The sequence below is a fragment of the Danio aesculapii genome, chromosome 8 (assembly GCF_903798145.1).
Source record: "Danio aesculapii chromosome 8, fDanAes4.1, whole genome shotgun sequence".
Lineage (NCBI taxonomy): Eukaryota > Metazoa > Chordata > Actinopteri > Cypriniformes > Danionidae > Danio > Danio aesculapii.
The window spans coordinates 35428098-35500186 of NC_079442.1; the positions used below are offsets into that span (position 1 = coordinate 35428098).

The 72089-nt window shown below is 34.5% G+C and overlaps 2 protein-coding genes across 2 annotated transcripts in view; one reads left to right on the forward strand and one right to left on the reverse strand.

Moving 5' to 3' along the window:
* Positions 1–26209: 26209 nt before the first annotated feature.
* st6galnac5b (ST6 (alpha-N-acetyl-neuraminyl-2,3-beta-galactosyl-1,3)-N-acetylgalactosaminide alpha-2,6-sialyltransferase 5b) lies at positions 26210–51075 on the forward strand. Its single transcript, XM_056463846.1, has 5 exons — positions 26210–26381; positions 28273–28449; positions 39475–39884; positions 48316–48423; positions 49850–51075. The coding sequence occupies exons 1-5, from the start codon at positions 26367–26369 to the stop codon at positions 50070–50072; spliced, it is 933 nt and encodes a 310-aa protein (XP_056319821.1). The 5' UTR covers positions 26210–26366; the 3' UTR covers positions 50073–51075.
* Positions 51076–63521: 12446 nt separating this feature from the next.
* si:ch211-150o23.3 (uncharacterized) overlaps positions 63522–72089 on the reverse strand; it is a 9582-nt gene continuing 1014 nt past the window's right edge. The window contains exons 3-8 of the mRNA XM_056463848.1: positions 70679–70996; positions 67737–68048; positions 67346–67660; positions 66242–66391; positions 66107–66162; positions 63522–64595 (exon numbers count right to left, since the gene is read on the reverse strand). Coding sequence (XP_056319823.1) covers positions 66125–66162; positions 66242–66391; positions 67346–67660; positions 67737–68048; positions 70679–70996 — 1133 coding nt within the window. The 3' untranslated portion in view covers positions 63522–64595; positions 66107–66124. The remainder of the gene's footprint in view (positions 64596–66106; positions 66163–66241; positions 66392–67345; positions 67661–67736; positions 68049–70678; positions 70997–72089) is intronic.

Here is a 72089-nt window from a genome sequence, read left to right on the forward strand (position 1 = left end):
ACAAATCTCTCATTTAAATTAATATTTTCTATAGGATGCTTTACAATATTATATTTGTGCATATATAATAGATAAGTCAGTACCAAAGCCAAATCTAGCTAATCTAACATAATAACTTACAACAATAGATCAAAAATTAGTAGCCCAAATACTGTATATAAGTAAGAGAAAAATATGAAATAAAAAAATAATAATAAGCAAATAAATAAAAAAAAAATATATATATATATATAAAGAGAGAGAGAGAGAGAGAGAGAGAAACAAAAAACATATACAATTTTGTTGAAATGTAGTTTGTATTTTTTTGCAATATTTTGCGTGAATTTAAATGTATTATCTTTCCATTTCTAAAGATGTTCTGTGACTAAAATATTATTTTAATAAATATATCTGTTTAACAAATCTTTTTTGTATAAAAACAACCAAAACATTAACCATATTAACTGAGAAATGGATAAAAATATTCATTTTCAAAATGGGGTGTACTCAATTATGCTGAGCACTGTATATATTGAAGGCATAGTTAAAGGCTAAATTATTATTTCTTTCATATATTTCTCAAATGCTGTTGAAAGGAGCAAGAAGGTTTTTACGGTATTTCATATAAATGTTTGTTTCTTATGGAGAAAGTCTTATATCATTTAGTTTAACTGGAATGAAAGCAGTTTTACTATGGAAGGTCAATATTATTCTTTTTTTTTTCAATTGCCTACAGAACAAACAACTGTTATCCAATACTAATTAACCAAATAACCTTTAGTTAAGCCTTTAAATTGCACTTTAAGCTGAATATAATATCTTGCAAAATAGTAAATATTATGCACTGTCATCATGACAAAGAATAAATTAATTTGTAATTTGAAATTAGGTATCAAATCTATCATGTTTGAAAATGTATTTTTTTTTAAATGTGTCTACGTTAAACAGCATTTGGGAAATATTACAAAAAGAATTAAAATTTCAATTAGGCGTGTGTGTGTGTGTGTGTGTGTGTGTGTGTGTGTGTGTGTTAGGGCTGGGCGATTAATCGAAAAGTAATCGAAATCAACATTCAGAACTTATAATCGATAAAATATTTTACAGGTCAATTTTTTCAATTACCTACCGTGTGTGGAGTCATGTGACCCCACTTTATTAAGGCTGATTTATACTTCTGCATCGAATGCATGGTTATGGACTGGCGCAGCCTTTGAGCGGTCGCATAACCACACACCTCTACACCAGTGGTGTAGTCCTTGCTATACTCACGTATACTCAGTATGCCTACTTTTTTCCACGAGCTGTTTGGGTATTACGACTTCTGAGGATCATACCCTCGGTATACTCACTTGTTTTGGTGATTACACTTCCCTCATTTATGTGTATTCGTGTCTCCTTTAACGGTATACTAAATGTTTTTTAACTCGCATCTTAATTTGTTGCAGTTGGTGCATTTATGTTTAACTTGTGCCATTCCTCGCCCCCTGACGACCGCAGAAACTGTGAGAACATTTCGTGAGTTTTTCGAAGACCACAACAAATCAGCTGAATGATGTATCATTGAAACATTCAAGTAAAATTATAAAACAACATGGGCATTGCTTTAGCTATATTTCCATTCAGGCGCGATAAAACTTTTGTGATTACCTCATGAACTGTACATTAATAAATGTCAGTCCCCTTTAAATTTGCTATACAACGGCGGCAGAATTCCGCTCCTCCATTTTCAACTTGTTTTTCATTTAGTCAGCAAACCACAGCTGTACAGACTGTGAGCACAAGGTGTGCGATTATCGATAGATTGTTAGAATTACTATTACCTAAGCATAAATCATTGAACTGAGATTAAAATGAATAAATTTGTTTAAATATTTGTCCTTTTCAAATGGATAGTTATTTATATATATGTATATTTGTATATTTCCATTACATCCAAATTATTATTTAAATTAAAACATTTGTTTACAGAAGGTGTGCCTGTGTGTGTTAGTGTGTATAGAGAAAGAAAGAGAGGGCTTCCGGTAAACTGAATGTCATTAGAAAATCGCCAAGTTTAAAGTCTGCTTTCTTTAAAAGTCAGTTATCTTCACTGCCTGACTGATATACGATTTGAAGTGGGTCTCAGAATGTACAAGAAGCACTGTATTTAACTGCATTGTTCCACACCATGTCTTTAAAATCAGAAAATTCATTTTACTCCAGTATTTTCAATTAAGTTTCTGTTTCTGAGTTTCAATTGAGCCTGCTGATACTGACGGCACATGCACCTTCTACACTTGAACAACTAAATAAATACACTGTTAACCGCGATTTAATTCGTCACGGTTTATTAATCGTAAAGGCTTCTCCACAAAACTGCTGCAACTAAACAAAGTTTACATTTCCGAGCTTGTAAACCGAGGCTAATACCCGCACACACAAGATCAACTATGGCTGAGGCTATTAATGAAGGGCGTTCGACATAGCGTAATGAAGGGCGTTCACACATTCCGTAATGAAGGGCGTTCACACATTGCGTAATGATGGGCGTTCACACATTGTGCATTTTGCGCACACAAGTTTGTTATTTCCAATTGAGGCACGCATGTTGGGATTGACGGCGTGCGCAGCTCAACGCACTCATGCTTTCCAGGCACACCTAGTTAAAAGAATGCCACGAGCGCACCGCAAGTCATGTGACAAGGACTGGGCCGATCAGCTTCATACTTGAGTATATTTCTACTCCAAAGAGAAAAAAAAATACAAAATGAAAAATACCAAACAAGTTTGTAATGTAGTTGATCAAAGGTGCCTTTCAGACAGAGTTTCAGCAGCCTTTGTCTACATTTGGTCTTTTTAAACGGGAAATACTTAGCTAATATGTAGCTTAGATTTATTAATTTTCAGTGTAAAATTGTTACTTTTTTAATTGTTTAAATACCAAAAACTTTTTTTCACTTATTTTTTAAGTCCAAAGAGAAATGGACTATTTTTTGTTTTTGATATTATTTGTGTTGTATTAATTGGTTATTGAGCAACAATGAATAACACCTTACAATATAAGGAGTTTTCATGTGTTTGTCTAAGCTTGTAACGTTTTAAAATTAATGAATGCATAATAATCGTGACTAAAACTGTGACTATAATTATTCCTCAGACTATAATCGTACAACCAAACTCTATAATCGTTGAATCCCTGTGCTTAAGTCTATTTAACAGATTATATTTTAATTACATTACAACATCGATGATGTAAAAGGAACCGTATAAAATTGAAAAAAAGTCACACTAGCTGTGCATATACCCTATTAAAGTATCTCTGCAGAATCTCAATTGGGCTGCATTGAATGAGTGATATCTGCCTCGGCAATTTAAATAGACCATTTTTTCACAACAAACAAAAGTCATACATTCTCTTTCTCTGGAAGCTGCATTGAATCTCAGGCCGGAACCATACCAGGAAAGTTGCTTTGTGTTGCAAGTCATTCACACAGGACCAGTGATGCCGTCTATTAGTTGAAGCTATACAACTTCCCAGTGGTTTACAAAGGCACTGGGAAAGAGATGACACCCATTATGAGCCATTGCTCCCTCAGCGTGCCGTCTGAGTAGAATCGGTCATTGTTAATGTCCCAGGCACTCGGTAGAGAGCTCCTTCTGAACTCTACGTGCCACTGAGAGCTGCTTTGTACCAGTGGACATGAAAGAGAGTCCTATGTGTTCAACTCTTAAGAGATAAAGAGAGACTATCTGGTCCCACACCAACGAGCAGACTGTCCTCTCTATTAGCTACATAATTCCAGGCATCTTTAATGTAGTCTCTTGTAACAAGCTTCTGAAGCGGGAATATAATTTGCTTTGGGTCCTTAAGGGAAGATTGTCCTGTTGAGGAACTGTTAATAAGATCCTTCCACATCCAGAGGGAGGCTTTTGAAAATTTACATCCGCATTGAACCGGCAAACTCAGAGCAATTCAGCTTCTCTATACTTCTTGCTGAGAGCTTGAAAGACAAATCTGCTGGCAAAAAAAAAAATCTGCTGGCTATAATTAAGGAACAAATGCTTATAGCAAGAATGTCATAAAAAGTTGGGGAAATGGGGCTAAAATTGCACAGTTAAACAGACTATTTTGGCTGTTGCGATTAAAGTCAAATGTGCGAATGATTGAAATGTGTAAAATTGTGCTGTTACATTGAGATTTTTGCATGTTGCATCAGATTCTGCATTTTCAGGCTGGGCATTATAACCAATTAGGTTTTACCGTTTTGCTTAAGCTTGAATGATCTTGATTGGGATTAGCTGATGACAAAAAGGTTTTAGTGAGTAATATCTGTAGAAACATGAACAGGGCATCCATAGCAATTTCTGAGGTGAAAAAAAACATGTTTCAATGCCAGTTTTGATAAATAAAGAAGCTTATGAACACCAGTTGCTACTGCAAATATATGCAAAATGAAAAGAAAGTGTCCTTACAGAAAGTAGGGCTGCACAAAATTGGAAAAATCTAACTTTGCGATTTTTTTTATTCTGGGGTATACATTGCGGTATGAATACAATATCACTAGAGGAGCTGAATAACCATTTGGAAAGAACTCATAATTTTAGATTGACTGGGATTGACTTATAGGAGTGCATAAAATAAGATAAACAATCTACAAGCGTAGATAAATTCAAAAAAGAAAAAGGTTATTAAACAAACAGCATTTTATAGTTTTTCCAAAGAGTCGAACTATATTCAGATATACAGTAATTGAATAATCAAATGTAAAACAATACCGCATAGTCTTCATTGTATAAACAATTCAATCAGATTAAGCTATTATAGTTTTTCTCAGTCGCTTTGGTACATTTCTCAAATCAGAATTGAAATTTGCAACACAGTAAGTACATTTCTCTACGACATACAAATAACAGAACACCGTGGATGACCTGCAAAAGCCAGTTTCTAGCTCAAAATCCTTAGTTCATCTCTCAAAACTAAATTTGTGTGCCAATGAATGACAAGTGCTGCAGTCATTGTTTACGGATAAGACAGTCAAATTACCTAGTCATGTTGTCAATATAACAGTGTACTCTGTAGTGCTGTTCTAATGTAAGCTAAAGCTATATATATATATATATTTTTTTTTTTTTTTTTTTTTTTTTTTTTTGCTGTTTGTACTGTAATTTGTTGCCAGATCATGGCATTGTGATACAGAGAGGGAAAGTCAGCACTGCATATCACAACTTAAAAACAAAACAAAAGTACAAATGTGAACATAGGACAGTCTCCTTTCAGATACACCTTCATTAGAAAAAGCCAAGATTCACCTGTGAGAAATTTACTAATTCTAGACAGATTTATAACAAAAAGACTAATGGAAATGCATAGAAAAATGCACAATGATAAAATATTATGACAACTTGTTCAGCCATTTTGCATGTAAAGACTTATGCCATGAACAAAGGATTAAATGTTGTGGGGGGTTAGACTATTCAACTGACCAAAATAATCAATTTTTATCAACATAACATAAGCAATTGATAATGTAGGAAACAGAACTGCACATAATCATTTTCATGCACTGAAAAAAATGATTCAAAGATGATTCCTTGGATTTGCTCAATTTTTTTACATTAAACGTAAATACAATTTATTTGGGCTGAATTTAAACAAACAAATTAAGTTGAACATTATTAAATTGAATTTGTTTGTTTAAATTAAACACAAATAAATTGTTTGCAACAGTTTTGCATGCAACACTTTTTTTCAGTGTGGATGTACAAAAGCAACTTGGTTAAAGGAATAGGAAAATGCTTTTCTGATGTGCACAAGTGACAAAATGATGTGAAGATTGAACAGGTAGTTTTGAGAATTTCAATTCTGATTTGAGAAATGTACCAAAGTGACTGAGAACAACTGTAAACTAAAAATGGTACAATTTCCCATTAAAAACCCTCACACAGTCACAGGCCTAAAAAACACTTGCAAAATGATAAATTACAATCCAGACTCAACATTGTGTATACTCGTGATGTGACTATTGCGAATAATCACATTGCAATATCGATGCTGAAACGATATATATTGTGCAGCCCTAACAGAAAGCTAGAATCTGACTACTTTTAAGATTTATTTATGGTCATTTTTTGTCTTTTCTGCAATGTCGTTGCTTTTATTATACTGAAAAAGTGCTGTGCTGAGATTTCAGAAAAAACTCTTGGGTTAAAACAATGCATCCCATTTTGGGGTTTGCATTAAAAAGGATGGTTCACCCAAAAATGAAAATTTCCTCACCATTTACTCACACTAAAGTAAACTTTTTACTTAAGTAAACTTTTCACTAAAACAAATAAACTAACTAACCAACTAACTTAACTTTCAGGAATTTCTTTCTTACAAAAATGCTGGGTTCCAAGCATGCAATTCCTTCACGTTGTTCCAAAACACATTGAGTAGATCAACTTAATCATTTTTACAAATTTATGTGATTTGAACTTAAAGCAATTAAGTTTTCCATCCATTAAAAAAACTTATGATTGTGTTGTCTCAACTCACTTTAAATACGTAGTTTAAACATAGGGGTCTCACGATATCTATTTTTTGTTCGATATATTGCACCTGCAATAAACAATATTATTGTCATTTTATGCCACTCATTAGATAATGCCAGAATGACAATATAACAGCATCATAATGCAAGTACACTCTACCAAAGAACACGTGATTTTTTATTATTAAGAATATTTCACTTAATTACATTCATTTGAACAATTTATTAACTAGGCACTGGAACAGAATGTGAAAATGTATATCCTAAACAAATATATAATAATAAACGTTAACAAAAAAAGTGCAAGGTAAAAAGTAACAGAAGCTACGATATCTGCTACCAGATCTATTTTCAGTTGTCAGACAGCCACATGATGGCTACACACTAAAGTAATTTATAGTAAACACTAGTGTTTTTGTTAACCATACTGATACTGACTCTTCCAATAGGGACAGTGCAAAATCAGCTAAAATGTTGCTAGAATTGGCTTTTATGTATGGGCGATATAAATTGCTTCACCAAAACTGATTGAGGTCATGTCCATGTGCTGTGCGAGAAGTCGATATATTGATTATTGTGACAGGTCTATTTAAACAAGCTGCAAAAGTCTTTTTTCTTAACACAAAACAAGACATTCTAGAATGTTGGAAACCAGCATCCACTGACATCCATACAGCAACAAAAAAATAATACGTTTTCTTCAACATATATTCCTTTGTCAACAGAAGAAACTTTGAACTATTCCTTTAAATGAAAATTACAAAAGTGTAAAGGTAAAAATGTGTTTAAAAATGATTCACTCAGAAATATATAGGCAAAGAAAAATTGTAATATGCAGGCAAAAAAAAAACATTTCTTTTAAAAAACCAGTACTTATTTTCTATATAAAAGAGAGAAGAGTTTTCATTGTTGGGTGAAATATCCCTTTAAGAAAAAAAAAAAAGAGATGAAATTGTTGCAGATAGATCCTAATCCAAGCTATTTATTCTAGAACGTCATGTTCTATCTTTCACTCTCCTTCTCTCCCAAAAATTGTTCTGGATTGCAATTGACAGGCTCAATTATCAGACAGAACAGGGCAGCACAAGCTCAGCCCCCTTTCAAATATACACCCCTGCGCTCTCCGATATTTGAAACCACACAGTTACACATCGAATTAACTACAAGTGCAGATACCTCTATAAATCATCTCAGTACAGTACTTCCACATCCATGACACCCATCCAAGGACAAACAAACCCATAACAAAACCCCTTTGAAATTTAGAAATGAAACAGATGCCAGATTGATGCAGTGACAAAAAATACAGAAGCGACTTCAAAACAACCATATGGTTCTGCATAAAATCACATTTTTAAAACACAAATTTGAGTATCTCTCCGCAGACTATTTCCCATTTCTAGCTGACAAAACATGTGATTGACAGGTGGCTCGTGGGAACTTAACAATACATGAGTCAAAGGGCAAAGAGCTTGACCGTGCCCGAGCAAAACAGAGAAACAGATGCTCTGTGCGCTATTTACGTGACAAAGAAAACTTCGTTCTTTGACACCCCAAAAACATGGGTCTATAGGCTGTAAAAATAGCATTTCAGATGGAGAATACCACATGATAATAATTACAACTCTATTTAGATGGCTGTGGATGCGTTGGTGTACCAGATGCATCCCTTTGGCGCATTATAATTAGACAGATTGTCTCTGAAAAAATATTTAGCGCAGTAGTGTTAAATGGCTAGGGGGGGTCTGCGAGTGCTCTGCTCAAGCTCATGGGGGACTGTGAATGACTGCTTTCCAGAACAATGTGAAAAGTCTCTAAAGACTATGAAGGAATGTTAAGTGAATCTGTTGACTGACTCCAGACTGATTACATACACAGTGTTCTAAAGGTTTAGAATGACACTTTCAAATTTAAGAGTTTTGGTTTAGAGTTAGATTGCTTTAATAGTATATCTTTATAGGTTGTTTTCACATGACGTCATTGATGATGTGCGAAATTCAAATAGAGGGCAGGAACTGATTGTTCTACATAGCAATCGCTATCAGAACATCAAATGTTTCTGTTTATGTTGTTTATAATTGTTTAAATCGGCAAAAATGACAAATGTCGAACAGCTTTTATAGACTTCTAAAGGTTTTTAGTCATAAGGGGGGGGGGGGTTCCAGAAACTGGCAGAAAAACAAAAGGCGGCATGTAATCAGGGTTTATGCAGGTTTCATCAAGTCAAATTTTAGACTTTTAAAGACCATTATGAATGAAATTTTAGACTTGTGTGAAGCTAAACATTTAGGATTTTTTTTAAAGCCCCAGTTGGGGTAATAGAATTTGGTTTTTGCTTGCCACATATTTTAATGTCGATATTTTTTTTTACTGAATACATTTCTGTTATAACACCTTAAGTTTCATGCCTTTGCATAAATATTATGTCCACCCCCCCCCCCCCCCCCCTCACTTCTGTAAATAGGCATATAAAGGCATATATTGACGTTATTGTCATGAGGAATTATGTAATTATTTATATTTTCTTTTCCTGATTAGGGAATTAAATTGAGAGAATTTTCTGTAAAAGTCTAAAACCTGTTGTGATTTTATCTCTTTGCAATAAATAAGTTTTATTCAGATGGATTGTTGATAATTGGTTGTGTTCACCTGACTGGGTAGCTTTAGTTGGACAGAGGAAAATAAAGACCTTTTTAAAATGATTCAAGAGCTACAATACAACACAATATTTTAGTGAATTTAAGACTTTTTAAGGCCTAAAATTGAGTTTTTGAAATTTAAGACTTTTTAAGACCCTGCGGACACCCTGGTAATAAACATAAACACATCCATGTGTACAAACTTTTTTGAACGCAATAATTGTTTGACAGCACTAATAAATATTATATACAGGCCTAGCTATGTGTATAAATATGTTAATGTGTTATATAAAAATCAGATACAAGCACCACCACATGTACAAAATCCAGGAGAATATGAATAATAAGTCTTTACTGGCGTTTCGGCAGTAGTAAACTGATAAACTGTAATAAATACTGTAACGTTAGCATAACCTGTGGTACATTGTGATGGTGTATAATTGTAGTGTAGAAAACTGAGGCCTATTGAATAATATGTTTATTACTACAGTTGTGTTGTACCACAGCAGCAATAATACCACTATGTCAGTTTAATTCAAGTAATTATCTATAGTACGCTTCCAAACACTATAGTATGTACTATAGGTGGAAAACTCTGCCCTCTTTATGATATAAGGGTCATGCCCAAAATATGTGCTTATTTTCTATTTAGATCTCCATTTAAATATGGTATAAATAGCAAAAATATGGACTTTCCTCTATGTCTTCCATTCAGCCTTATACTTCCTGCCGTACATCTGAGTTTCACAATTCACCAGAACCACATGACTGAAAACAGCCTATAGTACCTGCGTGGTGCACAGATCAACTTTGCATTTTAAAAAAACAACACAGTGTTTACAACTACCAAAGTACCAAATTTAGCATTAGTTCAGTCATGTGTTTGTAAAATAGCAGCACTATTTGTGCACAATATCACTGTACGTAACAATATCACACAATAGTAACAGCTTAAGAACACTGGTCGGCAACACTTTCAGAAAAACTTCTCTCTCTCCGCCTGATGAATAACAAAAACACCTAGGGATGTGTTCACATTTGTGAAGCTGACAACATCTCAACTGTAACAAGAAGACATAGGTGTGCTGGCTCATCCAGTCTTTTTTGAGGCATCGTGTCCTGTTAATGTTTGCTTAGATGTCCTTTAGTCCATTTATTGTTCATATTTCAGCCGAATCACACCAGAGTGTGTCCGCAAGCACCTTGAGAACCAACTTCACTACTTGTTTGGTACACATTAAAGTTTGGATAAAAGTCTTTATGAACTGCACTAACAATTGCACAATTGTGTTTAAGTGAGCACACCCTTGCAGCTAATCAGGCTCTATGTTTTATGAATGCATCTAGGAATACAACTTATTTAAGCATATAATATGAAAAGAAAGACTTTTAAAACATTTTTGTAGTTTAAAAATAATTTTAAAGAAGCCAGCTATAGTAAATAGGCTAGCAAACTGTTATACTTAAAGTCTGTTCACATAGGCTGGTTGCTTGGCCATATAGCCTACTATAACAGTACCCTTACTGCATATGAAAGCGTAAAGGATAGTTCACTCAAAGATTTAAAGTGTGTAACTCACCCTTGACTTGTTTCAAAGCAGTTTGAGGTCTCCTATTTGTTCCGTTGAACACAAAAGAAGATATTTTGAAGAATGTTGGAAACCTAAAACCATTTACTTTCATTATAGGAAAACCAAATACTTTAGAAGTCAGTGGTTACAGGTTTTCAACATTCTTCAATTGATCTTTTGTATTGAACGGAGCAAAAAGGAAACTCAAACTGCTTTGAAATATGGGTAACACCATTTTAATTTTGGGTGAACTATATAGATTGAAGTAAAGTTGGTTTTAATATTTGCACATTTATTTATTTTGAGCAGTGACCACTTGAACGTAATACCTATTTTCTTTACTATGCTAGTTTGACTATTCGGTCTGAAATAGCATGCAAGTATGACTTCAAAACAACATTACCACTATTTAATTGATAACAGTGTAAACAGTGTTGTACTTTGATAGTCATTAGCTGCTAATTTGATTTCACTATTTAAAATTTGCAAAGAAAACTTTTATGAAATCATATTATTAAGGAGAAAGTCTGAATGTGATAATATAAAACCAACTTTACCTCAATTTGTTATAGTAGGCTAAGCAACCAGCCTTTGTGGACAGAAAAACTCAAGGAACAACTCTAGTGTTGGTAAATAATGACACAATTTTCATTTTGGGGTGAACTATCTCTTTAACACAGCACAAAGACACAAAACACACTCAGAATTCTGAGGGAAACACCATCTATGTTTCGCATTATATCAGTGTTTGCTTATATTGGACTCTTTTCACTTAACTTCTATGACGTAACAATTAAATCTCTTCCTAATTACGAAATCCCAGAATCCGAATCCGCGCATTGTTGTGTGCACTCCATCCAGTTTTACGCTACAGCACAGAAGTAACTGAACTCGCCTGTATGAAAACACACCAGGGAAGCTACTGTCCTACATAGAGGTCCTTAAAATATAAACTGCACGAGAAAACACTTAGAATAATGAATCGGTTTGACACCACCAGCAGCACCGCTGGGTCAGTTCTCTTTGTCAATGCTGGAATCACTGCAAAAACTTGATCTTCTCGGCTCACGGGCTACTGTTCGCTTACCATAGTATGAAGGAGGAATTGCACTTTTCCTTGCCATTGCACCTCCGGCGAGCGGTCCTCGTGTGTCTTTTGTTTATGTGGTTGCATATGAAGCCGTGGACGTGAATAGCGTATCTCGAGCTCGTCCACATATACAACAGCAATCTGGTTTGCGCAACGCCGCGTCACAGTGTTTACAGCGCCATCATCAGTGGGATACTGCGCACACAAAGGCGGTCTATTCTATGAGTGACGCGTCAGTGGTCCAATCGCTGAATGTTATTGTCTACCAACAGCCAATCCGAAGTCAAGAGGCGGGGCCTGTACTAGAACTGATGGGAAAATGAGAGAAATCTCACAGGCAGGCACAGGAAAAACACTCCAGTGTACACACAAGAATAAAGGAAATCAGCTGAAAACAATGTGCTACTGTTTTGAAACTCTCCATTGCTGTTCGACATAGTCTGTGAGTGTTTATGTACAGTGTGGCTTTTTGACAACAGTTTTCGACGGCATTTCATAAAATAGGCTAAAATAAATATTGTTAATAATTAATTACTATGAAGTTAAATCAGATATTGTTTCTTTTTTTCCACAAAACCAACTAATCATTGGGTGTTCACTGCTGTGAGGAAATTAGTGAAGAAAAAAGTAAACAAAAGGATGCTATTGTTAGCCGACATTCTCCCAGAAACATACATTATCTGTCCCTGAAATAAAAACATAAATACAGTGAATAAATAGTATTTCATCCCATAAATGTAAAAAAATGGACTGATGGTTGATTTCTGTGAGTTGGTCTGTAAAGGAATATGCCATTCCTTTGGTTCTCGGATTTGTTTTCTTTGTAAAAACACTTTACAAATGTACAAACCCTGTCATTGTCCTTGTCCTCAGCCCAATTGAACCTACAGCTTTAATAGTTTAGTTATGCTAGAAACTGTTATTTCGTAAAAAAAACAAAAACAAAAAAACAAAAAGAAACTTAAGTTTAAGTTGTTATCATTCACATCAATTGGTTAAAACATCAAATTATTAATAAATTCTACAAATAAATACTACAAATAGACTATATAATACAAATAAATGTACAATTGTCCCTGTGTTTCTGTAAGCCCTGTAACATTTGCATTAAATTTAACATAAAATGATCGGAAGTGACATTATTTGATGGAGAAGAAGCTGACAGTAATCAAGGTTGCTTCTGTCATTGAATTGTATGGTTTTATGCTTGCTATTGTATGATTTGTTTGAGGATGACAAGTTTAAGTCAGGCCCTGTCACGTTTTTTGTTAGTGAAAATGTACGTTTTTGGTAGAATGTCCCATTAAAGTCTTTATTGAACTTTCTACTGATACAAAAATAACAATTTCACTGTATGGAATCATTATAGTATCCTACTTTTTAAAAATGTTTTGCTTGCATTGGGCACTAAACAATAAAAGTGCCGTTTTATATTGACTAAATGTATTTAATCCTAACATTAAGCTATAAACAATTGTAAAATATAATGTCGTGCAAAAATGAAAAATAAGTAAATTGATCAACCTCAAGCTGTGGAAATGCTTGTTGTTAAATTACCATAGCTGCCAATTCACCACCTGGTGGCAGTAGTGTGTTGTGATGGATGCCCTCCCAAAAAAGTTAAACACGCACAGTTTGAATCAAGTTTGTAAAATAAGGGAGACGTGCTAAAAAAAATATGTATTGCTGCGGTCCTCAAGATCAAAACTACAGCAAGAAATGTAATTTGTGCAGCATGAAATAAAGTCAGTGAAATGCGTTGTAATATAGACATAACATTGTAATCTATGATGTCATTTTTGGGGGGTGAACTATTGCTTTTGTTGCCCAGTTACCTACAGTACAGATTTTTTTTCTTCTTGCAAATTTGGTATAATTAAAAAATAAACAAGAAAATATATAAATTCTCTAATAACTGATGTATTATGCAATTTCTTATAAAATAAGGGACAGTTGTGACTTCTTGGTTCTAAAAGTCTACAAGACAAAAATATTCACCAATCATGAGTGAGAATTATAACTAATATTGCCTCATTCTCAAAATTGATAGAAATATGTACACTGTAAAACCCCAAAAGTTAAGGAAACTCAAACCATTTGAGGAAACGGATTGCAACAAACCATTTGAGTTTAAAAAAAGAATCCTAATGAGTACTGTGAACTTAATCCATTTGAATAAATGAAGCAATTTAAGCACATAAACCCGACAAATGAAGATAACTCAAACCATTTTAGTTCAAAAACTAATCTCTATGAGTACTGTGAACTTACTCCATTTAAGTTGAAGTAATGAGGTATTTAATTAACTCAATACCTTCAACACTGATTTCAAAACTTTTCAAGTCAGTAAATTTTTCAGTAAATTTTTAGTTAACTACACTCATTTCATTTGAGAAAGTTGACTGTTGGGTTTTACAGTGTAGTCTAAAATGTTTTTAATGTAAAATGTTTGTGTTCCTTTGGTAAATAGATTTATAATAAAGCCCTATTTGTCATTAAGGTCAACGATTGAGAGATTAGGTAAACTAAATTGGCCGTAGTGTGGGAATGGGAGAGTGTATGGGTGTTTTGGCTGGAAGGGCATCTGCTAATAAGCCGAAGGTGAGTGAGCGATTAAACCAAGTCAGTAATTGTTTGTGTTTTTTAGTGATTTTCTTATTTCGGTTGGTCAGATTTATTAAGATGACAAAGGTCTGAAAAGATTTAGAAAAATGATGGCTTTGCATCACTTGGGCAGCCATAATCTGTTGGTTAGAGGGTTGGACTTCTGATTCAAAGGTTGCAAGTTCGAGTCCTGGCACCGGCAGGGATTGTAGGTGTTGGAAGTGACTAACCAGCGCTCTTACCACCCTCAAAACCACAGCTGAGGTGAGTCCCTTAAGCAAAGCACTGAACCCCCAACTTCCCACTGCTCTGGGTGTTTGTTCACACCACTGTTTACTGCTGTGTCTGCATTTGGATGGGTCAAATGCAGAGCACAAATTCTGAGTATGCTTCACCATACTTGACCACATGTCACGTCTTTCCTTCCTTTCCTAAATTGAACAATGTGTTTTGATGTGCTAATGCTGCACAGGACAGAGGCTCACTGGTTATTTCAACAGAAGGAATGAGATATTGGATACATGATGTTCTGTGGGCCCATGTTGTGTAATATTTTTAAACTCGGGACCTTCACTAGAGCAGCAGTCCTCAGGAAGACATGCAGTAGTGGTCTTTTTGTTCAAGGTATATGCATGCACGTTTACAAAAACAAATATGACTTGCCCAGCAAGTGGTATGCTGAAAAATAAATGGACAAAAGATGCTAATTTCACTGCTACTGCAGGCACAGCTTGTTCATAGTAGAGCCAAAACCTAGACAGCGTACAGAATATTCAACTCCTGAGAATAACTGGAGTAACAAAGAAAAACAATGCATGTTTAGTTACTGTGTCAAATAATGCCTGTATCAAAACCTGCATGTCTCTTAAATAGCTAACTTTTAAAAAGGCAAGTATATATATGAAATGGTGTAAACTAGAGAAACATGAATGTTTAAAAAACAGTGAGATGTTGTACATACACATATACAGTTGAAGTCAGAATTATTAACCCCCCTGAATTATTAACCCACCTGTTTATTTGTTTACCCAATTTCTGTTTAACGGAGACTCAACACGTTTCTAAACATAATAGTTTTAATAACTCATTTCTAATAACTGATTTATTTTCTCTTTGCCATGATGACAGTAAATAATATTTGACTAGATATTTTCAAGTCTCTTCCATACAGCTTAAAGTGACATTTAAAGGCTTAACTAGTTTAATTAGGTTAACTAGGCAGGTTAGGGTAATTAGGAAAGTTGTTGTATAATGATGGTTTGTTCTGTGGACTATCGGAAAAAAATATATATAACTTTAAGAAGCTAATAATTTTGACCTTAAAATTGTTTAAAAAAAATTAAAAACTGCTTTTATTCTAGCCAAAATAAAACAAATAAGACTTAACCCAGAAGAAAAAATATTATAGGAAATACTGTGAAATTTCCTTGCTCTGTTAAACATCATTTGGGAAATATTTGAAAAAAAAAAAAAAGTGGGTTTAATAATTCTGATTTCAACTGTACTTGAGTATTTGACAACCAATCAACAATGACAGACTACAGGACTGTGGCTGTATATTATATCTCCTATTTCCTACAAAAATATATGTGAGAAATGTCAGAAGTATGCAATTTTGGACACACCTGTTGTTTATGCCTATAGAAGAATTGAACAGGCATGTACACAAAAGGCACATTTTGGTATTCAAACTGTCCATATTTTCCCCTCAAAGGTACAGAAATATGTACCATTAAAATACAACTATAGATCGTTTAAGTATGTGTGCATATTGGTGTCAATGACGTAGTGGTTAGTGCGTCAACACACGCACTCCAGTGCTCGGCGAGCGGAGTTTAATTCCCGCTTTGAGGTCCTATGCCGATCCTTTCCCTCTCTCTACTCTCCATGCTTTCCTGTCAACAGGATATATGCAGAAGCATGCAAAAGGACTTCTAATTTGTCAGTAACCAATGCTCCAGTGTCAAACGTTTCCAGTGAACTGTATGTACAAAATCAGTACGTTTAAGGTCTGTTTTCTTTAAAAATCAGCGATCTTCACTACCTAAATGATATACGATTTAAAGTGGGTCTCAGAATGCACAAAAAGCACTGCATTAAAATATTAAATTACATTAATACGCGCCATGTTTTTAAAATATTTACATTTATTTTACTTCAGTATTTCCAATGGCATTTCTGCGCTCGCCTGCTGATCCTGACTGGCGTGCACATGTAAACGGCTTTTCATCTTGTTTTACTTGAGCAACTAAATGAATGCTTAAGTCTATTTAACTGATTATATTTTAATTACATTACAACATCCATACTATACAAGGAACTGTATAAAATTGAAAAAGTCACAATAACCATTGACGAAACACTAGCTCTGCATATACCCTATACTCTCTACTGTCCTATCCATTAAAGGTGATCACCCAGAAAAATAAATGTGTAAAAAAATATATGCACTTTTCACAAAGATACCTCCACAGACCCGCAGAGACAGCTCTTGTGCCTGAGAGTGTAATGATTCTTTACAAATGTACTGCACCAGCATTTTTCCTCTAGTAGCTTTCACAGATCTGTAATCGAAGACTGTTGTTGTAACACGGGGAGTGACAGAGACAACTGAGGTTTAGGATCCACGTGCAGGTTTATTCAAAGTCAGGGAGGCAATAGTCAACACAGGTGCAAACAGATGTATAAAGGCAGTCCAGAATCGTGGTCAAAGGTATCAGGCGAGAGGTCAGAAGGCAGGCGGCAGACAAGGAGAAAAGTAAACAAGGCAAGATCAAAACACGGAGAAACTAGACTAGGAGAAACGCGTTGTAATGTCACTTTACAGTTAAACAAGACTCGGCAAAGGCAGGGAGTGTGTGTGTTGTTTAAATAGTGTGTGTAATCAGTCTCCGGCAATCCTCAGCTGGTGCAAGTGTAATCAGTGAAAATGAGGAAGCATGTGTGTTTGTGGAACGGAGTGCATGTATGAAAATGTAGTCCATGAATGGTGGATTTGTAGTCCAAGTGAATGTGTGTGAGATCCAGCGATCTAGGATGTTGTGATCGCTGGTGATCGTGACAGTTGTCTACATGAAACTCTTCACAAATGCAATAGAAAAACCATTCTGTTTTTAAGTATCATTTTCAAGTAAATGTGTATCCTAAATCTTGCTTCCCTCCCATCCCATTTAGAGGCAGCACAATGTCTCAGCAATTTTTACTGAGTGACAACGGATTGACTGTTCCACAGATGCAGATGCATCAATGTGTCATAAAGGATTGTGAGATATAGGACTCAAACTCAAAATGAATAGTAAACTGTGGAAAATGAAGACTATTTTGACGGTGGATGAACCTGCCTCGGGTAACAACAAGCAGAAGAAACACCAAGGAGAAGGCAATGACCAGAAACCAGAGAACTGAAACTGAAGCTCAAGTGTAATGTAATGTAATGTAATGTAATGTAATGTAAAGTGTATTTATATAATGCATTTATCTTGTATGGCCATACACCCAAAGCGCTTAACAATCATGAGGTGTCTCTCACCACCACCAGTGTGCAGCATCCACTTGGATGATGCGACGGCAGCCACAGGACAATGGCGCCAGTGCGCTTACCACACACCAGCTATTGGTAGAGTGGAGAGACAGTGATAGAGCCAATTCGGTGGATGGGGATGATTGGGAGGCCACGATAGGTAAGGGTCGATGCAGGGAATTTGGCATGGACACTGAGGTTACACCCCTACTCTTTATGAGTATTGCCATGGGATTTTTAATGACCACGAAGAGTCAGGACCTCGGTTTAACGTCTCATCTAAAAGACGGTGTCCACTGACAGTATAGTGTCCCCTTCATTTTATTGGGGCATTAGGACTCAGATCCGCAGACCGCAGATTGAGTGCCCGCTTGCTGGTCTCACTAACACCACTTCCAACAGCAACCTCCTTTTCTTAATTCATCTCCCATGCACTTACCTACCAGGTTCAGCCCTGCTTAGCTTCAGTGAGTAACCGGTTGTGGGATGCAGGATGATATGGCTGTGTAGAAAAAAAAGTAAGCCAAAGCAAAAATAAAATTAGAGATTAGAGATGTCACAAATGTAAAGAAAAAATATATACAAGATTGCTTGGGAGGACTAGATTGAAAAATAATGTTGGATTTTTTATTAAACAAAATTAAGGAGGTACAATTTTGACATCAACATTGAATATTTTTGTCATATATGAATAATGGGAAACACTTAACTTGAAGGGGGTGTTACTGTTGTGAAATATTCACTATCTGGCACGTGTCATGAATATGAATGAGATTTTATGCATGCTTATGACAACTGTGATCAGAAAAGGTGATCAGAAAAATATTCATGACAATTATAATGGCCTGATAAGGATAATTTTTCGTTATTGAGTTATGTCATCTTGGTACTGTCATGTTTTTGTGGCAAAGACTAAAAGAAATTCTCATAACAATGTCATCTTTGCATTTTAAATTACGTAACAGAGCTAATGATACTTAATAAATGTCATTTATTTACATGCGCTGTAAAACATTTTTTTGGTTCCACACAATCAATTTGTGTTAGGACAACAGAAAGGAATTCAATTAACTTATTAGTTTTTACTAATTTTAGTGGATTGAACATAAAACAAGAAAGTTGTCCACTTTAAAAAATCTAGAGAATTGTGTGTTGTTTCAGCTCATTTTAAAAAAGTAGTTCGATCAAGCAAACAAGATGCAAAATATATTTTTAAGGGGTCTTATGAACACCAACTTCAAGTAAATTTTTACCAAATGATGTCCTCAATAACTAACAAATGATTATGGGAAGATTTTAGAGCATTAATTGATATTTTATGCATTTTATGTGAATATTGATTTGGTCCTTCTGATTATCAATGTTGAAAACTTTAATACTGCTATTTTGGCCATTATTTTTGGCACTGTTTAATGAATATAAAGAAACACATTTATTTGAAATGGAGATGTTTTGAAAAAAGAAAAAGTGAAATCGTGAGCCACCAAAGACTAAAGTACCACCTGTGGCCAAATTTCCTAATTAGAATGAATCAATTTAATAATGAACCATCTTCACATATCTTTCATCCTGATCAGAGAGCCTGATTGAAATTTAAAGTAATATTCTTTTCTCCCTGAAGCCGAATCGCCTGTCCTACAGTGTGGGGTATTATACAAACTGAAACCAGTCCAGACTTGGCTAAATAACTTTGGATTACCTCATGTGGGATGGTATTCTCTGTGTGATTTTCTTTTTCAGAAATGTCTTTCAATAAGCAATCTTAGGCTTGAGAGACTCTCCTTTCTTCAGGCTCCTGCTGTGACTAGATTAACATTCACCAAGTGTGTGTCCTGCGCTGTATGTGTGATCAACTGCATCTCCTGAGGAGGCAGCTCATCTGTTCAGGGTGCCGCGTAAAAGGCCACACACTTGTTGGGGTTTGGCTGGCTCCATCTGCTTCAGGAGCTTAAAATAGCTTGTGCATGGATATTCATGGAGATATTTCTGAGCTCTTCTGAGTCGAGGCTGCAGGTTCAAATTCATCAAAGGTCATAATTTATATGTTCTGAGTATCTTTTAAAATGTTATGTTTCAAATGACTTGATAGGTGGCACGGTGGCTCAGTGGTTACCACTGTCACCTCTCAGCAAGAAGGTAAGTGGTTTGAGTCCCAGCTGTGTCAGTTGGCATTTCTGTGTGGAGTTTGCATATTGCGGTTTACCCCACAGTCCAAAGACATGTGCTATGGGTGAATTTAATAAACAAAATTGGCCGTAGTGTATGTGTGTGAATCAGTTTGTATGGATGTTTGCCAGTACTGGGTTGCAGCTGGAAGGGCATCTGTTGTGTAAAACATATGCTGGATAAGTTGGTGGTCCATTCCACTGTGGTGACCCCTGGAGAATAAGGGACTAAGCCAAAGGAAAATAAAGGAATGAATAAAGTTGTAATTCTTTTTCAAATATTTTCTAAGTGCTGTTTAATAAAGAGCTTTTTCTTTTGTCTTTTCCATTAAAAACAGCTTTTTTGGCATTTTGGCATGATATAGCATTCAGCTTAAAGTGCAATTTAAAAGCTTAAAAGATTGAAAAGGTTAACTGGGCAAGTTAGGTTAATTAGTCAAGTTATTATTAAAATATATATACAGTTGAAGTCAGAATTATTAGGTTGACTAGGCAGGTTAGAGTAATTAGGCAAGTTATTGTATAATGATGGTTTGTTCTCTAGACTATTGAAAAAAAAAGCTAATAATAAAGGGGCTAATAATTTTGACCTTAAAATGTTTTTTTTAAGAAATTCAAAACTGCTTTTATTCTAGCCGAAATAAAAAATAAGACTTTCTCCAGAAGAAAAAACATTATCAGACATACTGTGAAAATTTCCTTGCTTTGTTTAACATCATTTGCGAAATATAAAAAAAATAATAATAATCAAAGGGGGGCTAATAATTCTGACCTTAGTAATTGTTTTAAAAAAATGTAAAACTGCACTTATTACAGCCAATCAAAAAGAAACAAGACGTTTCCAGAAGAATACTACATTATAAACACTGTTAGACATTTCAAAGAGTTTTTACAGTAGCTTACTGGCAACAATATTTCCAATAAGTTACTGTATTTTTGATTTACAGATTCACATCCAACACACAATGTACTGTGGGTAATCTCAGCGATTAGAGTATGGTCAGTTCTACACTTAATTTTTTTTACCGGAAATAGTAAGCCATCCGGGAACTTTTGCCATACTCTTTTGAACATACTACAATTTGGGACATAGTATGCGAATTGGGTCGCCGCACTACTCTCCATCAGTCCGTTGTTTGCGATAATGTGTACTCTGAAACTGCCTACATCACTCTCATGGTTCCCTTCTAACGTTAAACCAAAACCGGCGGCAACATCGGTTCCTATGTAAATAAATAAAATAAATAGAACATTAGTCAATTAATTAAAAAATGTTAAGTAATGTTAAGCGTAGCAATTTAAATCGCAAAAAAATAATAATAATAATAATAATTATATATATATATATATATATATATATATATATATATATATATATATATATATAAATATAATAGTGTATATAAAAACAGCAGTGTCAATGCAATACATTACTTATATTAACCAACAAAATAGATGTTACAATTCTCAAAAGTCCAAACCACAGAAAATAATATTAGCAACTCTATTCATTACTTCGTTCTATACTCGTCCACAAAACTTTCTGTAAAATGAAACACGACCCCAGCTTACCGTAGTAAAGTTTGTTAAATCCAGCATTTTTGTCAGGCATATTGATAAGGTTGTCCTCTAGAATTGCTCCAGCGTCCTCAGACAAAATTTGGCAAATCCTGTGGTTGAATAGTCAAATCACAGCAAGGTGGCATCGAAGTTGTTATGAAAATACAGTATAATACACGATTTTTTAAAAATACAGTAAATCGCTTTATAAGTTCTTTGACAACACTGAAAATTCCCATAATGCAATGGTAAATCAGTTATTTACTGTAAAAAAATCTGCAGTATTATTCTGGGTGAAAAACAGAAAATAACTGTGCAAACTACAGAAATGTCTAACAGTGTAGGCCATATTGTGATTTTTTTCTTGCTCCATCAGCACTTGGGAAATATTTGAAAAAGTGTTAAAATATAATAGTACATATTTTTAATATAAAAACTTCTGAGAAGCACGCTGCTGCATTTAAAATGCAGTGAGAGGAGAAAGAAATATGGAGAAAAACCCATAAACAGAGATACAGAAGATTCGATTGCTGCTTTTTCAAGGCATGTTATCATGTGAAAATAGATCTGTCGGTCCAATGCAGCGGTCTGTGACCTCATCAACGGGAAAGTCTGTTTAATTCAAATAAGCTTTAATTGTATGCCACACACATCAACAACTATTCCCGCAGTTCAGAATAAATCTCATCCTCAAGGAGTGATTTAATCAAATATACTGATGAGGCAGACAGGAGGGCAAGCAGCATCTAATTCTCATTTGTCTCCAGTGACAACAAACAGCGAATCAATCCCCAGATGCCTTTACCCTTTTCTAATTTTCACCCACGTTCAATGGGGGGAAATGAACAAATTCATCCCGGGCGCTCCACATCATTGGCTCCTTTTGATTAGTTTGTTTTTACAGACAAACAGCCACATACTGTACACTGTAAAATGATTCGAGGTAGAAATAAGCAGTGCTGAATAATAGTCAAAGACTTACTTGAATTTGATTGATTATGCTTTTTTTTAATGACCTCTGTATTTAGAAAACATGAAATCAAATAAACAATACTGTACTGTATAAATATAATAGGGAAAACTGATTATAATGAAATGTTAATTATAAAAAATTATGGCAGATTTTAAACCATGAGAACCTGAATTTTTAAGTAAATGCAAGATGTTTGCTTATTAACTTTATTTATTTTGACTGGTAATAAAAAGTAACGCAAAAGTAACTCAAAAGTAACGTACGCATTACTTACTATAAAAAGTAACAACAAACCGCAACTAGTTACTTTTTGGGGGAGTAAATCAATGCATTACTTTCAAAAGTAACTTTCCCCAACACTGCAAATGAGTATGTACACTGTTAAAAAAATAGCAGTTTTTCATATTTTATTATTCATGTTTTAATTTTTTATTCCTTCCCTATTTAAATTATTGCATTATGGGACATTGATCTTTCTTCCAACAACTTTGATTAACATTTTAATAGTTTAAAGTGATATATTGTCTGGGTTGTGTTGTATATTAAGGTATAAAACCCTTGTAATAATCTGCCAGGTAATAAAATGGTAATAACCTTATAATAATTGTAACAATCTTGTAATATGCTTTCTGTTATTTTTTACAGACTTATTTCTTTATATGTTATTTCTTTATAGCACCGTTTATCCTTCTGTATATGTATTTACAGAATATGTATATCTGTACTGTAAAATATACAGTAATTTTCTCAATGCAACTTTAAAATACAGTAACATACTGCATAATTTTCCTACAGTAAAATACTGTTAAATACTGTGTAATTTACAAAAATTGTTAACAGTGTATAATCACTATTAAAGTAGACTTTGAAATGTTCTGTGACACAAAATTCACACTGATCCAGGTATTAGCTGCCATGTGCACATGGATTTATTTTGTGTTTTTCTACCAAAACCGACGCACACAGCATGTCACCCATAGGTCATAAATCAATATATCTCATTTTCACATAATAAAAGGCCTGCGAGCGCCTCTAAATCTGAAAGGCGAAGGTCTGAGAAAGGCTGTGAGATTTGAAAAATGTATCGGCCAATATATGAAATATGGCGTTGTGTGAAAGAAAAAAGATGTATTTCCATTTCCGCACAGTTCCAGACGAAATTACAGCTTCCAGCAAATCTCTGCTCCCGTGAGAAGCTCTGCCACATTGCATGCCATTTTTAGAAGAGGAGATGGTATCTTTTACATCCCAGTCGAACGCTGGCCTGTACTTTCTAGGCTGAAATCAGTTCTCATAACCAACCTTTAATTCTAAGCCACCTGCATAAAGCACGATATTAATGGTGTCGAGGACCTTAGAGACAGCAAACAATGATCCATTTAGATGTAGTGGAATATCATAGTGACAGTGCATGCGATGGATTAAATATTGAAGGGTATATTCATGCCATTTGCAATTGTAGACTTTAATAAATCATAAGCGTGCTTTAATATGTCAGTCGCAGAAGATTTTGATGGATTATGATCGTTTCTTAAGTGACATCTGACCACAGGCTGAAAGGAATTTGATGTGAGTTTGATAAATGGCAACCCAGAATTTCTCATCAATTAATGCACTGTAATAAATGGCGGAAGCCCGAGTTTAAAAGCACATGCATCAAAAACATAAAACATGCTGGCTTTCTGTCTGCTAGATCCCTCAATACAGATTATGAAAGTGCCTGCCTATGGCATTTGTTAAAATATTCCTATTGATCTTCAAAGGTTTCAGTGTCACTGTTTGAAATGATTATAAAATTCCCTATAAAAAGCATCCAGTGTCCTGTCTAAAGTTTCAAATAATGACAGTATTTTGTTTTCTTTTATTTTGAACAGTCTGATTTATGAGTTATACTAAAAATCCTTTAAGATGTGTCATCCAGAAATCTCAAATGACTTCATATAAAATGTTCAAATATTCTCTGCTGCATATGACCGATCATTAACATGTATCATATATCAAACCGTCTCATTAATAGGACAAAATGGAGAAGCGAGTTACAGTAATATAATAACAGTTTGACAAAATCATACTGCTCTACATATTTTTTTCCTCTAAAATACACCAAAGTCAAGCAAAAATAAGTTTATTATGTTTGTTTTTAAGCCCTCAGTGCAATAACATGAAATGATATGATTTTAAATCCAAAGAGAAATCTTTTTTACATACTGTACCTCTGAAGTACAGTTGACAATGGATCATTTAATTCTTTCATTAATCTTACTAAATCTGATTATAATGTAATAAAATCATTTAATTAAACAGACACAAGTCAATGATTATGCGTATACAGTAGTAAACCCACCGCAAGACATTGATTATATGTTATTATTCAAGACTTTTGCACACTGTAAAGTGAATAAGCAATAAATGTTCATGAGCCATTGACATCACTACATTGAAATAGTAAATAACAAATTGTTGTGTGTAAGTGTGAGTGTGCGCGTACTGTATATCTCATAAGGGTTCAGTCAGTTTAACACTTGTGGGAAATTTCTGGGAAATGTAGATGGCTGCCCCTGTGGGATGCAGGCTTTGTGGACCCAACAACAAACACATCTGACACATTTCTGCAGGGACACCATTGTCTGCCCTGTGCTGGCACTGCTACAAAGAAAAAGAAAAACATCTGAATCATAATAAGCATAGTTGTGAGAATTTCAATGAACTCTTACATCCATTCTACATCCGATTGAAGTTTGCATGAATGGCTAGCTTCAAAATAAACTAAAGATATGTACTTTAGATTATATAAACAAAAATATACATATATTGAATGCCAGGCAAAACAACAACAACAAACAAACACACAAACAACCCTTGCTCTTACTTGAATATCACATTTTTGGGTGATAGAATCCACAATATTGCTCAGAGGCACATACTGCTTTTCAAGATACAATAGTTAAAAGTAAGTAGCCTACTAACATGAAAATATTTTGGTTTAAATCTTTTAAAAACTTGCTATAGAATTTTGAGTCTTGGCATGTTTTCATTTTGAGTCAATCAGTGCTCTGTTAGAAATGTAGACTTGTTCAGAATAAAGGATTTAACATGATAGTTATATCCAAAAATGTAAATTCTGTCAACATTGACTCACCCTTTACTTGCTTCAAATCCTTATTAATTTTCTTTCTTGTTAAACACAAAAGAAGACAGTCTATTGTGTGTTTTTCTTGCTATGGTTTTCTAAATGTTGTCTTTTGTGTTCGACAGAAAAAAAAGAATCTTAAATGTTTAGGACTACTTGAGTTTGAGTAAATAATGAGTGGATTTTCATTTGTGGGTGAACTATTCCTTTAACAGATCATATAATTAGTAAATGTTCAATAGATCATGAGCAATATACATGCCTAAAGTGGGGAATTTTCTAACTTGTTTATTGTAATAGATAATTTAAAATGTTTTGATTACGTTGGAATTATGACAAATATTTTCAAACAATTAGTAAACCGTTTTTGTGGTCTGAAAGGTTGCGACTCGGCGCTCTTTAAGACCACGCGTGCGCAGAGGCTGAGTGTAGGGCATGGACTGTAGGGTAGGGGAGTGTAGAGCTGAGTTCTGTTGAGCCGAGCTCCAGTTCGGTGTGAAGATGACAGAGCGAGCAGAAGAAGAGCTGATGGAGGAAATTCACTGTGCGTTTTATAAAGCTGCTGTCTGTGAGGCTGAACAACTCGACTGGACGAAAAGACCAGAAATAAAACATTTCACAATATGAAGACGCGAACGGTAGGCTACTGCAAACTCTGATATTATGCACTGTATAACTTTAAAGTTACTTGCCCTCACAAACATTTACCGTGGTACGTAACGTTACGCGCCACACCGTCTGCACTTTTACTGTTATTGTTGCTACTGTAAAATGGTAACGTTAATTAGTGATTATACATGGTATCTGCTTTAGGCTTCGCGAATCTTTCTGCCTTACAGTTTACTTACTTTTCTACTGACAGACGTGTCCGTGGCAAACTGTATGAATATTACCCTAATAGCGTTTCTGTACGCGAGATTGTAGAAAAACTATTAACTGCAGATGGCTGTGCCATTAAAATAGCAAATGGAGGAATTTCTGTCTGTCTATTGGCCAGTATTTTATATGTAACTTCATTATAGAATTTGGAATTTGAATAACGGATTTTTAAAGTCTTGAGTAAGGATTAGTCTAATGTACGTTAATTTAAATGTAATGCAATTTTAGTCTTTCCTACAACCAGTTCTGTATTGATAGGTAAATAATAAAATGAAGTATATAATATATTATAATAGCTAAATAAGGTTAAAATAATATAAATTATTTTATGTAAAAAATACATTTAGAAATGGCATGTGAAAGATTATCTATTTGCTTGTGTGCTTTTTAAAATATTAAGTCCATTAAATTTGGTTGTTGTTGTTGTTTTTTATTGTTTATTAATGCATTAGGACACTTTTTAAGTGTGCTTAGTTGTTTTGAGCCCTAAACAAAACCCAACATTAGCTGTCATTAGCTGTCAGTTTAGTTTTAGAAAATAAACATGGTTTACTTTACATGCATAGAATTTGTGATAATATATTTGAAGTATTGCTGTCATATGATTAATCACAATTAATCGCATCCAAAATAAGAGATTGTATTTACATAATGTATGTGTACTCATTGTGTCTAAATATTTTGTGTATATATATATATATATATATATATATATATACACAGTTGATGTCAGTTCGTGTCCCCCTGTTTATTTTTCCCCCAATTTCTGTTTAACGGAGAGATTTTTTCAACACATTTCTAAACATAATAGTTTTAATAACTAATTTCTAATAACTGATTTATTTTATCTTTGTCATGATGACAGTACATAATATTTTACTAGATATTTTTCAAGACACTTCTATACAGCTTAAAGTGACATTTAAAGGCTTAAGGTTAGGTTTACTAGGCAGGTTAGGGTAATTAGGCAAGTCATTGTATAACGATGGTTTGTTCTGTAGACAGTCTAAAAAATATAGTTTAAAGGGGCTAATAACTTTGACCTTAAAATGTTTTTAAAAAAATTAAAAACAGCACTTATTCTTTTTGCTTTTATTCAAAGGGGGTTTAATAATTCTGACTTCAACTGTATATATATATATATATATATATATATATATATATATATATATATATATATATATATATATATATATATATATATATATATATATATATATAAAATCAATCAAAAACCAATGTGTATACAAAATAAATATGCACTGTAGACATTTACTGCATATATTATATAAATACATGCTTTTGTTTGCGATTAATCGCGATTAATCTTTTGACAGCACACAATTGATAGTTCACTCAGAAGTTTTCTCTTGATTTTATTCACCTTTTATTTATTCCATACTAGATTTAATCTGTTTTGTTCTTTTGAAATATAAGTGTGCTTATATGTTCTGAGCCCTAAACAAAACCCAACATTAGCTGTCATTTTTCTTTTCGTTGGTTTGAATTCACAACTTACAGTTAGTCCAAATAGCTGTCTTGGCTTGCAATAGACTAAGAGACTTTATTAATGCTTTATGTACAGACGCATATACTGTCAGCAGATTCATTGTTGAAGGTAATAAATGTTTCTTGTTTCTTTTGTTTCAGCGTCATGGGATCATATTGATTGGTGTTGTGACTGTGCTTACAAGCTTATTGTTTGTGTACAACAGCACTTCTGCAGACACACCAGGGGATCAGCTGCATTCAGATGGACATCAGATAGATGCTTTAAGCCCACAAACATCCAGTTTAGAAGGTTACATCAGCATCATTGATCAAAAGGTAACTCACTCTTATTATGTCTATAAAACGCAATGATTAAAATGATTAAAATGGTGCGTGAAAATGTAGAAGCGTTCCTTTGAAGCTTCTTAAATGCATTAAACGGATAGACATAAACATAATTTAATCACCCACAGTAATACAAGACGTAGGTTTCTTTTTTTTCTTCTTCAGTAGAACATTAAAGAAGATTTTTAGCTGAAACTGTGGTGTTTGATGATTCATAAAATTTTCATAAAGGTTATAATGTTGTGAAAAAAGGTCAGTTTCTTGCACATGCTGATTTTATTGCTTTTTAAGACCTCAGTGTATTGCTAGAAGGAACATTAGTAATTTTGTTTTGCATGTATAATATTTGTGAAACTTCAAAAGTAGTTTAGTTTGTTAGTAGTTGTTGTTGTCGACTTGCATTTTATGAATCACCAGTATCATGGATTCAGCTAAAAACCTCTGTTATCTTCTACCAAAAAAAACGTAATCTATATCTTGGATAGGCCCGAGGGTTAGCAAGTTAACATAAAAGTTTAATTTTCAGGTGAATCTTCCCTTTAATTTTCTGCATATTCCTCTCATTAGTTTTATTTTTCTGTTTGAAAGTTGCATGCTCTGAAAACTACAGAGTCCCCTTTGTCTGTAATTTTCTGTATCCTCAGTCCTTTATGGATAAGAGCTCCAAAATGACTCATCCAGAAATCACAGTAAATGCTGACCTTTAAAATTCACAATCTCATCTCTCGGACCAGACTCTGATCTTCTGCACTTCACCTTTGCACAAAACCCTCATTGTTCCTAGCACTGCATTTGGCTTACTAATATGTACGTCTATTCATTGTGTTTGGGTTTAAGTCACGATATTTAAATGTATTTTTCCTAAGAGCTTAAATATCAGGAGTAACAGTAATGTACTGTTTTTTATTGATTTAAAAATAAATTGCAGCTGCATTAATCCTTAGTCATCAAATAATATCCTTTTAATGGATTATAATATAGGCGCTGGCATTTTACAAAATGCAGTGCACTATAATGCTCAGAGAAGACTTGGCAATTTGTCTTTCTTTCTGTCATCTTTTTTTCAGTGTTCTGTCTCTACATTTTTTTGTGATAAATTGGGCACAGGGCTTTAAAGCGTTTTAAATTTCACCATCCGTGATGCTATAATTCCTTCCTTCACTTCTGATCAGATACGCTGGAAAGCTGCAAGCAGGTGTTGTCAAGGCTTGGCCTCATCTTGAGGCATTGTAATCAGCAGAACTATCAGGGATGTAAATCTGCATCTCACTCACTTTATCCCTCTCTCACTTGTGCTTTTATAACGTGACCAAGGATTTGGTTTAACACTATCCTACTTTGCAGAAACATTGTTTACTTTCTATGCATAGAATTTGTGCAATGAGCACATTTCGTGATAAATGAAATTATGTGTTCATGAGTGTGTATGCATACATGGATAATATATATTAAGTAGTGCTGTCAAATGATTAATGAAAATTAATCACATCCAAAATAAGAGTTTGTATTGTATATATATATATATATATATATATATATATATATATATATATATATATATATATATATATATATATATATATATATATATATATATATATATATAGTTGAAGTCAGAATTATTAGCCCCCCTTGTTTTTTCTTTTTTAAATATTTCCCAAATGATGTTTAACAGAACAAGGAAATTTTCACAGTATTGATAATATTTTTTCTTCTGGAGAAAGTCTTACTTGTTTTATTTAGGCTAGAATAAATGCAGTTTTAAATTTTTTTAAAAACCATTTTAAGGTCAAAATTATTAGCCTCTTTACGCTATATTTATTTTCGATAGTCTACAGAACAAACCATTGTTATACAATAACTTGCCTAATTCCCCTAACCTGCAAAGTTAACCCAATTAGCCTAGTTAAGCTTTTAAATGTCACTTTAAGCTGTATAGAAGTGTCTTGAAAAATATATAGTCAAATATTATTTACTGTCATCATGGCAAAGCTAAAATAAGTCACTTATTAATGAGTTATAACAACTATTATGTTTACAAATGTGTTGAAAAAATCTCTCTGTTAAACAGAAATTAGTGGAAAACATAAACAGGGGGGCTAATAATTCAGGGGGCTAATAAATTTGACTTCAATTGTATATGCAATCCAAAACCAATATGTATACAAAATAAATATACACAGAACACAAATACTGTATATATTATGTGCTATTATTTTCTTATGCGATTAATCACAATTAATCTTGTAACAAGTGACAGTTAACTCAGAACATTCACCCTTCACTTATTCTATACTAGTATTAATCTGTTTTGTTCTTTTAAACACAACAAGAGAAATATTAAACAATGTTGTAAACCTGTAACTATTGACTTTATTTAATGTTTTACTATTTATTTGTTTAGCGATGGAAGTCAGTGGTTACAGGTTTCCAACATTCTCCTTATATATCACCTTTTGGTTTTAAAATGACCAAAAAAAGAAAGCTCAAACTGGTTTGGAACAAGTAAAAGTTGAGTAAATGATCACAGAATATTTAATATTTAGGTGAACTATCCTTTTAAGTCATCATTAAAATGGTATAGTTGACACAAAAATAAAAGCTCTGCATCATTTATTTGCCACCCATGTGGCTTTCTTTCGTATGTGGAAGATAAAAGGGCATTTCTGATGAATGTTGATGCTTCTCTCCTATATACAGTCAAAGTGGGGACCAAGAACTGTCAAAACAAACAGAGAAACACCAAAGAAGCACCATATTCTAGGACGTCTGAATCCATACATTAGCTTTGTGTCAGGACAGAAGTACATTGTGTGTATATTTGATCGACAGCAATGGTCATTCAGTTTCATTGCTTGGAAAAGTGTTTTATATATAAGTAATAAGATAATAATAATACAAAATAATAAAAGGGATGATAATTATATTTAATAATAAATTATTGTACTACTACATACAGTACAAATAATAATAATAATATTATCAATCTTTGAACATTATTTCAACATTTTAAATAAAAAAAATTACCCTAAAAAAGCAACATGAACATTCAGAAATAATACTAAATATAACAGTAGTAATAACAAATATTTTACTTGGCAGTTCACTCCGCTGTGGTGACCTCTGACAAATAAGGGACTAAGCCAACTAAAAAAGAAGGAAGGAAATTAGATTTTACTAGTAATAATAGAAGTTTCTGTCTTTTTGCAGAATTATTTAATTATTTACACTCATGTACTCAAGAAGCAAGGGGTCTAGTACATTTTTTAATTAACCACTTAAAATTGTTATTATTAAATTAATCTTCTGAAGCCACACATAACCTTTGTGTCAGAAATAAAACTACATATTGTACAAAACTACTGTATGACATTCATGCCCAACAGTCACTGTCATTATTCAGAAAAAAGCAGCAATAGAAAGAAAGTCAATTTAATTTTGAAAGACGATTAAATAATGACAGAGCTTCTGGGTGAACCATCCCTTTAATATGATTAAAAATGTTTTTAAAATATAAAGAATCTAAACATAAAGTAAGATAAGTCTGTGGATGAACTTGAAATGTCGTGAGCTGTCATGTAGGCATCTCTATCACATTTTTCACTGCCAGACACGACTCTCAGTCTACCAGTTCTCATTAGTCCAAAGAGCACACTTATCCGAGTTAATAAGAGTGCCAGACCTCAGAGCCAGTTTTTAATAGCAACTCTGTGGAAGTAATTCCAGAAGCAGAAGATTTGCTCACATTAGCGCAAATGAACAGCCATGTGTGGAAGATCACTGAAAGAACATGGCCTACAAGTCTTCATCAAAAACACCCGTGTCTATTTTCTAATGTTTAGTGGAAGGAAATGATTTACAAAATTCATGTCAAGTAGATGGAAAAAAAATATGCAGATGATCTGAGCTAATTTTGTCTGGTATGGTGACTGTGATCCAGCGTTGACCTACTTTTGCTAATAAAAATATTTATAAATGATAAGAAATAATAAGTAAATAAAAACAATAATAATACGTATATAGAAATACCTGTATGCTTTTTTGTTGTTGTTTTTTTTAAATGTTGGTCAGTGTTAAAGATAATGTAGAAAATAATACAAATTAAGGCTGCACAATATTGGAAAAATCTTACATTGCGTTACTTTGTTTTGCTGCGATATGAATATAATTTTTATCAGATGATTTGAACAGCTCTATTTGGAAAGATTTCATTCATTTAGATCAACTGTGCGAAAAGACTAGTGCATCTGCATTTAATAAATTATAAGCATGTAAAAAAGCAGCAAAAATAAAAGTTGCATAAACAGTACTTTATGGTTTTCTGAGGAGTATAACTGTATTCAAATATAGAAATTGAACAATCAGATGTAAATTACATGGTCTTTATTGTATAAAAAATTGATGCAATAATATAAAATAATATCTATATCTTTTAATCTTTGTTAAATAATCTAATCCTGCGATGTGTCTATTGCGGATACACACATCGCGATATCGATGCTTAAACGATATATTGTTCAGCCCTAATACAAATAATTTAAAATGTAAGTAAAATATTGGTGGATGTTGGATGTAAAATTGAGAAATTATGGAAAATATATATTCACTTGTCACGTTCAACTACATTCAACTATTCCTTAAAGGTGCAGTAAGTTTGACACCCACTGTTTGAATTAGGTATTGAACTCCTAGAGCGAAACACATTTTTACTTGTGTCCTTCTCTGAGGTGTCCAGGCAAGCACATGTTGCCAGATTGACGATAGTGTGCCTGACTATTAAGCCTAAAACCTGATTTAAGGCTGATTTGAACCGTTTTCTAACTAAAAGCAATGGCATGCGATAAAAGAAATATTTTCCATACTAAAAGGAGTTTTTGTCCTAACCAACACCTGAAATTTCTATTTTAGAAACGGCTTCTATTCCGCTGAACAACAGAAAACTGACAATGATCACCTCAGGTACATCTCATGTGCTTTATTCAGTGTTAAATGCTAATAATATAAGTTTGAATGGCATTTTATGTGACATTTATTGCCATACTACTGAAAGCAGCAGCAATTAGTTTACCTTAGATCTTGAAACTAAAATAAACTGTTTTAAATTAAACATAGGAACTGTGACTCAGTGTAAACCAACATATCAGTGATTCGGCATGTACATTTAATAATGTTAAAGAGCTTTATGTATTAATTAGATTATAAAGCTTACCATTTCGCTGAAGTGCAGTAAGTGCACTATTCAGTGCTTCTCTGAATGGCTGTATTTAAATTTCTGTCATGTTTCATCTGGTGCAAAAAAACAAATTGCTTATCACTGCATATCTCGTCACATAGTATGTTGTTAGTACTAATGTTACCGTTTGTAATATTTATAATATTTGCTAATTAATAACAACCTCATGTGGAACTTTGAAAATCATTTCGGGGCTGCTACTGTCCACCGGAGGACATTTTCCATCGCGTACACATGCTTTGAGAGCCTTCCTGACTGAATGAATAAAATCCGCAATTTTCCATGAAGGCAACCCGGGGTGCTGAAATATAATTGGCTAAAGTGGCAGTGGGCGGGTTAAAATAACCAAAACAAAGGCAGCCTTTCTGGCATGTAACACACATTTTCAACGCAGAATATCTGACATTAGCATAGTGTTTTAGATAAACAAGAATGTTCACTTAGCATGTTTCTGATATCTGCAAACATATTATAATATTTTTATGCTTTAGAAGAGTCAAAAACTTACATGCAGCACCTTTAATTTACATCTAAATTATTACTTTTATGCATTTATGGTTTTTAATTTACATTAATTAAATTAGTATTCAATTCAATATCAGCCATTGGCAATGCTAGCTAATGAAATAATACAAACATACTGAGTTGTCCTACACTTAATCTATCAATCAGAAACTTTACACAGGCAGTATGTTTATCCAGAATGCATAATGGCCTGAATTTATTTTTTGTGCCCCTCAGAAAGCTTCTCAGACAGAGAGAGGGAGATCGTTATTAGCGTAATTATGATCATCTGTCTCGGTGGAGTGAGCTTAAGAATGAGGATATTAATGAGAGAATAATAAGTGTGGATGGTTATTTACTGGGCCTGATTTGTGTGCTCTCGGCTGGGCTGTGATCTCCATGGAAATGACCCTGTTTATCACAGCAGAAGAAATCGAATGGAGTCTCTATGGCTAAGAGGCAGAGATACCTGCATAGGGACAGGGCTGTCTGAGGCTTTATGGCTTTACAGGTGTTATAAATGAATTATCTTACACAGTGGCAGGTCTGTCAGGACCACCATACTGCCAATGTAATGGCCCCGTATGTGTCTTTGTCTTGAGGTTGTATGTGTAAATTTGTTATTTTAGCTCATCTATGTATATATATGTGCAGATTCATTTTCACTTTAAACTACATAATGCATTCAACATGTTTGTTTTCACATCTCATTTTTTATTAATTATGCATTTATATCTTATTTTATAAATGAGTCATAGCTTGATATTTCTTAATATATCAACTTTTCATGAGTGACACATTTGAAATGTTACAGTGTTACAGTACCATGTTATGTGCTCTTTTTTTAATGTATATCCTATTTTTCCTGTTATTTTCCTCAATACAGAATATTAACGGATCCTTTCAAAGTCCATGCTTGTGGATTTTGCTCTTTAGTTCATTTCACAGTTGGAATTTGAGAGAATACATGTTTTCATTTAATATCTGTTGACATTAGTCCATGATGCCATACATCCTAATGAGAAGTCTAGGCTCTCTGAACAGAAAAACAGACCCACAACCAGATTTTGTAACATGGTTAATTTTCAACATGTTGCCTTATATGCGCCTGACCTCTGGTGTTTATTGCCAAAAATATTTTTTGCAGGGTTTCATGTGCCAATAGAACTATTCAGCAATTTTCTAGCTCTGATTGTTGTAGATTTTTTGGGCTCCATTCTCCTAACAGTGCATTGGGACCAAACACATCGTCATTCACACAACATCTTCCAGGCTGATTCATAAGACTTTCCACTGGCAGAAATTTGTTGCTTAGTTATTGCTCTGATCATGTAAAAAATGGGCAATTTAAGTGTTCTTGTTTTTTTCTTATTGTTTTCTTATTACTTTCTTACCACTTCCCATTTTGTTAAGCACAAAAACCTTTTGCCACAAATTGCAGCTTTTGCTTTGCTTTTGTGAAAAATGCCTGATGCTACATCTGGAATTGTATACTTCCCTACTGTATAGTATGTGAAAAATATTGTGTGAGCTGAGTAGAACAGTATGTCTGAATTCATAGTGTATAAAAGCAGCAAGCGAGAAGTACCTGAATGACCTACTACTTCCAGTGAGATTCTGTAGTGTGCATCCAATGGACGCTATGCTATCCCATGATGCCGTGAATGGGAGTAAAGCAACACCACTGTTGTTGGTAGGTCATGTAATAACGAGAAGAGGCAGATGTAGTACGTCCGAATTCCATTCATACTAGTCACATTCATAGTATATAAAACATTTTTTTTCATAACTGTCGTGAAGTAAATTAAAATTTGATTGTAGTACCTAGGTGAGTAGTATGCAATTTCAGATGCAGCTTGAGTGAGTTTGGTTTGGTGTGGCTACCTACTGTGCTACTGCGTCATCTTGTTATTCATATATAAACATCCAATTTTATATGCAAAATGTATGCCAAATCTTTAAGGGTTAAACCATAAAGACAGTGTTTTACAGTGTTTTTTACTCATACTTACCAAGGCTTCCAACATAAGTGCACATACTGCAAAATAAAGTGCAATTAAAAAATTAAAACATTTTTGAAACCTACAGGTTTATTTGTAAGCAAATGTCTTAAAAACAGCATATTCTGAAAAGTTTTCAAAGGTGAGGAATACATTTTATCTGCATGAAAAAGTCATTTGAATTTCATGCTGGAATGGTTCATCAATATGTGTAACTATACATGTTTATTTATGGCAAAGAAAGTTTGTTGGCACTAATATAACTTTATAGCGTTACAAAAAAGGTTTTGGCTGTCTATCTATCTAGTAGCATTTTGGTGTTGGGGTGAGTTTTGTTTGTGTTGGTTGATTGACATAATTTGCTTCTGTTTCTGTCGTGATTTCTTCATTGATTAGTGTCTGCACCTTTGTTTGAGATTGATTGATTGGTTTGGTCTGTCTATAAAAGCTCTGTGTTTCTTCTGCTTCATTATACATTCTCAGTGTATTGGTATCAGGTTAGTTTGTTGCTTTTAATTTTTGAGATCCTGTGGTCTTCTTACTAAAAACAATAATAATTTTTACAAATCTTTTGCAACTTATATTTGCAAGATCATTTTTCTAATGTACACTGTATTTTTGGTGTTTTTTGTGTCTTTAGCCATACCTAAATACTGATTCCAAAAACACTTGATTTCAGTAAATTAAATTGATGTATGCTGTGAGATTTATGATTTAGTTAATAAATATAGACATTTTATTGGCTGTAGAAAGATTGAGGCATATCTTTCCCCTAAAAGGAGTGTTCAGAAAGCTTTCCCTCGAAGCCTTTCTTGCGGGTATGTTCAGTGCCGTAGAGTGTTGATTATGCTGCAGGGATTCAATAATGGTGACAGTAAAGGTAAAAAGGAGTCTTTGTGTACTGGGCACTTTGATCTGTTTTGCCCTTTCAGTGTGTCTCCATGCATTCATTTCACAGTGATCTCATTCACATGTATCTAAATTATTCACTCCGCATGCATAGGTTTATCCTTTCGTCTTTTGCTTGCATAATTGTAGCCTTTAATATTAATAATTGTAGATTTTAAAAATTATGTAATATTATTAGTACATCTCTTAATTCGCATGTTTTCATTTTCTGGATTAAAATCAATTTGATTTTTGTGAGGGGGGTAGAGTCAAAAATATCTGGGTGGTTTAACTGACCGAAAGAATAAATAGGGCAATTCTTAGAAAAAGATAAAAAATTCTCACCATTTAGATTTTATTTCTTACAATTCAAAGTGTATTTCTCTCAATTCTCAGTCGATATCCCACAATTCTGAGTTTATATTTTGGAATTGTGAGTTCATACAATATCTCGCAATTCTAAGTTTATAGGGGTAACACTTTAGTTTAATTAACAATTCTCACCATGAACTATAGTAGTGGGTTATCATGATTACTTAGGTATATGTGTAAATATAAATATATTTATTGAATTCTTATATTAATTCCTGTGATATTAAGTTATGTGCAAATGTTTGAATTATTATGTACAATACAATTTGTACAGTAATATTTTCTATGCCTTTTGGTGGGGTAACCTGCTGTAGTTTTGTTTACCAAACAGGTGGCTCCAATTGGATTTGAATTGTAAACCTTAAATAAAAGCTTAAAAGATTAATTTGCTGATTTTGTACAAAATTATCATGCTACCACTAGTGAAAGCACCACCAGCATTCAAAAGTGACCAAAACATCAGCCAGAAAGCATAAGAACTGAGAAGTGGTCTGTGTTCCCCACCTGCAGAACCACTCCTTTATTGGGGTGTCTTGCTAATTGCCAATAATTTCCACCTGTTGTCTATTCCATTTGCCTAAAAGCATGTAAAATTGATTGTCAATCAGTGTTGCTTCCTAAGTGGGCAGTTTGATTTCACAGAAGTGTGATTGACTTTGAGTTACATTGTGTTGTTTATATTAAGTTACTGTACAAGTGTTCCTTATATATTTTTGAGCAGTGTATAAAGAACATACTTTTCTAACAGTCATGTAGTAATTTCAAATTTAGTTGTACCTATGAGTAGTATTCAATTTCAGATGCAGCTTGAGTGAGTTTGGCTTGGTCTTACCTCATTTATATTCCCTTGCTATACAGGAGTTCATGGCCACCCAGATGTACTAAAATTGCAAACTATGAGAGGGAATCAACTGTTCTCTACAGTTTTTTTTGTTTTGTTTTTAATATATAAACATCCAAATTTACATGCAAAATGATAAGCACACATACTGAAACATAAAGTGCAACCTGCAAAATTCTACAGATTTTTATTTCATTTTATTTCTTTCAAAATTCTGGGCAGAAATAGCAAAAAAGTCTGCAGATTCTGTCTTTTATTAGGATATTGGCTGTTTATTAGTACTTATAAAGCACATATTCTTCATGATCTCTTATCCCACCCAATACCTACACCCAACTACTACAAGCTCAGGATGCACAGGACATCAACATGACGTCAGATTGACATTGTACTTTAACATTGTGGAGATGTTGCATTTTGTTTATAAATGAAAATTGGATTGACGTCAGAACCAACATCAGGCTGGCGTCAATATCCAATGTCCAACCTATAGTAAAATCAACCAAATTTCAACGTCTAATGATGTTACACCTTGACGTTGTGTGGACATTACCACTCTGACGTCTCTCAGTCTCTCAGGTTGCCATATTTGACAAATAAATGTCGGTATTTGACGTCAATAAGATGTTGGTTTAAGATGTTGGCTTGACATTGGATTCTCACTTTACAACACAACCTAAATTCAACTAAATGTCAACATCATTTGACATTGTTATTGGACGTCAAAATAACGCTGTCCTTAGATGTTGGCCAGACATTGAATTTTGGTCACCTGATGTCACGACCAAAATCTAACCTAATATTAATACATCTTATGATGTTGTGTGCCTGCTGGGAGTATTTAATAACTATTAATAAGTAGCAAATGATGGTCTTATTGAGGCAAACATCATAGTTATGGTTTGTTAATAGTGAAAGTTATATGTTAAATTAAAGTGTGACTACATAGCTTGCCATTCTGTAGTGGCGTTTTTCAAGATGCAATTCTGAGTTTATATCTTGCTATTATGAGTTTGTTGCATACAGTAAGTCAAAAATGTTTAAAGGTAAAATGTAATGATTCTGAGGGTAAAAACTAAATAAAAATCCATGGTTTCTATTTTTTTTTAAAGGTGATTGAACACAAATTCTACTGTGTTCATAAAATTCACTGTTTTTACTATTGTCTCTATCCTCAGCCTCTCAGGACGCACTGCAGAAGTTGTGCCTTGGTGACGAGCTCTGGTCACATGACAGGAAGTGGTCGAGGTGTAGAGATCGATGAAACAGAGTGTGTCATTCGTATGAATGATGCCCCGACGGGAGGATACCAGAAGGATGTGGGCCAGCATACAAATTTCCGTGTGATTGCTCATTCCAGCATGCAACGTGTGCTCCGAAACCGCCACGAGCTACTCAACTCCAGCCAGGACACTTTCTTTATCTTCTGGGGACCCGGAAACTACATGCGGAGAGATGGTAAAGGCCTCGTCTACAACAGCCTGCGTCTGATGAAGCAGATGATGCCCAAACTTCAGGTGTACATCATCTCACGGCTGAAGAAGCTGCAGTTTGATGAACTCTTCAAGAAGGAGACTGGAAAAGATAGGTGAGAATGATCACATTCCTTTATTTTCTTTGTGTTCATTTATTTACCCTTAATTTACTATTTATTTATTATGATGAAGGAGAAGAGCTGGAAGTAGGAGGAGGTTGGGCACCCTGATAGTATCACTGGGGGCCCCAAAAGTGTGTGGACCCTTAGAATTGTCCTAACTTACTCCCCTTTGTGGCACCCCTACTTAAGATTAGAGGTAGTAATACTGAAGTTCTAGAGCATGGGTCTCAAACTGAGTTCCTGGAGGGCCGTAGCTCTGCACAGTTTTGATCTGTGATCAAACACAGCTGCTCCGTTCAAAAGAGTCTCAAACACCTTGATTAGTTGCCTCAGCTGTGCTTGATGAGGGTTGGAGCAAAACTGCACTGTGCAGAGCTGCAGTCCTTCAGAAATTGAGTTTGAGACCCATGTAAGCAGTAATACTCAACCACTTTGATGACAGACTTTGGCTGAGGAATTTTAGAATGACAAAAACACAATTTCACATGTTATCTTATAATGTGTTAAGTCAGCTGGTTTGTCTATTAATACCATCCCATCACACCCATTTTTAATATTACATGATCTGTCACATGACTTTTTTGATGCGGATGCTGGAATTAATTTGATAAATGTATTTCCAACAGAGTTTATGTGCATTTTTTCTTTTAGTTTATCCTACTCATTTGTGCAGGGAAGTGTTTAGTGCGCATATCTAAAACGTGCATAATAATTGGTGGATAGAAACTTTTTTTGTTCCTACCGTGGATGTAAATGTAACATTTTGGTGAACTGCTGTGATTTTTTTATTGTACGATAATGCTGGATGAAGCACAGCTGATATAAAAGCGTTATCAAGGCACAAGTTAGACACCATCAAACAAAATACTTTATTTGTCAAGACTTCATCTGTAAAAAAAATTACATAAACAAATATTAGCTTTACTACAACCCCAAATCAGAAAACGTTAGGACAGTGAGGAAAACCAAAAAAAAGATAATAGGCATTTCTAAATTTACTTTGACTTGTATTTCATTTCAAGTTGGAACCATAAAGCATTTACCATTTTGTAATGTTGCCATTTTTATTCACAACACTTAAAAGACGTTTAGGGACTGAATTGATGAAGTTTCATGTGTAATGTAGTCCCATTTTTCCTGCAAACACGTCTTAATGTGGGCAACAGTACAGGGTCTGCATTGATGCATTTTGCACTTCAAAATGTGCCACACATGCTCTATTGGAGACAGGTCGGGACTGCAGACAGGCCAGTCAAGTACCTGTATCCTCTTTCTCCAAAGTCAGGACTTTGTAATGTATGCAGAGTGTGGTTTTAAATTGTTTTGTTAAAATATGCATTGGTGTCCCAGGAAAAGAATGCAGCATATTGTGCTCCAAAATCTCTATTTACTTTTCAGCATTTATGGGGCCATCACAGAAGTGCCAGTTACCTTTGCCAAGGGTATTTAGACAATCCCATACCATGACAGACACTGGCTTTTGGACTTGTTGCTGGAAACAGTCTAGATAATCCTTTGAATGACAATTCTTGATGCAGTGTCGCCTGAGGGATCGGAGATTACAGTTGTTCAGCTTAGGCCCTTGTCCTTTACGTGCTGAAATTCTTCCAGATTCCTTGAATCTTTTAATTATGTTATGCACTGTTGAAGGTGAAATATCCAAATCTTTTCCTATTGTTTCCTTATGGAATAGACCTTTCTTGGATGCTGCTTTTGTACCATATCATAATTACAATCACCTGTTGACGTCACCTGTTTCAAATCACATCATTATTTAACCAATTTACCTGATAGCCCTAAAGCTGTGGTCACACTGCACTTTTCGCCCCATAGACTTCCAGTCATATGCATGCGAATGTGACAGACCGGAAATGGAAGCTCATGCAACAAATTTGCTGTCGAAATTGAATCATGGAACTGTGTGAGACCAATCGAAGATCAAAACATGACCTGTCTGTACAGAAAATTAAAATATGGACCAGTTGCTTTCTTTTTTAAATGTCTAATCATCTTGTTTAATCCCGACCCTCTTCGCAGCGCCAGACAACAGAATTTTGCATGCTCAAACTTTTTGCAATGTGTTGCAGGTCTGAATGCAATGTGAAACAGGTAAGGATGTATACTTACAAATGAAATAAAGTTGACCAGACAAAACATGAAATTATAAAAGTCAAAGTAAACATCACTACTTTCTTTTTTTATTTGCGTTTTCTATACTGTCCTAACTTTCTGATTTGGGGTTGTATAATGAATGAGTGATATCTTTACATTACTAAATGATTAAATTAATGTGATTATTGCTCTTGATTATGTAAATTACATCACAGCAAAATGCTGAATCATCTATAATGAATGAATGAAACAAATAATTTCATTTGATTATGTCGTTTTATTATGCTGCAAGACACATCATTTATATAATTTAATTTATGACATATTTCTGTATTGTTGTTTGTAAAACTCGATTATAAAATTCAAAATATAATTGACATTCAATAAATGGATGAATGTAATGAATGGCTGAATGAAAAAATACATAATAAATAAATGAATAAAAACATTCTTGAGTATATACAATTTAATAAACGATAATAGTTGATTATTTTATGACATATTTGTAAACTTATTTCTATTTTATTTGTAAAAACAAACAATTAAGAGAAAGCTAAACATTTTATGACATTTGACTTCCATGAATAAATGAATTCTTGATTACAGTATGTACAGTTTGATAAAGGTTGTGTGAATAAATAAGTAATGATATAACATTTCTCCCTAGATTTTGTACATACAATTTTATATGTTAATTTTATATAATACAAATACAATATTATAATGCTGCTTTGACACAATCTACATTTTTGGAGAAACGTTATAGAAATAAAGATTAATTGAATGTGAAATTACAAAAAACTAACAAAAAGAATTGCACTTAAAGGGCACCTATGATGAAAAATCTACTTTTCAAGCTGTTTGGACAGACGTGTGTAGGTATAGTGTATAGACCGTCATATTGGGGTGATATAAACACACCCAGTCCATTTTTTTAAATTTAACAACATAAAAACTGTGGACCAATTGGAGTGGTTTTGTGATCGACCGCAACTTGTAGTAGGAGTGCCCACCGATATTGATTGACAGGCGCACATTACTATATCCTCAGTTTGTTGTTTCACGTCCGCCATTTTCAGCGTGAGTCTAAGCGATGTCACCAAAGAAACACCCTTGCTCTATTTTCAGATGTAAGACTCATTGGACTCAACACAAGAGCCTTCATTGTCTTCCTATGAATGAGCAACAAAGATTTTACGTTTTTCGGCCATTTGCGCTGAACACGCAGTGAATTCAACGTATCGAGATTCGGCCCATTAAAAACAGCTGATCCACCGAGTCTTTCAGCACTCTCTCCGAAAACACTCGATTGATCTTGGCTGGCAGATCAACATTCACCACATGATCACTCTTATCGGTGCCATTGTTTGTAACTTTAGGTGGATTTGCAAACGTGTACTTTTCATTGTGTCTTCCTTAAACTTCAGCCGTTTGCATTTCCCACGGTCACAGAAGCTTCCGGTCATCTTAACTAGGTGCGGCTGGAAAGTGCGAGCGCGTTGCCTTGCGTGCGCGTCCCTCCATTGAAAATAATAAACTTGCCTTAGTTATAGCCTCAGTCAAAGTTAATCCAGTGTGCATGGTTCTTAGTCTCGATGTACAAGCTCAGGACTTTCAACTAGCACACAGTTGGCATAACTTTGTTTAGTTGCTGCAGTTTTGTTCCATGCAGAAACGCGGTGTTGAGAAGCCTTTATGATTAATTAACTGTGATGAATTAAAGCTCGGTTAGTAGTGAAACCGGTTAATCATTGCATCTCAATACGGATGACGCATGCATCGTTACAAAGCGGCTGTAAAACTATACAAAGACACAAATGATTTTGTAAATGCCACTCTGGCACATTAGGAATATTGATTCTTCAACAGTAGTCTCTGCTTGGTCTGTGTCCGAGTCGGGTCGTACATGTACGGCTGAATGCTGGTCCTCTCACTCATGTTAACACATTATAATTAAAAAATCTTAATTGTGTTTTGAACTGAACCTAAACTGGCACACTCGGAAGAGCCATTATATTAATATTAAATCTTAAAAAGGGGTAAACTAGGTGCCCTTTAAAGCTATAGTGTGCAGTTATTTTTTTTATATCTCATTGGTCAGTCAAACTGTTTGTAATGCGCAGTCTTCATGACCACAAATAGTTAACTCAAAAAAGGGATGTGTGGCAAGAGATTCGAAAAGATTACACACATGACCTTTGAAACTTTAAAGAGAGCTGTAAGTGTTCACCACAGAAGCAATGTGGGAGGGTTTGTTAACTAATATGCCGACCACCAGAGCCTGCTGGAGAGTTGGCATCGCTGGCCCACGGGGCACATGCTTGGCATCAGTGCAGATTAAGGGTTAGTACGGGATCAGTGCCAGCTGGAGACAGATGCCAGCTGGGATGCACCCAATCAGACACAAACTGCTCCAGGCAAAATGCTCACATGTTCTTAAATGGATTTTTTTTCTGTCTGTTTGTGCATCTTTTATCTCTTTATTTCACTCTTATCTTAATCCATCCTCTAACTATGAGCCATGTAAGCTGTGCAATCAAATGAAGACATTGTAAACCTGCTAGTGAAAATGTTCCCAAGGAGAAAGCATAAATTATATTTTAGTTATTGTTAAATTACATTACTATCTATCTGTCCGTCTGTCCGTCCGTCCGTCTGTCTATCTGTCAGTCTGTCTGTATATTTATCTGTCTGTATATAAAATGGATCAAAATTGTCATATAGTAAGACAAGAATGGGTATTGCTTAATAGTTTTTAGCCAACTTGAGTACTACAGTATATGCTGAGTACTATATATGCTCCCAGATTTTATTGATTAAATAGATTCAAACTGTATTGCAATTAGAGGTCATTTACCAATTTAGCAGACATTGCAAACAATGTCAAGATCAGATATTTATGGTGTAAATGTGTGTATACAAATGTTTGATAATTGATTAAATTGTTTTGAGTGTGATGGCTTACATGATGAAAAATGATTGAAAAGTTTAGTAGTGTAAATGAGAATTGTCTCATCAGTTTTGATCAACAGGCCATATGCAAAACGTTTTTGTCCAAACTACAGACAAATGAACTTACTGTTTGAACACATGTGCCAAAGCATTTGCAGTTTGCTCAAATCAACAAAAAATTCCACTCTGATGTGAACAAGAAGCTAATTGTTTAGAGATCTGGGCCCGTTTCAGAATGGAGGTTTCAAGAGTTCACACTTAGCTGATGATTGATAATAAAGCTTGTTTGGCGTGCTGTCCCGGGAGAGAGCCCTGAGCTTATAAGATCCTCGAGCCCTGGGCTCCCTCCCGTTGCAGGAGTCCCGTTTGAAAGGAGGGAAAGTAGGGTTGGTTGGGTGTGGGTGTGGGTGTGTGTGTGTGTGTGTGTGTGTGCGTGTGTGTGTGTGTGTGTGTGTGTGTGTGTGTGTGTGTGTGTGGGAAGGAAGGAGGGGTGTTTCTTCAAGACGAAGATATTGAGATGAGAAAAGTCTGGTTATTTATAGTTAAGGATCGTCTGATAGGATAATTGGTCATGAGCTGAAGTTGGAACAGCTGTGAACAATCTTAAGCACGTGATCCTCTCGAAGTGAAAACTCAGAGTATCTTACCATGGTAACTTTGAACCTAACCTGGTCAGGAGCAGGTTTTATTCTCTAAACTCTGAGTTTCTGTCAGTCTCCTCCCCTTTTTTAAAGATGAAGCGGTATTTCTAATCTTAGCCTTATGCTTACATCCACCTATTTTCATGCACATTTGGATATGCGCATAAAAAAACAGTTGATGGAAACGCCAAGATACTCATAGATTTTGAAAATCCCGAACAAATTCCAGTATGTGCATTAAATAAGTCATGTGATTTTGTTATAAGAGATCATATAATGATGAAAGCGTGCGTGAATGGACAAACCAGCTGACTGAATAAAGCATCTGAAATGCTGTTTTGGTCATTTTAAAATACCAAAACCATTTCAGTATTAGTGTTATTATATTATTAATTAATGACCTCCAGAACTGTCAAGAGCGTCTGTGCTCTGCGTTTCATGGCTTCAAACGACACCACGCGGTTATTACATGTCGGCATTTGTCTTCTGAGGTGAAAGTCATTTATTAAATAAAGAAAAGACTCACACAGCTTCTTCTACCGCAGAAAATTCTGTCATTACTGTTGATATTTGATACCTTCTTACTGAAACAGGGCCCTGAACTTATTGTTTTGAAAAATAAAAATTTCATTCGAGAATTGAGCTAAAGCAATTGAGAAAAACTTTAAAATGAAATAACTGAGCATAAACATATGAAAGCTGAGAAAATGCTCTTTTTAGAAGAAAATATCAAAAGAAACTTTTTGCATCTGAACCCTACATTTTACTCCTAATACCATAGGCGGAGCATGTGTAAGGCTAGAGAAGGCTTAGCCTCCCCCTGGCCAGAGACCACGGAGACAGCAGCAAAGAAAATAAATTGAAAACATGTAACGGGTGTAAGGCATAATATGAATGTGATTTAATGTTGATGATAAACACAACACTTTAGCTATTGTAAGTTTGTCAATCAAATTTAGGGTCCCCCTCCACAAAAAATGGAACTGTCCAACCTCGCAAGTTGCACTGATGAGCGCTGTTTATTACTGGAGTTCGCAGCTGCTCTGAAAACCAAACCAAAAGTGCTGGCCAGCAGACTATTCTGATTTGCTGGTCAAGGACATAAGTAATAAAATGACAAATAAGTACTACGAGAAGGGCATAATAATATATTACACTGGTTTAACTTGTTTTCAGCATTTAATGAAATTGATAGTTTAATTTTAACGTAGTCTAGCCTAAAGTGTAGTAATCTTGTTTAGGCAATCGTTTGGCGTTTTACATTTCAAAGGTCAAATATTTATTGCTGAATTACAAGTTTGGTTTTTGATTGGCCTCGTGAAAAAGAGAATGATTTCGTATTCTCAGGACCGGCGCGTCCAGAGGCGACCTAGGCGGGCGGAAGAATAGTGAGGGCTGCGTCCTCTTCAATTTTAATTATTATTATTATTATTATTATTATTGGTAATAGTAATAAAAGCAACAAGGAGTAATCATTTTATTTTAAACTGCATACAGTAAGTAATAAATAAATATTTAATAAATAAGTATTTAACAATTTTTTAATATTTAATAAACGATGAACAGAATAATTTTAATTAGATTTTTAAATAAAAGTAATAATAATAAAAATAAATAAACTGACCCCAAACTTTTGACCGGTAGTGTAGATCAGTGGGTTAGTTTAATAAAATAATTTAATGTGCGTGTTGAATATATTAGACGTTTGTTGATAGGTGGTGCTTTTGTTAAAACCTCTTCTTGGTCGGTCGATTCAAATTCATAGGCAAGGCAAGGCAGGGCAAGGCAAGTTTATTTATATAGCACGTTTCATTCAGTGGTAATTGGCAAAGTGCTTTACATAAACAAGAATAAAAGAAACAAGAACATGAAAATGATTAAAAGAATTAAAAATGATCAAAACAGATAAAAACAGATTAAAATGTGTTAAAACAGGTTATAAAAGCATGAAAAAGAAAAGAAAGACATAATAGTGCGATCTGTCGGACGTAGCACAGTGCTCATTCAGTAAAGACACAGCTAAATAGATAATGATCATTAAGTTTAGTTTTTTCATTCATTTATTCAAACTTTTTAATGCATGCTGTCTCCGTGGAAACATTTTCATCATCAGGATTATATATAGTTAATAGATCATCACAGCTGCATAAGAGCAATTCCAGGGTTATGTATGTGACATTTGCAGTGAAAACTTGAAACATAAATTCACAGAGAAAGTATATGTTAACAGTATATTGAAACATATATTACTTTTATTTTTCCAAAACAACTAACCACAGAGTTATGGGATCAGAAAAAATATCAATCTGTATATGAGTTTTATAGTTTAAATGAGGGAAATAAACATGCGTTATGGATGTGACAAATAAAGCATGTGCGCATACAACATACTTCGAGCAAATTCATGACAAAGAAAAATAAGAGGATAAGAGTTGGCTCTCCAGAACGAAAATTATTTATTTGACATTTTTGCATTTATGAAACTGTGACATCTCTCCATTACGGATGTGACAGATGTGAAATTGGCTCTTGTGTGACTTTGGTAAATCAAACTAAGTTGTTTTTGAGTATTTTTACAGTACTGTAAAATACAAGCCTGCACATACAACTTAGAAAGGGTTTCGCAATTCTGGTGAAAACTTTATTTATTTCATGGCAAGTTTGACATTTGAAAGGAATTGCTCATAAATGCCCTTATTCTCTTCTGTTTTGCTCAGAAAAAGTTCCAATTCATGGCTCAGCACGGGCTGGTTCACCATGGCAATCGCTATGGAGATCTGTGACAGAATCAATGTCTATGGCATGGTTCCTCCAGAGTTCTGCAAGTAAGACTTTCTCTTCTGTCTTCACCACTGCAAAAAAATAGTTTCTCACTGAGAGTTTTGTTTGTTTGTAGTCCAATAAATCTAAACAATTCTAAAATCTAGAAGCAATTTCAAAAAATATTGATTTGTTTCAGAAAAAAATCTGTCAAAAATAACTGAGATTCTCATTAAAGCAAACACAATAATCTGCCTGTGGGTTAAACAAAATAATCTAAAGACAGGTTTGTTTTGCTTATTCTACTGGGAGATTATTATGATTTTATTACATTTTTTGTGAAAATTAGGGCAGCACGATATTGAAAAAATGTAGCATTTCGATATTTTGTTAGTCTGCGACATGTACACTAACCGGCCATTTTATTAGGTACATCTTACTAGAACCGGGTTGGTAGGACCGGCCATTCTCCACTGACCTCTGACATAAACAAGGCATTTGTGCCCACAGAACTGCCGCTCACAGGATATTTTGTCTTTTTCAGACCACTCTCTGTAACCCTAGAGATGGTTGTGCGTGAAAATCCTAGTAGATCAGATTCAGCAGGTTCTGAAATACTCAGACCAGCCCGTCTGGCACCAACAACGACTTTGATGTACGTTCAAAGTCTCTTAAATCACCTTTCTTCCCTATTCTGATGGTCTGTTTGAACTGCAGCAGATTGTCTTGACCGTGTCTAAATGCCTTAATGCATAGAGTTCTGCCATGTGATTGGCTGATTAGAAATTACGAGAAAACGAAAAAACGAGCAGTGGAACAGGTGAGTGTATATTGCAATATGAATACAATTTCCCCAGATGACTTGAATATCTCTTTGGAATGAATTTAGAATTGTTGAGATTGGAATGATTCTGTAGGTGTGTGAATCTGCATAACATTTAATAAACAAATTAAAAGCAGATAAATACAATAAATAACAAGACACAATCGAAATAAACAGAGTTTTACCGTTTTCTGAGTCTAACAGTATTCAGGTACAGCAATTATATAATAAAAATAAAAATAATTCAATAAAATTATTCATTATTAACGTTACTAATGGTACAATTTCTTATGCCTGAATCCTTTTCAAACCCTCATACAGTCACAGGCCTCAAAATCACATGCAAACGATACATTAAAATACAGACTCAACATTGCATTTCCTGCATATGACTATTGCGAATTATCACATTGCGATATCGATGATGAAAGGATATTGTGCAGCCCTAGTGAAATAAGCTTGACTGTTCTTTTTTCTGAAAGCAAGACCATTTTTACTATACATATCTAGAAAATGCTTCATGATTAAATTTCTTTTAAATATTTGGATGAGAAACGAGAAAAGAATGTAAGAAAAGTAATTTTTTCAGAGATATTGCTGTTGGATCATTGTTTTAAGTATTCATTTATTCAATTTCACAATTTCAATCAGTCAAATGTGCTTCCCAGGTCTCCCCACACCAAGCCTTCAGTGCCGTACCACTACTACGAGCCTTCAGGCCCGGATGAATGCACCATGTATGTCACCCATGAGCAAGGCCGGCATGGCAGCCATCATCGCTTCATCACTGAGAAACATGTCTTTGCCAAATGGGCACGCATGTTCAACATACACTTCTATCAGCCTGACTGGAGACCAACCCCTGTCATAAACAACAACACAAACTCCTGAGGTTCAAACTTTGGGGACCGTTTTGTGGGCAAATGGATGTTTTCATTTGTACATTTTAAATCAAACGCAATATTAATGAATGTTTATGATGATGTACTTTCTAGAGACTTGACACAGTAAAAAAAAACATCTTTATACTTTCTGAATATATAAATATTTTAAAAATAACTTTAACGTGACAAGAACATAATATTCCTGATATGTGTTAGTGATTTAATTTTCACAGTGTACCCTGTGATCCACATTCGCTCAGAAAACTGGGTTACTGTATAATTATATCACATTTTCTGTTTCCAGCAATTACTACTTGGGTATCTAGGCCATATTGTTCTCCATGTGTAGTTTCAATTATACATACAGCCTCAATAGTCTTTGCAGCTTGATTAATGTCAAGCACATAATGTTACACATTTCTTCTTTCAGTGGCATCTAAAGAGGAGCATTTGCAAACTTAGCATTTTCCAAAGGACTCTTTTATCAGAAGGCTCATTATATTTGTCTGATTCTGTTTTTGCATGTCAAAAGATGTTAATCTTCTAAATTAAGCTGTACATATAGCTTTATGCTAATATTGTATTGTAGTAAGTAGCTCTGATCTTTCTTCAAAATTAGTTGACGGAACCTACTTAGAAAAGCAGTCTCAATACACGGTTTATGTTTCTGTTTTATGACATATCTCATTTTGCAAAGTTTTGATGCACTGACATGGATTTAGACATAGTTTAGTATTCATTAGATGGTTTCGGGGAAGAATTCGTCAGCAGGTTTTATTTATTTATTTAAACAGTAACAGATGAATTTGCAAGCCTTTTGAACTATTGAATTAAATAACAATTCATAAAAAATATTAGTTTGTGAATCAGTAACAGTCTGCACTGTATGTATTGTACACTATAAAAAAAACCAAACGGTTAATTACAGTTTGACGTCAGATTGACATTGTACCCTAATGTCGACGTTGTATTTTGTATGGAAATAAAATAGGGTTGACATCAGAACCCAACTTCAGGCTGACGTCAGTGTCTAAACTAAAATCAACGAAATATAAACATCTAATGATGATAGAGCTTTATGTTGTGTGGACGTTACTACTGTGATGTCAATTAGACGTTGAATTTTGGTTGCCATACCTGAGATATAAAAGCCAGCATTTGACATCAATATGACATTGGTTTAATGTTGGCTCAACGTTGGTTTTTGGTCACATTCCAACACAACCTAATATCAATGTCATTTAGTGTCATTAATAGACATCAAAATAACGTTGTCCTATGCTGGTTAAACATTAAATTTTGGTCACTTGACGTCACAACCTAAATCGAACCAAATAGTAACAGCTAATAACGCTGTATGCCTGCTGGGTAGTTTTTCACTTATTTATGGTTGTGAATTGCATTATAGGATGTTGATCTCTCCTCTGTCGACTTTAGATGTTGAAAATTCAACTCAACATTTTAACCAAGTATTGACATTTTAGTTTGAAATAATATAATGTATAAGAAATAACATATGTAAAAAAGTCTGGGGGTGGCTCAGTGGTTAGCACTGTCACCTCAAACAAAAAGGTCGCTGGTTCGAGTGCCGGCTAAGCCAGCTGTCATTTCTGTGTGGAGTTTGCATGTTCTCCCCATGTTGGCATGGGTTTCCTCAGGGTGCTCCAGTTTGCCTCACAGTCCAAAGACATGCGCTATTGGTGAATTGGATTAACTAAATTGGTAGTGTATAAGTGTGTGTGAATGAGTGTGTATAGGTGTTTCCTAATAATGGGTTGCAGCTGGAAGGGCATCCGCTGTGTAAAACATATGCTGGAATAGTTGGCGGTTCATTCTGCTGATAAATAATGGACTAAAGTGAAGGAAAAAGAATGAAATAAGTTTGTACTGGCAGTTTATTACAATGTTTTTGTACTTTTGTAACACCAACCCAGACAATATATCACTCTAGCGAATAAAAATGTTAATAAAAGTCACTTTTTTTAACTTTTCAAGGTCAAAAGTTGTTGGAAGAAAGATCAAGGGCCCATAATGCAATTCCTAAGCATAAATAAACTGGGAAAAATAACAACATGAATCACAAAATACGGAAAACTGCTAATTTATCGATAATTTTTTCAGTTTAATACAGCACCACTTCTGAAAAATAGTGCAAGAAACACTGCAATTTCTCATGAAAAATATATTCAGCACATCAATAATAAGCAATCAATAATAACAGCTCTTTTTATATTTTTGACTTGGCTTGAGCACACCACCATTCTTATTTGCTTTGCACGGCCCAGCTCCCCACAACCTCTGCAAAGACTTTTTCTGTATGTCAAACATTTGCTTCTGATGGCCACTCAAGAACATGTAAGCCATCACAATGGGAACAATCATGCGCAGCATACTAGAGGACCGCTCCAAACCAACGATGTGCTCAAAACTGGTCACTTGAGGGGCACATGGGAATGAAGGATTTTGAAGGCTACAACTAATGGACATGTCTTAAATTCTAATGGATTCTTTGGAAAGGCCCGGGAAGATGATTGAGCAGGAGTGGCTTCATTTCTTCGAGGCCCTCATTATATGGGGGTAAACTCTTTGAAGGGATGAGGGATGAGCCCTCCATGATGGAATTCAGGGGAAAATGACAATGATTCCATAGAAAATCCTTTAAAATTACAATTACGCCATATGTAGGCAGACATGGGGATGAAAACTATTGAAAATGGAAAGATAAAATACAAATCCAGTAAGCCAATCAAAATGGAGTAACTCAGTTAATTTAGGCATGTAGGCATGGTCAAGGCAATCTGCTTTAAAGTAACCAAACATCAGAACAAGGGAAGAATGGTGATTTAATCGACTTTGAACATGATTTGGTGGTTGGTACCGGATGGTATCCTGGGCTGGACTTAGTGTTTCAGAAACTGCTGGTTCCACTGGGATTTTCTCACACAACTATTTCTAGGATTTACAGAGAAAAGTTTTACACAGAGAAATACCCACTCAATGAGCAAAAGTGCACTGTGGAAGATTGGAGGGGGAAAAGGTTGTGGGATTTGGATGGTGCCGTCAGAATTTGGTGTAAACAACATGAAAGCATGCATCAGCAGCAGGTATACCGCGGTCTGAAAAAGTCAAGGTTTTAAAACCGTCAATTCCTAAGGTATGCGTACATTTTATTAACGTTTTTTTTTGTTGTTGTTGTGTTTTTTGAGGACAACAGTATCTCCAGCAGAAAACATATCCAAAGATGCCGTTTAAAATTGTAAAATTAAATTGTTTTTAGAAACAAGTGAAGACAGCAGAAGTCAATAATTCATTTAGCCTGACATGTTTACTGCTCCAAAATATTTAAAATGTTTCTCAAAATGAAATATATTGTGTTCAAATGGGGAAATTTTTATGGGGGGGGGGATTTTTTTTTTATCCAGACATAAAAAGAATATATTTTATAGCAGTAATCACAATACCGTGAAACTGTGATATTTTTATCCAAGGTTATCATACCATCAGAATATTATACTGGCCCACATGTCCAAACTATGAGAAGGCAGCCAATGTTAGGCTAGTAGATTTTTTTGCAGGCCCCCTGCTACTATAATACTAACAGAGCATATCTCTGGGAACCGCCAAATTGCATGAGCCCTTAGAATAGTCCTAATTCACCCTGCTATAGCGTTGTCCCTGCTAACAAATTTACAGTCCTTAAATGTGTAACAACATAAACTTAAGAACCTGCACACATGCTGAGCTTGGCTGCAGTGACACATTATATGTAACTAAAGTACTCAGCATATATAAGTACACCCCTCACAAATCTCTCTTTTAAATTCATATTTTTAATAGGAAGCTATATAATATTATATTTTTGCATATACATTAGATTAGTCAGTACTGAAGCCAAATCTGGAGATAATCTAACAAAATGATTTATGTATACAGACCAAAAACTAGTACACCCAAATTTATAAGTTATAGAAAAATATTAAATACAAAATTAAAAAAGAGGAAAAATCAAGAGAAGCAAAAAAAATTTAAAAATGTTGTTACATTTTTTGTAGGATGTCATTTATTTCATTTCTTTGCAATTTTTTGCTTGAATGTAACTGTATTATCTTTCTAAATATGTTTGGTGACTAAAATATTGTTTTAATAAATATATGTTTAATGAATCGTTTTAATGCACCAAAATACACAGCCTATATTCAATAAGAAATGGATAAAATATTAATTTTCAAAAAGGGGTGTACTCAATTATGCTGAGCAATGTACAGTACATTCATACACCATCTTTTCAGTCTGGCACCAACGCTAAAACATTCCCGCATATTAATCCCTGTGGTATTTTTCTGTTCTTCCCACAGCACTAGACCAAATCCTCCAACTCATGACAGCATGACCTTTATCTCGAGAGAAAGAGTCTTTCTTTTTTATATTTAATTTTTTTTCCCATGTGCTCTTCCTTCACTTCCCTTTATAAAAATCTATTTGGATCCTATCGACTTGCTGTCTGCAATAGTGCTCGTGTTACCTTTATATCAAGAGGTTGTGGCCAATGAGGAATGCTAATGGTGTGACATTCTGTGTTCTTGCGCAGGATTATGGGAGCTGCTCTGGTCTGATGGGATATCATGCAACGAGTTTTGCTTGCCCGGCACAACAATGACAGTCCCTCAGGAAGTCCTGGGAAATTGAAGGGCTTTAAAGGACGCGGGAGTCTGTAAATGAGGCTGGCCTTTGATTCAGCTCCTGTAATCAGTCACCTGAGGCAACACTGTGATTACGGGTGACCTTGGATCGGCCTGAATAAAATACATTCATGAGTGACGTTCGGCCAATTTGGATCCTTGTGTCTCTGCCGGACATACAATCGGCCCTGATTGGATTGTGCTTGTGTGGGTTGTGCTAAAGGTTGGTGACTGCTCTACTTATAAATATTACTTTCACACGACCAATGTCTAAAGATGGTCAGAGATATGTGTAAACAAAACATTTCTATTCATTTTTTTTTCATATATTCATTTTCCTTCAGCTTAGTCCCTTTATTAATCAGGGGTCGCCACAACGGAATGAACCGCCAACTTATGGGTTGCCCTTCCGGATGCAACCCAGTACTTCAAAACATCCATACACGCTTATTCACACATACACTATGACCAATTTCCTTCATTCATTTTTCTTTGGCTCAGTCCCTTTATTCATAAGGGGTCGCCACAGCGGAATGAACCGTCAACTTATCCGGCAGTTGTTTTACAAAGCGGATGCCCTTCCAGCTGCAACCCAGTACTGGAAAAACATCCATACACACTCATTCACACGTACACTATGGCCAATATCATTCATTCATTTTTCTTTGGCTTAGTCCCTTTATTCATCAGTGGTCGCCACAGCGGAATGAACCACCAATTTATCCAGCACATGTTTTACACAGCGGATGCCCTTCCAGCTGCAACTCATTACTGATACACACTCATTCACACCTACACTACAGCCAATTTCATTCATTCATTTTTCTTTGGCTAAGTCCCGTTATTCATCAGGGGTCACCAAAGCGGAATGAACCGCCAACTTATCCAGCATATGTTTTACACAGCAGATGCCCTTCCAGCTACAACCCAGTACTGGGAAACATCCATACACACTCATTCACACCTACACTACAGCCAATTTCATTAATTCATTCATTTTCCTTAGGCTTAGTCCCTTATTTATCAGGGGTCGCCACAGCGGAATGAACCACCCACTTATCCAGCATATGTTTTACACTGCAGATGCCCTTCTAGCTGCAACCCAGTACTGGGAAACATCCAAACACTCATTCCGCTTTATTTATACCATACCAGAGAGCTTCTTGCTGTGAGGCAACAGTGCTAACCACTGAGGCACCATGCCGCTCTGAGTTTCTTCCTTCAGTTAAAAACAAAAGAAGATATTTTGAAGAATGTTGGATACTTCTTAACATTGACTTCCATAGTCTTGTTTTTCTTAGTTACTATTGAAGTCAATGGTTACAGGATTTCAGCCTTCTCAAAATTATCTTTTATTCTGTGTTCAATTTTAAAAAGAAACTCACACAGCTTGAAACCACGTGTAAATAATGAGTACATTTTAATTTTAGGTGAACTATCCCTTTAATCTCACTCCCTAAATACAGTGACAGCAGTGAATCTATTCTGAATATGATTGTCAGATTATAGTTGGTTGATGGTCAATTCTGCCATCTAGTGGTACAGTTTCACACTTACACTTGTCTGTTCAGGAGTGCAATAATTCAGTGACATGCTGGTGTATATTTTATACGCCATGTTATTTTAATAAATGTACACGTCACTCATTTATTTTAAGTGTCACATTTTGCTGCAATATCATAATTTTTTATTTTGCACAAATGCTGTGAAACTTTTTTGTTGTTACTTAAAAACAGTTGAATATGAAGAACAATTAATTAATATTTAGAAAAATGTAAATTATTATGTTATTATTTAACAATAGTTATGATGGTAATTCAATATTTATTTATTTATTTAAATATAAAAATTATTTATTATATATATATTATATTTGAAGTTGGAGTGCTGTCTTATTAGAAATGTAATCTGTATAAGGTAATAAAAAGTACATGACTGAATTAAAATTTATTGAATACCATGGATTGTGATTTATTATCATGACTATTTTATTAATTAGAGCACTGGTAATTAATATACAGTGCTCCGCATAATTGAGTATTTTGTATTTTGATGCATTTAAACAAAACAGATTTAATCAACAGATATAGTTATTAAAATAATATTTTAGTCATATTTAGAAATTGAAAGATAATACAATTACATTCAAGAAAAATATTGCAAACAGCTTTTACATAAAGTAATTTACAAAAGAAACTTATTCCAAAATCACACACATCCTTATAGCTTTTTATTTTTAATGTCTTTTAGGGTTTCGATAAAAGGCTTAAGATCAATTTTAAACAAATAAATGGACCATTTTTGTTTGTGTACATAGTACTTCCCATACATAATCATTCAATTAATAAACACATTTTGCTCCAAAGTTTTATTATTATTATTATTATTATTATTATTATTATTATTATTATTGTTGTTGTTGTTGTTGTTGTTGTTGTTGTTGTTGTATGTCAAAAAATATCTTTACATGAAAACTTAATATATAATTTTGTAAGTTTAGCATAACATATTTAACATCAAACCAAAACATTTAGGTATATGTTCACTCAGAAAACAGGTGTTTCATTGATTCCTCCTCTAGTTCACAAAGAGTGCACGCAGATTCCATGTCTTTTAACAACTTGTTTCACTGAATAAATTACAGTCTATTATCACAGAACAGTACAAGATCCGTGACGTCACGCATATGGTTACTTTGCGGAAGTGCGTCACACTGTTTACAAATCTAACGGATACTGTGGTTGAAAGTCCGTAACAGCGTTGCTACAAAATATATCAGAGCGTGACTATTTCTAGCCACAATATCTGTTTTATCAGCATAACTATATGTCAGCACTTTTTCTAAGCGATCACAGCGAACAAGGTTAGTATATACTTTTCATTACCGCACAGAAATAAAGTCAGGAGTCAAACCAATGCTCAATAAGACATTCAGTGCAAAAGTAAATCGTCAACAGACAAGTCCACGATTTCGTCATATGCTTTAAAAATAACATTGAGCTATTTCCTTTGAAATAATAAGGTAAGCTACTTTGTTAACAGCGAGTTTCTAAACAAATGCAAACAATCACAACCCTGAGGTAAGTTATTTATGGTGCAACACTAACAAATGCAGGGCGACATTATTTCAAATACTGTGTGTGGATATTAAATATATGATTGTGAGTGAATACAACTAACATCTCAATTGCTTTTGATGAAGTAGCACTGTATTATATTTTAGTCATACATTTCATTTTCGGTTCTCAGAAGAGAAAGTATTTCACTGTGAAACCGAGTCACCATCATTCAGCGTGAGTTATGGCAATGTTGAGCAGCAAATCCAACGAGGAGATCAGATTAATGCTGGATGATTATGGATTAAAACACGGTCCTGTGGTCGGTAAGTGAAACAGATTTATTGAGGCAAAGTTGATTTGATATTCACACTAGGTCTGCACGATATTGGAAAAATCTGACATTGCAATATTTTGTCTACTAATATCTAACTTCACAAGATGGCTTGAATAACTCTATTTAGAAAGAAATCACAAATTAGGACAGACGGGGGTGATTTTTTTAAAGGTATGAATTATGTATAAAAAGTAATAAACAAATGGCAAGCAAAAGTAATTGCAATAGAACAACTAAAAAATAAACCGTGCTTAATGGTTTTCTGGAAAGTCAAACAATATTCAGGTATTGAAACTGAATACAATAATAAAATACTAATTAATTCAATAAAATAATTTCTCATTAAAGTTACAAATGTACTTGTTTTGTTCCTGAGTGCTTTAAACTCTTTTGAAATCCCTTTAAACAGATGTAAATGATAAACTTTGACTCTGTTATGGTTATATTGTGCTATGACTCAACAAATCTCGTGTATTCTTAACTGTTGTGAATGATGATCAATTATAATCCCAGCTCCTGCTATGTGACTATTGCAGACACACACATTGCGATATCGATGCTGAAACAATATATTGTGCAGCCTTGATTCACACATTCGGACTTACAAATAATATAATTTCAGAAAAGTATTTTATGCAAATTGTAAATAGTTAAATCATATTAGCAGCCAAAGACTAACAAAGTACACCATTGTTCACAGTAAATAGTGTTAATGTTGTTTTGAAGTCATACTTGCATGTGATTTCAAGCCAAATGATATTTAAAGTACCATGGTAAACAATATAAGGAGCATGTCACAAGTTGTCACTGAACGAATGTGCAAACATAAAACCAACTTCACCTCAATAACAGAATTGAGTGTTTTGTAAGTTCAAATGTGTCTAGTTAAAACCAACAACAAACCCCAAAGCAGTTATGCTTATTTTTTTATAGCTGAAATCATGTAAGATATTCAGTGTAACAGTTCTTATTTTTAAATTAGATTTGACTGTTTTTTTAGTACATTAAGTTATTGCATTGGCTGAAATGGTTTTATATTAAGATTATTAGGATTTAACATTAATTTTTATTACGTTTATTATTGTTTTACACAACCACAATATGATTCTTTTTATTCAAACAATATAATCCACTCTTAAAAACAATTATTAAAACAGAAATACATGTCATCATAACCAAGAAAACATTCATATCTGTGTAAACTCAAAAACAGGGGCAGACATGGTGATTTGGGGGCCCTTAGCAATTCCAGCTATGGGGCCTAGCATTGAAACTCAAAACATTCTCTTTCTCTATAGAGCTTGTGCAGTACGGAAGAAATGTTCCACTATTCATAGGGGTCCCCCCAGTTTTTAAAAGAAGTAATAACATTAAGATCTTAATGGTTATAGACAGATTTTACAACATATGATAGAAAATATAAAAGAGCATGCTTAATATAGGCTTCTTGGCATTGGTCGAGCCCCCTAATTCCCCTAAGCGGCTGCTTACTTTGCTTATTAGTTAAGTCCACTTAAAAATAACAATTGATTTGAATTAAATTGTTTTTTTAATGATTTAAGTTCAAGCATAATAAAACCCTTGGCTATTGTTTACATTCCTTCAGGATGTCTAATTTAATTTTTATGGTGTTGCATCTAATTTGTGTATATTAAATCCAACAGATTCCACCAGAGCTCTTTATGAGAAGAAGCTGAGAGAAGCCATTGCTAAAAGCAAAAAACCTCAACCTCAGTCTGACAGGACTTATTACAGGGAGGAAGGTAAAGCTTACATACCAATCAACACGCAACACATGTAAACAATAATGTCAGTGATTTTAACAGCTCACACCTTTACTTCACAGAGGATGTCACTTATATTCATCATCGCAGACCTGTGAGTATTAACAGAAACATTATTTAATAAAACTAGATTCAGACCTGTTGCTAATCTTACTAATGTTAAATGTACATTCATTTAGCAACAATATGGTGACGTGAGTGACAGGTAAGTCCTTCTAAAATGCACAAGAATTGAAACGTTTTAGGATCAAAATAGGGAAAATAATACATTTATTTTCGGTTTATTAGAACTTGGACAGATTATAGAGCGATGGACTACGTAGATGAGTAAGAAGGCTTTTAATTATACTTAAGATCTTTAAATATTAGAGGAAACGTATTTGTAAATTAATGCATTCGTATTTCTTTTTTTTGTTTTTTTGAAGGCCTGTCGTATATCGGACTCAATCGTCTTACCGTAATATTTCACGAAGCACACCAGCGGAGCCTCAAACGCAGAAAACACCAGAAAATAGTTCATCACGTCTGGTCCCAATTTGGCTTCAGATTTTAGTGTTTGTGATTGTGTCTGCTCTCCTGTACTTGGTTTTTATAAATATGGAACCAGCAGATCCTGTCAAAAGACTGACATAGGGTTTCCTTTAGTGATCTTATCAAACTGAATTTTATTTGAAACAAGCATTGATTCAATACACTGGGTGTGATTTGCGACATCTTCAATGCGTTTTAAACTTGCTGTGTGTGTGTGTGTTATTAAAATAATAACCCATTGTTAATCTATTTCAAATATGAAGGAAGTGGGTGTTTCAGGATGCACCTGTTGTGTTATTTTCAAGATATTACAGTACTGAGGTATATTTTACTGTTCTGTATTTTTTGTAATTTCTCAGTTTCATGTTGCCACTTGACAGCAACAAAAAAATTTTGTAGGATTTTCATAAACCTGTTTTATTGGTTACAGTTACTGGATTTGATCTTCATTGTTCAGTGGTCAGTAAGCTGTTTTTCCATTGGAAATATCAGACGTATTGTAGCTCATGCATTTGAAAATCTTGGAGCCAAATAATATGAATGTAATAATTGCTTGTTTCTGGTGTTCTGTGATTTTTTTTTTTTTTTTTTTTTGCAGTTCTCTTACAATAGAAACTATTTTTTTTCTTACAAGTAAAAAAACCCTCTCCAATATTTCGTATTTGGACTGCGATGCCATGGTCAATTCTACACACTGCACCTTTAAAAATATATATTACAACTGAAAAGTGTCATTTTAAAATAAAAAAGTGTTAATGCATTACATTTTGATCTGCGCACATTTAGTCTTTGTAACATTGAAAAAAAAAAAAAACAAGCAGAGACGGTGCATCCGGAAAGTATTTATAGCGCTTCACTTTTCCCACATTTTTTTATGTTACAGCCTTATTCCAAAATGGATTAAATTCATTTATTTCCTCAAAATTCTACACACAATACCCCATAATGACAATGTGAAAAAAAGATTTTTTGAAATTTTAAAAAATTTATTAAAAATAAAAAAGCTGAAAAATCACATGTACATAAGGATTCACAGCCTGTAAATTGTATTTAATTGTAAAAAGCTTTAAATTGACCTCATGTACATTTTGTTTCCTCTGGTCATTCTTGAGATGTTTCACCAGCTTAATTGGTGTTCACCTGTGGTAAATTCAGTGGATTGGACATGATTTGAAAACGCATACACCTGTCTATATAAGGTCCCAGGGTTGACAGTGCATGTCAAGGCACATCGTTCTTCTGTGGAGAGAGGAGAACCTTACAGAAAGACAACCATCTGTGCAGCAATCCACCAATCAGGCCTGTATGGTAGAGTGGCCAGACGGAAGCCACTCCCCACCTGGAATTTGCCAAAAGGCATCTGAAGGACTCTCAGACCATAAGAAACAAAATTCTCTGGTCTGATGATACTAAAATTGAAAGCTTTAAAGTTAATGCCAGGCGTTACGTTTAGAGAAAACCAGGCACCACTCATCACCAGGCTAATACCATGGCAGCGTCATGCTATAAGGGATGTTTTTTTTCAGGAACTAGAAGACTAGTCAGCATAGAGGGAAAGATGAATGCAGCAATTTACAGAGACATCCTAAATGCAAACCTGCTTCAGAGTGCTCTTGACCTCAGACTTTAGAACAAGCGGAGGGTGAGTAAATGATGACATAATTTCCATTTTTGGGTGAACTATACCTTTAAAACAATGGCCAATGAGAGGTGTTTGGGTTTAGTCACTGCTGAAAACGCTGGAGTTTTGTTGAATGTGTCAGTATCTGGATGCATCTCAGTGATGCAATGTCAGACACAATGTCATTTTGAGGGTAGGGTTAGGGGTGGAGATGCAGCTCAGATTGCAAAAAATTGTCTTGTGTCTAGTCCAAATATCTAAAACATATTGAATCAAGAAGCATTTTCTAGACAAGCACAAATTATTGTCTTGTTTTAAGAAATAATCTGCTAATAGGGTTGGAAAAAATAATCTTGTTTTTTGTTTTAATAATTTTTCTTACCCCATTGTTTTATGGAAAAACTCACTTAATTTTGGCATATTATTTCTTAAAATCAGACAATATTTTGTCCTTGTCTAGAAAATGCTTCTTGATTTAGTATTTTTTAAATATTTGGACTAAAAACAAGACAGAAAATGGAGGTAAGAAAAGCAGATCTTGCAGTATAGATCTGCATCCAGACCCTTCTCGATGTGTGCACTTTTGTAAACAGTCATCATAAACATCAAACTGCAGATGTGTTTGAGGGTCAAAGTTTGAAAAGTTTTTGAAGACTTGTTTTAGCAGTTCAGGTTCCATTCTTTCTTTTAAGAAACAACAATTTTGCAGACCTTTTATAAACAGTAACATAATCCTTTGAATCCTTTAAAAACATTTGTAGAACATTTTTAGGACTTTATTAATAACGTTTTTATGACACGCAACTCTTGGAATACTTGATTCTGATTGGTATGACAGAAAATCTAAGTAAGAAAGCACTTTTTGCACTGCAGGTCTGCATCCAGACCCTTCTCGAATGTGTGCACATTTGTAAACAGTCATCATAAACAACAAACTGCAGATGTGATTCATTTTGCGGCTTCAGTGAAAGTAAATGTAGAGTAGAATAAATGTTTTGTCTTGACAACAAATGCTTCTTCTCGACATGCCAACAAGATGAACTGGTTTTGAGCATTGTTTGAGTTGTTTAAGACTTGTTATTGCAGTTCGTGTTCCATTCTTTCTTTTAAGAAACAATTTGCAGACATTTTCTATTCATAAACAATAACACAACCCTTTGAATCCTTTATAAGAATTTGTAGAACATATTACAGGACTTTATTAATAACGGTTTTATGACGTGTAAGTCTTGGAATACTTCATTCTGATTGGTCATTCACAGCATTCAAAGGTATGTTATTTAGTTTACCTCTGCTGAAACTGCTTATTCACCTATAAGCTTGGCCGTTAGCGAGTTTGTTTTTGTTTTCACGCCATTGTTCATGACTGTTTGGCGCCATCTTGTGACTGAATATTACGTTGATTAGTGTGAGCTGAACTCCACTCAAAAGAAAAAACACGACGCATGTCAAGTTTACAAATTTTATTGTGTGTACCGATAAACCTACAACGTAAAAAAACAATCATTAGTTCACACTACAAGACATGGATGTAACATGAAGTGAGAGCAGTGTTTTAAACATATTTTCATTATTATTTCAGCATTTAACATTTGCTTATTTATCAATACAAAACCAGTATAAATGTTTCAAACAAGTTGTTCCTTCCAAATAAATTACCCAGACATTTATATCCTAGTCATAAACGGAGTGTATATTCTGTAGTGTTTATTATATTCTTGGATTCACTAGACGTTAATGCTGCTGCTTTAAATGTTGACTGTATGCTGCTAGTCCACACTAAAACTATTATTATCGTTCCGTCATATTTGTGACTATAGAGATTATATCCTGTGTTGTACTAACACTACATGTGTCTGAGGATTTGTTCTTATATCTCAATATTCTTATATGCTCAAGCATTTACAATCATTCCAATGAGAACTTACGGACAAACTTGACCACATGTACAATGAAATAATACTTTCACATTCATGTAGCAACCTAAAGCTGTAGAGGTTGTTCTTAGAGCTGTCTGACCCAGTTCCCATCTGTGATAAAACCAAACATACACATATGATCTTTAAAAAACAACTGTAGTAGAAAAAAAACACAATAAATATATCATTTTAAACAATAAAGCCCCTTGAAAAAAGAAACAATAAAAAAACACCCAAAAGATTTCACAGTTTTACAGTCTTTACCTGCAACATTATGGGAAGACCTCAGGACGGGTCAGACATGATACCTCTAAAACTAAAAAGCCCTTTTTAAATCCATGATAGTGCAACAGCTTGTGTTGTAATGTCACCTCTTCAAGTCTAGTGATCTCAGCATTTACTTACAAAGAAACATCTCACCCATCACCATTAACCTTGAAAGAAATAAAAAAAACAATGACAACGGAAATGCTTTTCTCTGCATCTGACAGAAAATAGCAGAAAGTAAGAAATTGTGGTGTGTGTGGTTCCTGATCTTCCCTATGGTTTGAACAGGCTGAAACACCAACCACAACTGGACCAGTTTAGGGAAGCTTCTTATAGCTGAAACAACAAAAAAGATCAAATCAGCATACAGGTGTTACTTTCTTTGTCAGTGTTATTGTGAAGTTAAAGGGATAGTTCATCAAAAGAAAAAAAACTGCTTTTAAATTTACATCCCTCAGGGCATCCCAGATGTAAGAACTTTTTTCTTTAGTAGAACATTAAAGACATGTTTTCATAATTCATAAAATTTAAGTTAATGACTATCGGAATTTTGTGAGTAAAAAAAAAAAAAGAGCACTCTGTTTGCAGAGTTTGTGGTGCGGATAAAAAAAAAATCATGTTTCTTGCATACAGTAGACCAGTGTTTCCCAACCCTGTTCCTGGAGGCACACCAACAGAACATATTTTGGATGTCTCCCCTATCTCGCCCATTCACTTCAGGTTTTGGAGTCTCTTCTAATGTTCTGGTGAGTTGATTCAGGTGTGTTGGATTAGGGAGAGCTTGAAAATGTGTACTGTTGGTGTGCCTTCAGGAACAGGGTTGGGAAACACTGCAGACTGATTAATTCACTTCTCACTTAATGTATCACAAGTCTTCTGTTTTGTCTGTACATATTTTTGTGCTGCCAGTAGTTTAATTGCATTTTATGAATCACCAAGAACCACAGTTTCAGCTATAATCTTCTTTAACGGGATAGTTCATTCAAAAAAGACAATTTATTCACCATTTAGGCCCTATGCCAATTCTACATAGATGAATTCTATTATTTCTTACATAGATGAATATGGCCACTGTGTAAATTCACAGTAGTTACAATCTTATTGCCACATTAGATCGTTATGATAACAGAATATATGCCTTCAGCGATATCTGGAAGATAAACACCAAAAAATAATGCAACTGAAATAACTACAGCAGTCACGATCGTCTATCTCATACGAAGCAAGAGACCGCAATGACATATGATGATGTGTGCAGGTGTTGTAGTGCTGTCTCATTTCTTAGGGGTAAATATTGAAGCCCTTTCCTTTCACACTCAGTTTTAAGGGCCAAGGAGAAGAGGAAGGGGTAGGAGTACAAAAAAAAACGACTTGTTTCATTCCCGTTTTAATTTTTTTTTTTTTTGTTTAACACAAATTAAGTTATTTTGAAAAATATTGTAAACTGTATGACATTCATAATAGAAACAGAAATACTATTGAAGTCAACGGCTATCCCTTTTCAACATTCTTCAGTATGGGTACATGATCTAAATGTAAATGATGACAAAATGTTAATTTTGGGGTAAACTATCATACAGTTTTGGTCACCTACATCTTAGATGTCCTAAGGTTGAATATAATAATGCCAATTGTTGGATGAACTGGCCCTTAATAAGGTTCTTAACTAAGATTATAAGATGTCCTAACCATGTGATGTGAGATCTTATGTATTTTGAGTATTTGTTGGCTGTTTATCACAAAACTGTGATTCACGTTTTAAAAATACATTTATTGCCTTGTTCTCTTCAAATATTTTATCCATATTAAAAAAAGTCAATTCAAAGAAAAAAATAAAATCACATTACCTTTGTTTTGAACCCCTATTACTTGACTGTCAAGGCAATATACGTGTTGTCAACACCTGTAATGTAAACATTATAATTGCCAGTAAAAGAAGAGACAAATTATGATTTTTTTTAAATTATCATGTAGTTACTTACAGGTCCTGCTCTCTCGTTCCAGTTCAGTGGGTTTCCTCACTCTTTTGCAGTAGACTTTGGCAGCTATCAGAATGGCACACGTCGCCACCACAAACGTCAGACCAGATACTAGCAAACTGATGACCACCGGGCTCATCACCGGGTCCACTTCTGAGATTCACATAGCACAGAGAAACAAGTTAAGCTGAGATGCAGAAACATGTTTAACGTTGCAAACAAAAGATCTTTTCAAAATAAACGTTTTATTTCCACCACTGTTAATATTATTAAAAAAAGCCAATTGTGAAAAAAGACTAAACAGTGAGATAAACGAAAAAAAAACTGCCCAAAACAAAACGCAAATTCCTAGGTTTTTTCATATAAAAAACACACAATGGACCCTTTTCACATTTCTGGGTTTCTCAGCAGGGGACGTAGAGTGCAGTAAATAGGAGAGTACAACAAATAATTTTTTTACAATCCTATTTGCTGATATAATAAAAGAAAAACTCCACGATGGTGTTTCAAGATTTTCAGAATAAGTAAAAAATAGAGTGAGACTGATAACGACAACTAGAAGAAAGAACAACATCAAATTTAATGTCCTGTCCCATACACTATGCATTTAAAACACTTCACGCAGGGGGTAATTAATTTTTTTTTAATTTGATGCAAAGTTTGATGATATAATACATACATAAATGCATATAAATGATGGTTAAAAAATTATTTGCCCCTTTCAGCTATTTTTTTGATAGTCTACAGAACAAACCATCGTTATACAAAAACTTGCCTAAATACCCTAACCTGCCTAGTTAACCTAATTAACCTACTTAAGCCTTTAAATGTCACTAAGCTGTACAGAAGTGTCTTGAAAAATATCTAGTCAAATATTTTGTAATGTCATCATGGCAAAGATAAAATAAATCAGTTATTAGACACGAGTTATTAAAACTATCATGTTAAGAAATGTGTTGAAAAAATCTTCTCTCCGTTAAACAGAAATTGGAGGGCAAATATTTCACGGGGCTAATAATTCAGGGATGCTAATAATTCACGGGGGCTAATAATTCTGACTTCAACTGTATGTAAAAGAAAATACAGAATGACGGCCACCATGTTCACCTCGAATAGAGATGGGTAAAGGCTGACTCTCCCTGGAGATAAATGTGCGCTCTCCAGTCTGCACCTTGTAGAGACAGCAGTAGTAACCCTCGTTATTGGACTGGGCATTGGAGAAGGTGAAGGTAACAGAGGGAGCGAGGGCTGGCAGAGAGTGTCGGATGGTCCCGTTGGGCCTGATGAGGCGCAGCTGAAAGGAGCCTCCAGGATACTGAGGCTGGGTGGAACAGGTGACATTAAAACTGTGGCCCCGCATGACCCACCCCGGCCGAGCCTCAGGAGACGTGTTGTACCAGATCTGGGGAGTGTGAATATCCACTGAGAACAGGAAATAAAAGGTTAGTCTTGAGATATTCCGCTTGCACTTTCAACTATAGCAGCAGATGTGACTCACCGACTGTGATGTTGATGTAGTTGCTGTGTGGAGAATCTCCAGAAGGAGCGTTTCTCAGTTTGCTGTGTATTCTGTACAGACAGCTGTAGCTGCCCTGGTGGGACATTTCCAGGTCCGACAGGGTCAGATCTACCATCATCTGTCTGGGGTCTGCTCTCTGGGTCACTAGCGGAGTGTCCACACCACTTTTGTACAGATGGAAGTCGATGACGGACTGCCAGTATGGGGCGGTGCATTTAAACTGAACGGCTTCACCGGACGAATAGGCATTGAAGCGTGAATGAATTGACAAGGTGGGTGCTGGAAGTTTTCCTGAATACAAGAAAATATATATAAAGTCAAAAAGTATATCCCAAATATATGCCAAAATAACAAACAAAATCTCAACAACTAAGGCCCAATCCCAATTCTACTTTTGTACCCCTTCTCATTGGCCATTGAAAGAGAGTGTGAAGGGGAATGGCTTCAAAATGTACCCCTAAGAAATGGGACAGCACTACAGCACCTGCACATGTCATTATATGTCATCGCGATCTCTTACTTCATATGAGATCGACGACCGTGACTGCTGTAGTTATTCCAGTTGCTTTATTTTTTGGTATTTAACTTCAGAAAATCACTGAAGGCATCGATATCATTATGTCATAATGATATGTATGTACGAGGCGATTCAGTTCTAACTAATGTTAACACAGCTGTCGTTAAAAAAAAAATATCAACATGGAGCTTTCTGGACTCTCAGAAGCTTTGGAAATGAAAGATCTAAAACAGGAAGTACATTCAAAATGGTCTATAGATAGTGAAATTTTGTGGTTTTTATTTTAGTGTTTTTAAAAAAAAAAAAAAAAGTATAACGGTGAAACACGAAGCCCTTATGAATGTATTAAAAAATATGCTTGTTTGCTGTAAAAATTCGTAATAATGACAAAAAAATACTTCTGGGTGCAACTATGCTGTCATTGTAGCTGGTGCATTCAGGGAAATTTTCTTACCCCTTGGTTTCAAGTGTGGTCCTGCAAAATCTCTGTTTGAAGGGGTATCTAGCCCTTCCCCTTAGCCCCATGCCTTCAAGCTAAAGAGAATTGGGACACCCCTACCCGTAAATTCGCAAAACAAGAGGTAGGGGTAAGGCAAAGGGCTAAGGGGTATAATTGGGATTGGGCCTAAGTTTTAAACCCTCTTACCTGCACAAAACTAATTGTAGTATAAATAGAATAAGTAGTACATTCACACTGAAATAGTATTTTTATTCTAAAAAGAACAAGTGTATTTTAAATACCTGGATGATTACTTATTCAACAGTTAAAAATAAGTGTGTAATGTTGGACAAGCACTCAATGGTCTTAGCTTTGTTCACTAAATAGAAAGGAAGGAGCTATTTGGCGCTGAGGTTGGATCACTTTATTTTGGATTGTGCAAGCAAAATTCTCCTACGTGAGTGATTATGTCGCCTCCTGCTGGTAAATGCGGTTGTAGTTGTTAGAGGTACTGTTTGGTAATTTGGTCAATTATTTCACAAATTTGAAAACCATTAAACATCGTCTGGGAAACGGTTTGAATTTAGTAAAAAAAAAAATTCCATTTGGGACGACTCAACTCATACATGGTTGAGTGTACTGACCAATAAGTGCACAACATAATGAGTGTGCAACATAAGTGGATAATGTATTAGTGAATAGTGTAATGTATCACTAGCCATTTAGGATACAACTAAGGTCAACTTTATGATCATTTTTAGCATGGGATAAAAACAAAACATTCAGAAAACAATTAGTAGATGCATGAAGTAGACATCTACATGCATCAAAACTAGGATTGTCAAAATATCGTCATCGGTACAAATCAATACTGAAATTTAAAAACTTAAATTTGCTCTTGTACGCGCTCAACTGAAATGACTGTGAATGGCTGTGAAGGACATCACCTCACTTGACCAAGCGTGAACAGAGATACTGGAGCTTTTTAAAGCTGTGTCTATCAGCAGATCGCTCATATATCTGCGCATAGCGAGAAATGGATGTTTTTCAAATATCAGTATCGATTGGTACCAAAGTCAATACTTTTGACAACCCTAATTAAAAAGATAAATACTCATAGTTTTTCCTGTGACGTCACAACCTTATATGAATGTCCACCTGGAGAGAAATATTCCCATACCATTTTTAATAGCTCCTATTTATATACAACTTAAAAATGATGCATACTACATACAATTTCCTAAATTCTGAACATGTTATTCTCCCTTGTGTTCTACTTCTATATGAATTACAGCACTCCGCATCAACAGGTTATTATCGCTTATAATTTCTGTCTATATGAACTATGCTGCACTGCATGAACACATTGGATTCGCAGACCTTGAATGCCGAAATAGGTTGTCTGGCAGAAAAAGGGTCTTGTAGTGCAATAGTGCTTCTGGTTCCCCTTCACTTCCTCTCTACAGAATATCATATCCCAAAAAAAAAAAATCTTACGGTGTTCTGAGTAGTACACTACCATCTTTTATGCTTGAAGAAAGATGTAAATATGTTTTTAGAGTTTCATGAGCGCACTATTGTGATTATAGTTAATTATTGTGGTTTTTGATTGTGGTATATTGTGATTATTTTATTTATATATTTTGAAATGTTTGTACAATTACCTGCTTGTCAGTTCATAGGTAAACATTTTGCAGTGCTTACATATTTATTACTGCATACAATTTATTAAAATATACGTTTTATTTCATAAAATAGAAGTTGATTTCAAAGTACACCTACATTTTGTTTTGTTTCCCCCCCAGTTGAATAAGAGACTTTTTTTCAATATATATATATTATCAGTGAGGATTTCTTTAAAGTCTAAAAATCTCTCTCGTGACCCCAGTCTCATTTTGTGGGATATGTGTTTCATCACACCTCTAGTAATTAAAAAGAACTACAGACAAACAAATGTTCTTGTACCTGTACACTCCACTCCAGCATCCTGACTGTGTGTACACACGTGCTCATTGAGGCTGCGTTCACACAGATCCAGGGCAAACTCGTCACCTGAGCATTTCACATCCCTCCACAGCACCTCTCCACTGGCCCGTCCGTACCGAATGCCGCTCGGGATGTCCAGCACAAAGCCACAGTCCAGCTCTCTGCACACCACCGCAGCGTCCCACACGTCCCAGCCGTGCTCACACACAGTGCCCCAGTGATGCCCGTGACGCACCTCCAGTCTCCCGGAGCATCGCTCGCCTGCTTTGTCATTCACAAGCCTGGTGTTCAGGACGTCTGTCGAAATAATGGGAACAATGTTGCTATCATTAACTGAAACTAAAATAGGTGTAAGAGCTCTATAAAAGCGTCATAGAAGACGAGACTGGAAAGTTCAGCGAGTCATCCGTTATTGTGCAAATTTGGTTGCGAAAAGCCAGTGATTGATCAGGTGTGTGTAATCTACATACAACATAGGTGAAAAATAAGTTAAGACCTGCTTCTTTTAGGGTGTTAAATAATGACAAAAACGGACTACTGCAAACGTTAGTAAATCATCTTGCATGATTCAAGTAAATTCTGTCCTTCCATAACTTATGTCTCAAATGGAAACTCAATGCATGTGAATTAGGGTCAGCCACAAAAATAACTGTTCACACAATTTGGATGCGAATGCTTTCCTGTATTTGATCAATCCTGACAGTAACACCAAATTAGAGTTTGTGCTGATATTCCTGACTTTCAAATATTTTTGAAATACTTTGAAATGTTTAAGCAAATCTGACTGTAAAAGTATTAATTATTATTTTTGTTAGTGAAATAAATCTGAAATAAAGTAATTTAGGCTGGGGCTAAACAAATGCTAAATCTAATCAGAAACACTGAAAACGAAGAAGACAAAAAAGTAACAATTAAATTTGTACATTTTTGTAATCAAAATTTTGGTCACTATATTTTAAGGTATTACTCTGGCTATTAACAATTATTAACTAAAACTTTTTGCTCAATAAACTACCAATTTGCTGCTTATTAGTAGTCAGTAATGTAGTTGTTTTATTGAGGTATTGGGTAGGTTTAACACCATACTTATAGAATAATACTTACAGAATGAAATATTACTTTATAAGTACTAATAAACAGCCACTATCTTTATAAGAGACACGTGCTAAGCCAGGAATCAATAGTGAAAACTGTACATAATTCCTAACCTACTGTATATTTCAAGGCAATTGTTCAGTGGCCATAGTACATTTGACCACAAAATGATTAAGAAGGGAAATACGTAAACACAACTACAAGTTTTTTTTTTCTGAAGTTGGATAAAAGATATTTATTAATTTAAGAATAAAGGACGATGACTTTATAGTACATTAAAATACATGTTGTCTTG

What these genes read in the sequence shown, in the direction of transcription:
- st6galnac5b (XM_056463846.1), top strand. An exon ending in TCAGCATCATTGATCAAAAG is followed by an intron (nt 28,450 to 39,474) that starts GTAACTCACTCT and finishes CTCTATCCTCAG; the next exon opens with CCTCTCAGGACGCACTGCAG. An exon ending in AAGGAGACTGGAAAAGATAG is followed by an intron (nt 39,885 to 48,315) that starts GTGAGAATGATC and finishes TGTTTTGCTCAG; the next exon opens with AAAAAGTTCCAATTCATGGC.